The 72,089-nt window shown below is 39.4% G+C and overlaps 1 protein-coding gene across 1 annotated transcript; it reads left to right on the top strand.

Annotated features, from left to right (window-relative positions):
- Positions 1–29,168: 29,168 nt before the first annotated feature.
- LOC107811299 (U3 small nucleolar RNA-associated protein 18 homolog) lies at positions 29,169–35,684 on the top strand. The gene is made up of 2 exons (XM_016636197.2): positions 29,169–29,495; positions 33,838–35,684. Exon 2 carries the CDS (start codon positions 33,856–33,858, stop codon positions 35,515–35,517), a length of 1,662 nt encoding a protein of 553 aa, XP_016491683.2. The 5' UTR covers positions 29,169–29,495; positions 33,838–33,855; the 3' UTR covers positions 35,518–35,684.
- The last annotated feature ends 36,405 nt before the right edge of the window (positions 35,685–72,089 follow it).

Consider the following 72,089-nt stretch of genomic DNA (forward strand, 5'->3'; position numbering starts at 1 on the left):
CTCGTGATTCCGGGTTTTGGGAAATATTGTGTATATTCGAGCTTTGGTTTACTTGTATATGTCGAGCGACATTCTACCATTATATAGTATCTATTGAAGTTTAGCCGTTCAATTATTGCTTTATTTCCGTTATTTCGCTGTTATTAAGCTTATCTAGTCATAGCGACTAGGTGCCATCACGACGTCTTACGGAGGGGAAAATTGGGTCATGACAAGTTGGTATCAGAGCTCTAGGTCAATAGGTATCATGAGTCATAAGCCGGTTTATTAGAGTCTCGCGGATCGGTTTGGAGATGTCTGTACTTATTTTCGGGAGGCTATGGAACTGTTAAGAACAATCATACTTCTTTGATTTCCTTGTCGTGTGAGTTATTGACATCATATTCTAAAATTCTCTATTTTATTCTTTCTCACAGATGGCGAGGACCCGTATCGGGAGATCCGACAATCAGGCACCCGAGCCCTCTGCAAGAGCCACCAGAGGTCAGGGTCGGGGTAGAGAACGACCATGTGGTACACCCAAAGCACCTGCGCGAGCTGCAATAGAGGAGCCCCCAACAGCTCCAGCTGGAAGGCCGGCACCGGAGGTTCCCATTGCTGCTCCAGCCCTCCAGGAGATTTTAGCTCAGTTCATGAGTATGTTCAGCACTTTAGCTCAGGCTGGACTGATTCCGATAGCTCCCGCCACATCTCAGGCCGAGAGAGGGGTACTGACTCTCGTAGCCCGTACTCCTGAGCAGAGGGTCCAGGTTGATCAGGCCCCAGAGTTTATTCCTATGCCTCCAGTGGCTCCGGTGCAACATGAGACCAAGGTAGTTGCTTTTGAGATAGAGCAGCTTAGACTTGAGAGGTACAAGAAGTACCACCCACCCACTTTCAGCAGATTAGCTTCAGAGGATGTTCAGGGTTTTCTTGAGGAGTGTCACTGTATCCTCCGCACAATGGGCATAACGAAAACGATTGAGATTTCTTTTACCGCTTTCCAGTTGAGAGGAACAACCTATCAGTGGTGGCGTGCCTATGAGCTAAGTAGTCCGGACGAGGCAGCCTCACTCACTTGGACTCAGTTTTCAGAGATGTTCTTACGTGAGTATGTTCCCCAGAACCTCAGGGATGCTTGGCGCGTAGAGTTTGAGCAGCTACTCCAGGGTTCTATGACTGTGTCAAAGTATGCAGTCTGTTTCAGTGAGTTGGCCCAGCATACATCGACTTTGGTTGCTATAATTAAGGAGAGGGTTCATCGCTTCATTGAGGGACTCCACCCCAGTAATCAGACCAGTATGGCTAGGGAGTTGGAGATGGATATCTCTTATCAGCAGGTCATGAGTGTCGCCAGGAGAGTGGAGGAAATTCTTGCCCGGGACAGAGAGGAGAGAGAGGCCAAGAGGTCCTGAGAGACTGGTCATTATTCAGGAGCTCAGTCCAGCAGCTCGCCATGGTAGGGGTTTTGTGAGTCACCCTATTCATTTAGATCATCCAGCCGCCAGTGGTGTTCTAGCTCCTTCCAGGCCTCAGGAGCCTTATTATGCTCCACTAGTATCTAGTGTGCCTCATGCTCGAGGTGCTATTAGCGGCCAGGCCAGTAGGCCAGGCCCGAGTCAGTCTCAGCCGCCGCGTTCGCCAAGGGGTTGCTTTGAGTGTGGTGATACTCTTTATATGGTGAGGGATTGACCCAGACTTAGGAGGGGTGCACCTCCACATATGTCTCAGCCACCACGTGCTCCACCGGGTCCTCTGGCCATGCTTCCAACCCCAGCTACCACCCACCCACTCAACTAGCTTGAGTTAAAGGTCGGGGAGGTCGAAGTCGCCCTAGAGGGAGAGGCCAGACCAGGTATTATGCCATTCCAGCCCGTTCAGAGGAAGTTGCTTCTGACTCTGTCATCACAGGTATTGTCCAAGTCTGCCATAGAGATGCATCGGTATTATTTGACCCAGGTTCTACGTATTCATATGTGTATTCTTATTTTCTCCACATTGGGGGTATCCCGAGATTTTTTGAGTTCCCCTGTTTATGTATCTACTAATGTGGGAGATTCTCTTCTTATGGACCGCGTATATCGATCGTGTTTGATTGCTCTTAGTGGTTTTGAGATCAGAGTTTATTTATTGTTGCTCAGTATGGTAGATTTTGATGTTATCTTGGGCATGGACTAATTTTTGCCCCATTATGCTATTCTTGATTGTCACGCTAAGACCATGACGTTGCTATGCCAGGCTTACCGCGATTAGAGTGGAGAGGTACCTTAGAGTACACTCCCCACAGGGTTATCTCATATCTTAAGGCTCAGTGAATGAATGAGAAGGGGTGTGATCCGTATTTGGCCTATGTGAGAGATGTCAGTATTGACACCCGTATAGTTGAGCTAGTTCTAGTAGTGAGGGACTTCCCTGATGTGTTTCCAACTGATCTTCTGGGCATGCCGCCCGACAAAGATATTGATTTTGGCATTGATTTGTTACGGGGCACTCAACCCATCTCTATTCCTCCTTACCGTATGGCTCCTCCTGAGTTGAAGGATCAGTTGCAGGAGTTGCTTGATAAGGGCTTTATTAGGCCTAGTGTGTCACCTTGGAGTGCTCCGGTCTTTTTTGTGAAGAAAAAAAATGGTTCTATGCGTATGTATATTGACTATCGCCAGCTGAACAAGGTTACAGTGAAGAACAGGTATCCATTGTCCTGCATTGATGACTTATTTGATCGGTTACATGGTGCCGGGGTATTTTCCAAGATTGACTTGTGTTCAGGCTATCATCAGTTGAAGATTCGAGAGCCGGATATCCCGAAGACTGCTTTTTGGACAAGATATGGTCACTATGAGTCTCTTGTCATGTCTTTTGGGCTGACCAATGCCCCAGTAGCCTTTATGCATTTGACGCATAGTATGTTCTGACCTTATCTTGACTTCTTTGTCATTGTGTTTATTGACGACATCCTAGTGTATTCCCGAACTTGGGAAGATCATGAGCAACACCTGAGGACTGTGCTTCAGACTTTGAGGGGGAAGAGGTTGTATGCAAAATTTTCTAAGTGTGAGTTCTGGCTTGACTCAGTGGCATTCTTGGGCCACGTAGTATCGAGTGATGGGATCAAGGTAGATTCAAAGAAGGTGGAGACAGTGTAGAGTTGGCCTAGACCTTCATCAGCTACGAAGATCCGCAGTTTCCTTGGTTTGGCAGGATATTACCGTCGCTTTATAGAGGGATTTTCATCTATTGTAGCACCTATGACCAGGCTTACCCAGAAGGGTGCTCCATTCAGGTAGACAGAGGAGTGTGAGGAGAGCTTTCAGAAGCTCAAGATAGCTTTGACTATAGCCCCAGTATTGGTGTTCCCTATAGGTTCGGGGTCTTACACTGTCTATTGTGATGCATCGAGGATTGGTCTTGGTACGGTGTTGATGCAAGATGGTAGGGTAATTTCCTACGCGTCCAGATAGTTGAAGGTACATGAGAAGAATTATCTTGTCCACGATCTTGAGTTAGTAGCTATTGTTCACACCTTAAAGATCTGGCGCCATTATTTGTACGGTGTTCCTTGTGAGATCTACACTGATCATCGGAGTTTGCAACACCTGTTCAAGCAAAAGGATCTTAATTTGCGTCAGCGGAGGTGGTTGGAGCTACTTAAGGATTATGACATCATTATTTTGTACCATCTCGGGAAGGCCAATGTAGTGGTCGATGCTTTGAGTCGTCGGGCAGAGAGTTTGGGGAGTTTGGCATATCTTCCAGTAGTAGAGAGGTCCTTAGCATTGGATGTTCAGGCCTTATCCAGCCAGTTCGTGAGATTGGATATTTCAGAGCCGAGCCGAGTATTGGCTTACGTGGTCTCTTGGTCATCTCTTTATGACCGTATCAGGGAGCGTTAGTATGATGACCCCCATCTTATCATCCTGCAGGATAGGGTTCGGTGAGGTGATGCTAGAGATATGACTATTGGTGATGATGGTGTGATGATGATGCAGGCCCGAATATGTGTGCCCAATGTGGATGGGCTTCGGGAGTAGATTCTTGAGGAGGCCCACAGCTCGCGGTATTCCATCCATCCGGGCGTTGCGAAGATGTATCAGGATTTGAGATAGCACTATTGGTGGAGGAGAATGAAGAAGGATATAGTTGGGTTTGTGGCTCGGTGTCTCACTTGTCAATAGGTTAAGTATGCGCATAAGAGACCAGGTGGCTTGCTTCAGAGGCTAGTGATCCCAGAGTGGAAGTGGGAGCGGATCACCATAGATTTCGTAGTTGGACTCCCATGCACTTCAAGGAAGTTCGATTCTATTTGGGTGATTGTGGATCGGCTAACCACTTACTCTTAGATGACTACTTACTCTTCGGAGAGGTTGGCTGAGATTTACATCCGGGAGAATGTCCACCTTCACGGTGTCCCAGTTTCTATCATTTTCGACAAAGGTACACAGTTCACATCACGGTTCTGGAGAGTCGTATAGCAGGAGTTGGGCACTAGGGTGGAGCTGAGCACAACATTTCTCCCTCAGATGGCGGGCAGTCCGAGCGCACGATTCAGATTCTAGAGGATATGCTCCGTGCTTGTATGATGGAGTTTGGAGGGTCATGGGACCAGTTTTGCCACTTGCGAAGTTTGCCTACAACAACAGTTATCAGTCCAGCATTTAGATGGCACTTTATGAGGCTATGTATGGTAGGCGGTGTCGGTCCCCATTAGGTTGGTTCTAGCAGGGTGAGGCCTGATTATTGGGTACAGATTTGATCTAGGATGCCCTAGATAAGGTGAAGGTGATTCAGGATAGACTTCACATAGCCTAGTCCAAACAGAAGAGTTACGTCGATCAGAAAGTTCGCGATTTAGCATTCATGGTTGGGGAGCGAGTCCTGCTTTGGGTATCGCCTATAAAAGGCATCACGAGGTTCGGGAAGAAGGGCAAGCTGAGCCCGAGGTACATTGGTCCATTTGAGGTATTGCGGCGTGTTGTAAAGGTTGTTTATTAGATTTCTCTACCTCCCAGCCTAGCAGGAGTTCATATGGTATTCAACGTTTCCATGCTCCGGAAGTATCACAGTGATCCGACTCATGTATTGGATTTCAGTTCAATCCAGTTGGACAAGGATCTATCTTATGTTGAAGAGCCAGTGGCTATCTTGGACAGGTAGGTCAGAAAACTAAGGTCAAAGAACATTGCTTCAGTAAAGGTCTAGTGGAGGAGTCAGCCGGTCGAGGAGGCGACTTGGGAGACCGAGAGGGATATACGCAGCTAATACGCTCATTTTTTCACAACTTCAGGTATGTCTTTATACTCGTTCTAGGACGAACAATTATTTTAAGAGGGGGAGGATGTAACGATCCGGCCGGTTGTTTTGAGAGTTAGAGCCCCGATCCCCTATTAATTGCTTCCCCTGTATCTAATTCTGCTATTTTGTGTTGTCGGGAGGGTTCATATTGTTTTTTGAAGTGAATTGAGACAGTTAGTCTCTTAATTAGGAGCTTAAGTTGGAAAAGTTGATCGGATGTCGACTTGTGTGTAAATGACCTTAGATTTGAATTTTGATTGTTTCATTAGCTCTGTTAGGTGATTTTGGACTTAGGAGTGTGTCTGGAATGTTATTTGGAGGTCTTTAATAGATTTAGGCTTGAATTGGCGAAAGTTGAAATTTTGGTGATTTTCGTCGGTAGTGGAAATTTTGATATCAGACTCGCAATGGAATTTTGAAAGTTGGAGTAGGTTTTAAGTGTCATTTGTGACTTGTGTGTAAAATTTGAGGTCATTCGGACGAGATTTGATATGTTTCAACGTTGTTGGTAGAATTTGGAAATTTCAAAGTTCATTAGGCTTGAATCTGTGTATAATTCGTGTTTTTGATGTTGTTCGATGTGGTTTTAAGGCTCGACTAAGTTTGTATGGTGTTTTAGTATTGGTTGAGGTCCCGGGGGCCTCAGGTGAGTTTCGGGTGTTTAACAGATGAAAAATGGACTTAGGAGAATTACTGAGTTGCTGGTTCTGGTGTTTTTCGCACCTGCGGTGAGAGGTCCGCAAGTGTGGCCCCGCAGAAGCGAGGCTGAGGTCGCAGGTGCGTGTTTGGGTATAAAGGCCAGGGGTCTCAAATGTGACGAGGGAGCCGCAGGAGCGGAACCGCATCTGCGGAAGGGTAGTCGCAGATATGGAGGTGAGAGGGACCCAAGACTCAGCAGAAGCGGACGATTAGTCGCAGATGCGGACAAAGGCGTAGGTGCAGACTTTGGTGTTTAATGAAAACTCATAGATGCGGGGTCCCTGTTGCAGAAGTGGGACCGCGGATGCAGTCCTAGGATCGCAAAAGCGAGAATCGCTGGGCAGAAAAGGGGACTTTTCGAGGGTTTGAAGTTCAAATCACAAAATTCAATTTGGAGCTCGGTGGAAGGAAAAATATAGAGAGATTTTCAGAGGAATTCATTGGGTAATTAATTCTCCTTTGTGGTTATATTCCACTAATCTATGCTTGAATTCATCATTTAATTTCGGAATTAGGGTGAAAATTTGAGATAATTGAGAAAAATTCTTAGGCCGGATTTGGGGTTTTGATCAAGATTTATGTATCGAATTTGAGTAACTTTTATACGAGTGAATTTGTTAGTGAATGGGTGTTCGTATTTTGTGACTTTTACCTGATTCTGAGGCGTGGACCCGGGGAGACTTTTTGAGGGATTTTCCAATTTCTTGCTTTAACTTTGATTCCGTTTGTTAGATTAGTTTCTTTTAGTTATATTTATGTTATGTAATTGGTTTTGGCTAGATTTGGGCCATTCAGAGTCGGATATTCGGGGAAATAGCGTAATTTCGGATTGAGTTGAGCTTGGTTCGAGGTAAGTGGCTTGCCTAACCTTATATGGGGGAACTTCCCTTAGGATTGGTACTATTGTTGTTATATGAGCCCTGTGTACGTGAGGTGAGTACGTACACGGGCTATTTATTGAAAAACCTGATTTTCATTAAAAAAGCAACACGTCTTTCCTCATATTTGAACTTATTATCTTGTGTAGCATTATGTTAGACTAAGAAAGCATGCCTACTTGCCTTAACTATGTGCTTGAACTACGTGCAGCATGTTTAGTGGTTTACCTGCCTTCCGTAACTTGTATTTAGGATAAATTGTAAGATTTTGTGCCATGATTATTGAACCTTGTTGTTTGACTGCATATTTACTTTGGGACCATGGAACGGTATTTTGGGAGATCCCCCTGTATTGCATATTTACTTTGGGACTACAGAACGGTATTCCAGGAGATCCCCTTGCACATTTACGTTTGGGACTACGAGACGGTATCTCGAGAGATCCCCTGTTGAACTGTGGTGTTCTGAGCTGTTGATTTTCTATGATTCTTTCCTTGATACATTTCAGTATTTATTACTGCGATATTTCTGTTGCTTTACTTTATTTTATATATATATATATATATATATATATATATATATATATATAGTGTGTGTGTGTGTGTGCCTTTATTTTATTGCGGTATTACATTCTATATTGTTTTTATTATATATTTTCCAGTAGGGCCCTGACCTGACCTCGTCACTACTCGACCGAGGTTAGGCTTGGCACTTAATGGGTACCATATGGTGTACTCACACCCTTCCTGCACATGTTTTCATGTGAAGATCTAGGTACCTCTCATCCGCCTCATCATTAGTGTAGTCGCAACAGCTTACCGAACACTTCAAGGTACATCTGCACGCGCCCGCAGATCCTCGGAGTCCCTCTCTATCCTTTATACTGTTTTTCCTTCCTTATCTCTTTTAGACTATGTATAGGAGACAGTTAGACAATTTTTCTTAGAGCTTGTGACTCGTGATTCCGGGTTTTGGGAAATATTGTGTATATTCGAGGTTTGATTTTACTTGTACATGCCAAGTGGCATTCTACCATTATATAGTATCTATTGAAGTTTACTTTTCAATTATTGCTTTATTTCTGTTATTTCGGTGTTATTAGGCTTACCTAGTCTTAGCGACTAGGTGTCGTCACGACGTCTTACAAAGGGGAAAATTGGGTCGTGACATCAAGTGAAAATGGTATTTGAAATTTAGAGTTGCGTTTGGACATAAATTTCAGTTTGGGTTGTTTTTGAAGTTTTGTGAGTGAAATTTTTGAAAACAGCTTTTTGTAGTTTTTTAAATTTTTGAAAATTTCCAAAATGCATCTTCAAGTGAAAATTGGAAATTTTATGAACAAACGCTGATTTCGGAAAAAAAATGAACAAATCTTCCATAAAATTTTATGTCCAAACGGGCACAAAATTTGATGGAAAATTTTTCCAAAAAAAAATTCACTTTTTTCGAAATCAACGTTTGTTCATAAAATTTCCAATTTTCACTTGAAGATGCATTTTGGATAGTTTCGAAAATTTGAAAAATCGCAAAAAGCTATTTTTCAAAATTTCCACTCAAATCACTCACAAAACTTCAAAAATAACCCAAACTGAAATTTATGTCCAAACACAACTCTAAATTTCAAATACCATTTTCACTTAAAAAAGGTTTTCACCATGTTTTCGAATTTTACAATTCTTATGTCCAAACGCCTACTAAGATAGCTTGATATGGAGAGTAGCGGAAAATCAGTATGGCATAAGGTCAAGCAATAAAGGAAATGTAACAATCCGACCGATTGTTTTGAGTATTTGCATCCCGTTCGGTGATTCGAGCTCTTGAGTAGCTTCACACGATGTATTATGACTTGCGTGTATGGTCGGTTTTGGTCTTTGAGTGGTTCGGGATTGATTTGGAAGAATGGCTCTCATTTTAGAAGCTTTAGGTTGGAAGAGTTGACCAAGTTTAATTTTTGTGTATTTGACCTCGGATCGAAGTTTTGATGGTTCTGTTCGGTCCGGATGGTGATTTTGGACGTGTGTGTATACCCGAATTTGCATTCGAATGTTCTTAGGAGGTTTTGGCCCTATTGACGAATGTTGGCAATTTGAAGGTTTGAAAAGTTCATAAGTTTAACCGAGAGTTGACTTTGATGATACCGGTCTCGGATTTTTGCTACGGAAGTTGGAATATGTTTGTTATGTCATTTGGAGCTTGTGTGAAAATTTGAGGTGATTCCGAGTTGTTTAGTCACGTTCGGCACAATTTTGAGAATTTGAAATAGTTCATTAAGCTTGAAGTGAGGTGTGATTCGTTGTTTTAATATTATTATGTGTGATTTGAGGCATCGAGTAGGTCAGTGTTATGTTTTGAGACTTTTTAGTATGTTCGGACGGGGTCCCGAGAGGCTCGGGTGAGTTTCAGTATGGTTTCAGACCATTTCTAGGCCCTTTTCAATTGCTGGTTTTTATTTCAGGGGTGCGAATCGCGATCGCGGACCTTTGGGCTACATTCACGAAGAGCAAATTGTTGTTTGGGCCTTGTGAATCGCAATCGCGGTAGCTTTTTTCGTGATCGCATAGAAGAATTTCTAATGTCCCAAGGCTGACTTTGGAAGCTTATATTTTGCAACCTATAAGGAATTTGGAGGTGATCCAAAAATAAAAGTTGTATTTCTTTGATTCTAATTTTTAAAAAATTAAACTGCTTGTCATTTGGAATTTTGTACAAAAGGTTATGGCACTTACACTATAGATTGTCTGAAAAGAGTTTCAAGGTTTAATAGAGTTGTTCATCGTGATCGCGGGGCTTCGTGGCCACTATCGCGACGGGTAAAATTGTGCTAGACATTTTTGGAATCGCGATAACGAGATTGGTGACCGCAATCATGAAGAAGGACAACTGGCAGTGCATTAAAATATCCAATTTTGGGAGGTTGAGTTTATTTTCTTCACTTTTTGAGTTCTTGGAGCACAAAGTGGTTTTGGAAGAGATAAAACACCCAAATTTTGAGGGTGAGTAATTTTATCTTTGTTTTTATTATATATTTTGTTTTAACATGGATTATTACACCTAAATCAAGGGTTTGAAGAGAAGAAATTGGGGATTTTTGACTTGAACTTAAAAGAATGAATGCTGGGGTTTTAAACATGAAATTGAGGTCGAATTTGGATGAAACTTATATGGTTCTCGTATTCGAATGCGTTGTCAGAATTTTTGAGTTTTGTCGGGTTTCGAGGTGCGGGTCCGGGTTGATTTTTTGGTTGACTTTGAGTATTTGATTAAAGATTCGACCTTTATCGTTTGGATTTGATTCCTTTGGTGTTATTTGATGTTTTTGAGTTACTTTTGGCTAGTTTTGAGCTGTTTGGAGGTCGTTTCGTGCGGGATAACAGTTCTAGAGTATTATTTATGCTTGCTTGAGGTAAGTATCTTACCTAAACTTGGTTGAGGCACTAGCTGCCTGAGTTATTTATGATAGTTATGTGCTATGGGTGGCGCACATGTGTAGGGTGGAGCTCATGTGCATGCACCAGGGTATTATTCATACCCGGGGTAGTGCTTAGGTTATGATATGTCTTGCATTGATTGATAAGCTTCATGTTGTGATGGTTCTTATATTGTTACCCATGTTGTGAGCTATTTGAGCCATGTTAGGGGTTACATAGAGGTTAATCTCCTGACTGAACCTGATAATTGCTATATTTGTGATGTATTTACCCGATTTAAGCTATGATACCACACTTTGCACATGCATACACCTTAGCATGTCACCTATACTAGTCCAGGAGTATAAAATTTGATGTTCATTGATCAGTACATGTATTCGTGTATATTTGTTTTCTGTGTGATATGGATTGGACTAGTAGACTGTGACCACGCTACGCGGATTATGATATTGAGCCCGTGACCACGCGGTTAGATTTTGATATTTAGCCTATGATCGCACCAAGCAGATTGTGATATTTAGCCTATGACCACACCTAGCGGATTGTGATATTAAGCCTGTGATCATGTCAGACGAATTGTGATATTGACACGTGAGTTGTCTGTGTAGCACGTGAGTTGTCCATGCGAATCCGAGATATTATTATTATTGGAACGTGAGTTGTCCGTGCAACATGTGGATATGGATCCATTCCCCTAGAGTCGGTCTCTCATGTTTCTCTCTTGATGATGTACACACGCATTATGAGAAGCTGACAAGTTTCTGGTTGATGTGAGTTCTGGGAGAGTTGGTTATTGGTTTGGTTCAGTTACTGAGATTTTGATGTGGGCCTGAGAGCTGTGATGTGATTCCTATTTGGATCGAGTTGCACGCTGCAATGGATTGATATTTGGTTATTGCATTTCATCTTTACTTGCAATGTCCTCTAATTTATTTGCATACCCTCCTTATATGCCGGATCATTGGCGAAGCAGAGTACATTAAAAAAATTGTGCGCACCAAGGTAGTTTTTTAATCTGTGATTTCATGATTTGATCATATATTTTGTTCAATACTTGTTGGAATTTCATGAACTTGTATAGGTGATTGGCGTGTATCATTTATAATTCTTACTTGTATTACATCGTCGAGATTAGTTATGATACTTGTTGAGTACATGGAGTCGGTTGTACTCATACTATACTTCTACACCTTGTGTGCAGATCTTGGAGCTGAGATATTGTGGATGACGGAAGCTAGCACTGAAGATGTACCTGCCTTCCGGATATAATGGTAGTATTAGATTTGAATTCTGTTTAAGTACATTCCAAACAAATGTTGCATTTATTTCATACTAGCTTTGTAAATCTAAGTCTTAGTGGCTCGTGACTTGTACTACCAATCATTGGGTATTGTATGGGAATTCAGTTTACTTCACTTATTGATTTCATATTAATTTTAGTAGAATTGTGTTGATTGTTATTTGGCTTACCTAGCGGATCGAGGTTAGGTGTCATCATGACTGGACGGATTTCGAATCGTGACAGGAGATAAGAAGAATTAGCAATAATGATGCAAATCATTCGACTTGGAAGAAAAAGAAGAATGCTAATATGCACAACTGAAGATCAGCAATTGATATGGGCGGGAGAAATCTACAAGGAAGGTTTATCAACGAAAATCAAGACTTGATAAAACACTCCACAAAGCAAGGAAGATTAAGACGATAGTCAGCACAAGCATAAGGATATAAGAATCAAGAACAACCATAAAAGACTATTCTGTCAGGAAACTAGCTTTGACATTGTTTCTCGATAATGGTCTGACCGCTGCCTTCTATGACAAAACTAGATGCGTGAATTAAATCTCGTCACATCCTTTGGTCAAACTCTACATTATTAGCAGAAAGCATAACTTATTACGTAACCAAGATGTCAATGTTATTTTTCTTCTCATGCCACTTCAAAGGACTTTTTTACTACCTTCTAATTGCTTCAAACATAACCTTTTGATTTTTTTTCCTTTTCCTGTAATTTATGCTTGTTTCTCTTCAACGTTTATGGTCTTTTCTTCCGAAAATAATTGAACAAACGTGTCCCTTGGCAAAATAGGATGCGACTTTGGAAGAATTTAGGGAAAATCATGTCATCTTTTGTCCATTGCCCCCCCCCCCCCCCCCCCCGAGCAGCATCTGAAAAATAACATGAGTGACATTTCTATACCATCCTCAACGGTAATTTCATCTGCAAACCTCATGTATATCCAAGATAGATGACTTTGTTCATCATCTTTCTTTCTATATGATTTACTCGTCAACTTGATAGTAATAAACGTTCGTCAACATAATGACTAACATTCTGATCTTCTATCAGCATTAAATTCCTTAAGATTTTTAGTATTCTGTATTCAAAATCAGAAAATCAGAAAATGTTAGTTTCAGAAAACAAAAACAGAAAATTATTTCTGAGCCCACAAGTTGCTTATTGTCCTTAAGGAATTTAATCACCTCACTGCTGCCCAAGGTTATGGACTACTTTCTACCAGGATAGAACGAAAAAACTATTCTGTAATACTGACAATCGAAATTATAGAACTTCGGCGAACTCAACAAATGGAGCAAATTACACTTGATACTTTCTGTATTTGGAAAAACGATGCAATAATGTAGAAAAGAGGGGAGAAATTTTCATATTTCTCAATAATGGATAGAGAGGTGCAATCCAAAAGGTGTCTCTTCCATTTCCTATTCACACCCTTTAAAGAAAAATCCAACAATAATTTTATTTTATGAATTGCAAACATATTAATTGGTTTTTTTCCCGCATGGTCCTTCTACCCTTTTAGTTAATTCATCATTAGCAAAGCTTTGTGATGATACTGATCAGGAGAGCAAAATATACAATCAAAAAGATTGTTGCAAGAAAATGTAATCCTAAATTAAAGTAGGAATTAACTTTTGTAAAACAATATACTATAATATTAAAAGTCAATATATAGACATATAACAAGAGATATAAAATAATAATATATAATCGGCAACACAAATAAGAGTAAAGCATATTATAGACACTTCTTATAAAATCGTGTCACCCCATAATAAGGATAAGCCGTTAATTGAGAACATAAATAGATAAAAATAGAATACTTGAACAAGCTAAGAAAAATATGAATGTTGTGCCTGGGAAGTGACTGTTAGCAAACTATATTTGTGAAAGAATTCTAGAGAAAATAAAATAAAATATAAACATAAATGTAAACGAAACAGAATTTAATCCGAGCCCACTGAATTCACAGTGTTTCCTTAAGGAATTTAATCCCCTCCTAGTACCCAAGGTTGTGGATTATTTTCTCCCAGGATAGAACGAATTACATATTGGTGTAGTGGTACTTCAAACCCCAGTATTTCAGCGAACACAAAGATCGGTAGCAAATCACACTTACTGTTGCTTTCTTTGTAGTTAAAACAATGTAGAAGAAATGAGAAGAACTCAAAAATTCTTATGAAAAATCTGAGAGAATGGATTGCTATTTATAGCCAATATGTTGAGCTCAAATTGAAGAGGTGCATCTCTTCAGATGAGCTGTTTACGTAAAACGGCCATAGTGTAAATAGCTATTTACGCAACAATAAACCAGGAATTAATAACGAGGAGGAAACTAAATTTTCCATTACAAAAACGAAAAATGGAAAATGGATAATGGAAAATGCTTAATATTTCGTTGGGTTTAATATTAATATTTTCCGTTGGATTTAATATTAATTTTCTATTTACAAAAAATAGATATTTAATAATATTACATCAATATTTACTATTAACAAATAAATTTGGTCCAAAAAATTAATCAATCAATCGATCATTTGACCAAATCGGAATCTGAAGCCGAAGCCGAGCCGAGCGAGCGACGACGACGACGGCGCGAGTCTTGCCTTCTTCTTAACTCTTTAAGATCTAGAAGAAGAGCAATTGTATATATACCTATCAAAAATCTTTTCCTCTTCCAATATAGGACAATGTGTCAAGGAGGGAATCTCAAATATTTTATTTTCCCTCCATTTCCCATTCACCCTCTTTTAAGCTACATTAAGCTTAAAAACCCAACAATCCCCCATATGAATGGGGAATGACTATATTACGGAAATATGCATGAAAAATTCTGTGATTCGCAAGCAAGGATTAATCGCATTTGGATAAATAGGTTTCTCTTTAAACACTTTCTGTAGTGAACTTATGTCGGATATACTCGGTCAATCGGTAGATTTGATATCTTTGAACCGTCGAACTTTGGTGTATACCTAAACAACCATAAGTCACACAACCAATCCTTAACTGTCTTTGGTTCTAATTGTTGTGTTCGTTTCAGCCATGAACACCGCCTGGTTTCATAAGTGCGTAGAGAACTGGCCTTACAAAATTTTCCTTGAAGCGGCTAACACTTCACACTTACATAGGTGATTACTAAACGTGTCATCCGCTAGATACACTATTTGATATACCCCGTATCAAATTTAGAAATCATTAAAAGCCTTAATGTTTTATCCTTGGTACTGAATATTGTCTCATCATAAGAATTGACTAAAATTTTAGTTGACAATGTTGAACCATCATTAATGACATCGTTTGATCTCCTTGAACCTAGATCTTGGGATCTCCAGTCTTCTAGATAGAGTTACCGCTACAATGACTTGTTCTCCGCCATAGTCCCATTTCCCTCGATGATTTCTCAACTACCTCTCTAGTTAGGCCTTTTGTTAGTAGATCCGACACATTATCACTTGACTTTACGTAGTCAATTGTGATAATTCCTCTAGAGAGTAGTTGCCTAACGGTTTTATGTTTTCATTGTATATGACGAGATTTACCGTTATACATAACGCTCCCAGCCCTTCCAATTGCCGCTTGACTATCGCAATATATGCATATTGGTGCCAACGGTTTGGGCCAAAATGGAATGTCTTCCAAGAAATTCCGGAGCCATTCAACTTCTTCACCGGTTTTATCTAAGGCTATGAACTCAGCCTCCATTATAGAGCGGGCAATACAAGTTTGTTTGGACGACTTCCAAGATATCGCTCCTCCACCAATAGTGAACACATATCCACTTGTGGACTTAGAATCAGTCAAACCGGTGATCCAATTTGCATCACGGTATCCCTCAATCACCGCAGAATATTTACTGTAGTGCAAAGCAAAGTCCTGGGTATGTTCTAAATATCCCAAAACTCGTTTCATTTGCCATTCAATGAGATTGACCTAGAATTCTCGCGTATCGAATCAATTTACTTATAGCACAAGCTATATCTGGTCGTGTACAATTCATGATATATATTAAGCATCCCAACACATGAGCATAATCTAATTGTGATATGTTTTGGCCTTTGTTCTTTGCTAATACAAGATTCACGTCAATTGGAGTCTTCGCAACACTAAATCCTATGTGCTTGAATTTTTCAAGTACTGTCGTAATATAATGAGATTGTGACAATGCTAGAGCTTGAGGAGTCTTATGGATCTTAATCCCCAGAATTAAATCAACAACTTCCAAGTCCTTCATAACAAACTTGCTAGTTAGTATACGCTTAGTCGCATTTATGTCGGCAATGTCATTACTCATTATTTTCATATCATCCACATATAATAAAATAATGACTATATGATTTGGAACATTTTTAATGTACACACATATATCACATTCATTCATCTTAAAACCATTTGACAACATTGTTTGGTCAAATTTCGCATGTTATTATTTGGGTGCTTGTTTTAGTCCGTAAAGGGACTTAACAAGTCTACGTACCTTCTTTTCTTTACCTTAAACCACAAACCCTTCAGATTGTTCCATGTAGACTTCTTCCTCCAAATTTCCATTTAATAAGGTCGTCTTAACGTCCATTTGATGAATTTCAAGACCATAAACTGCAGCTATTGCTACTAACATTCGTATGGACGTAATTCTTGTAACTGGAGAGTATGCATCAAAGTAGTCAAGACCTTTTCGTTGTCTATACCTTTTGACTACAAGTCTTGTCTTAAATTATCAATAGTGCCATAATCTTTCATTTTTCTCTTAAAATCCATTTAGAACCCAAAGGTTTATTTCCAGGAGGAAAATCAATCAATTCTCGTGTATGGTTTTTCAATATGGATTCTATTTCACTATTGACTACCTCTTTCCAAAATAATGATTCTGAATAAGACATAGCTTCTTTAAATGTTCGAGGCTCATTTTCCAATAAGAAAGTCACAAAATCTGGTCCAAATGAAGTAGACATTCTTTGAAGTTTACTGCATCTTGGATCCTCCTAGTTAAATGTACTTTCTTTTGTTTCTTCCTAAGGTCATTTAGATCCTTCACCAGTCGACTCACATTCCTTTTTATATGGATATATATTTTCAAACAACTCAATATTATCTGATTCTATAATTTTATTATTATGAATGTCGGAATTTTCTGATTTATAAACTAGAAATCGATATATTTTACTATTGGTCGCATATCCTATGAAAACACAATCAATGGGTTTTGGTCCTATTTTTACCCTTTTGGGTTTAGGAACTTGCAGTTTTGCCAAACACCCCCACACTTTAAAATAATTCAAGTTGAGCTTCCTTCATTTTCATTTTTCATATGGTTGGATTGTGTTTTGCTATAGGGTACTCGATTTAGTATCAGTTTAGCCGTAAGAATGGCTTCCCCCCACAAATTTTGTGGCAAACCAGAACTTATCAACAATGCGTTCATCATCTCCTTTAATGAATGATTCTTTCTTTCCGCAATCACACTGGATTGGGGCGTGTATGGGACCGTTGATGAGTAATTCCATATTCTAAAAATATTTCTTCAAAAGGAGATTCATATTCACCACCCCTATCACTTCTTATCATTTTGATTTTCTTGTTAAGTTGTGTTTCAACTTTATTTTTGTATTGCTTGAATGCGTCTATTGCTTTCATCTTTACTATTAAGTAATAAAACATAGCAATATCGAGTATCGTCGTCAATAAAAGTTATGAAATACTTCTTTCTACCACGAGATGGTATTGACTTCATATCGTAAATATCTGTGTGAATTAAGCCTAAAGAATTTAAATTCCTTTCAACTGACTTATTGTTACGATCCCAAACCACCCTAGTCGTGATGGCGCCTATCGCATTACTAGGCCAGCTGATTTGACATATACAACATAAAATAGCTTTTTCTTAATTCAATTACTAATCAGATATTAACACAAATCTCTCGTTTAAAACATTTCAAAACAAGCGGAAACAAATATGCAAAACATCAAACACTGCGCGATCCGGGTGTCACTAGTCATGAGCCACTAAAATACAATCTGACATGGCCTGCCCAATACAAGATGAGTCTGATAAAAACAAATACTAATAGATAGGAAGGAGAAAGACAAGGCTACGGACACCGTGCAGCTACCTTGCTAACTCCGAAAATGCTCTGAAGGAGAGATCAACTCTCACTCGGATGCTCTGGCGCCTGGATCTGCATACAAGGTGCTGGGAGTAACGTGAGTACGCCAACTCAGTAAGTAACAATTATAAATAAAGGCTGAGTGCAGTGATGAGCATTTAAAATCATATACATCTCATAACATAGAATCTAATGGAAATAACAAAGTCAAATCAGTGATTCAATTTCCAAACATCTCGTAAAAACTACAGTTTCAATGAAAGTTGTTTAAAACATTTGTTCGACAATTTTCAATAGAGGCTCAGTATAAAAGAAGAGTGAAAACAATAATTTCATAAAACAAGCCCTTCGGGCAAAGTATCACTCATATATATAGCCCCTCTGGCAAGCCTCTCAGTCACTCATGACTCAATTCTCATCAATCAACACTCACACTCAGCACTCTCGCTCAATAGATATCTCATAATAACCGCTGCAGCATGCATCCCGGTCCATAAATATATAGTCGACTGCGCTTACTAGGGGTGTGCAGACTCCGGAGGGGTTCTTACAGCCCGAGCACTATATCGTTACGGTGTGCAGCCCGATCCAACATATCGCTACGACGTGCAACCCGATCCATACATATATATATCGCAACGCCGTGCAACCTGATCCATAAATATATAATCCTCACCATCAGGCCCTCGGCCTCTCTCGGTCATCAACCACACAACCACTCGGGCATTTCAGTGAAAAATCAGGGAACTCAGCCCAAACAACTTTCATATATTTAAAAGTAGAGTAATGAAACTGAATTAAACAATAAACATGTAAAAATCATGACTGAACATATGCTTTCGAATCAAAACAATGTGAGGATAGTAGTAAAATACCCTTGAGGGTCCAAACAGTACGGCACAAGGCCCCAAACATGGTATTCAGCCCAAGTTAACAGATTCGTTTCTAAAACACATAGATATCATATAGAGTTTATCAAAATATGCAATTCTACAGTTGCCACGGGACGGACCAAGTCACAATCCCTGCAGGTGCACGCCCACACACCCGTCACCTAGCATGTGTGTCACCTCATTTATCAAAATAGTACGAAATTTCGGGGTTTCATACCCTCAGATCTAGATTTACAATCGTTACTTACCTCGAACCAGACGAAGATCTACTCCGCAATGCCCTTGCTTCTTGACCTGGCCTCAAATCATCCCGACTCTATCCAAAATCAGAATCATATCATCAATACATGCCAAAGGAACAAAGCCCACGCAAAAATTATCAAATTAAACTCAAAATCCCAAATTTGCTCAAACCCAGCCCTCGGGCCCACGTCTCGGAATCCAACAAAAGTCGCAAAACTAGAAACTCCTTTCACTCCCGAGTCTATACACACCAAAATCATCAAAATCGAACCTCAAATGGCCCCTTAAATCCCTAATTTAAACTCTCCAATTTTAAGCCCTAATCTCCCAATTTCTTCTCAAATTTTCCCACTAATATCATGATTAAACAATGGAATAATCATCATAAACACAAGATACAAGGCCCAAGTAGCTTACCTCTCTGAAAACACTTGATTCCCTCTTGAAATCACAGCTTGGAGCTCTAAAATCATCCAAAAATGGTGGAAGAATGACTAAATTCACGAAGGGGAGCTTATATACTTTCTGTCCTAGGGATTCCGCACCTGCTACCCCATAAGCGCACCTGTGCTTTCGCTTTTGCGGAAAAATATCCGTTTCTGCGGATTTCACTTAACATTACCAGCCTTCGCATCTGCGGTCGCGTTACCGCACATGCGTCATCGTTGATGCAGTTTACCAAGCCGCTCTTGCGGTCCTCCACGCACCTACGCTTCCTTTCTGCTCCTGCGGAGCTCGCACCTGCGGTCCCCCAATCCGCAGGTGCGGATATGACAGAAGCAGCAACACCAGCTGCAATTTCTCAAGTACAAACTTTTTGATGGCTATCCGAAATCATCCAGAGGCCCTCGGAACCTCAACCAAATGTACCAACAAGTCATATACCACTATTCAAACTTATTCAAACTTTCGGAACACTCAAAATAACATCAAAACACCAAATCACCCTCGGATTCAAGCCTAAGGATTTCAAAACTTTCGAATTCTGCAAACGATGCAAAAACCTATCAAACCCCATCCGAATGACCTAAAATTATGCACACACGTTACAAATGACACAACGGACCTACTCTCATTTCCGAAATTCCATTCTGACCCCGATATCAAGATTTCCACTGTCAATCGAAAAATGCCAAATTTCCAAATTTTGTCAATTCAAGCCTAAATCTACCATGGATCTCTAAATTACATTCCGAACACGCCCCTAAGTCTAAAATTACCTAACGAAGCTATTCGAACCATCAGAATTCACATCCGAGACCTTTTACTCATAAGTCAACATCCGGTTAACTTTTCTAACTTAAGCTTCTAAATAAGAGACTAAGTGTCTCCTTCCACTCCAAGACCACTCCGAGCATAGAACAACCAACACGATATGATGAAATACAAGTGAACAACACATAAATAAGCATAAATGGGGAAAACAGGGTTGTAATTCATGAAACGACCGGCCGGGTCATTACACTTATAAGGATTTTTAACATACTTAGATTCCACACATATTTGACATTTTGATTTGTCGCATTCAAACTTAGGCAATACTTCAAGTTAATCATTTTACGCAAGGTTTTATAATTTACATGACCCAAACATATATGCCATAAATTATTTGACTCAAGTAAGTAAGAAGAAACTGAAATATTATTATTATTCTCAACAACCATTATATTCAGCTTGAAAAGGCCCCCAATGAGGTAACCTTTTTATACAAACATCTCATTCTTACTTATTACAACCTTATCAGATACAAAGACACATTTAAACCCATTCTTAACAAGAAGTCCAACAGAGACTAAGTTCTTTCTAATATCGGGAACATGAAGGATGTCGTTTAGAGTCACCACCTTGCTTGAAGTCATTTTTTGAAATATCTTCCCACATCCTTCTATTTTGGCCATTGCAGAATTTCCCATAGAAAGCGTTTCTTTGGATCCAACGGGAGCATATGTAGCAAATGCTTCTCTAATGGCACAAACATGGTGAGTGGCTCCTGAATGAATTTACCACTCCTTAGGATTTCCCACCAGGTTGCATTCAGAAAGCATAGCACGCCAGTCATCAACATATTCATGCTTTTCAACCATGTTCTCTTGAGCACGATAATCTGTAGATTTGTGTCCAGTTTTCCCACAGTTGTAGCACTTTCCGTTGAACCGCTTCTTGCTTGGGCTGTTTTTCGGTCCAAAAACCTGCTTCCTCTTTCTCTTATTTTGAGGAGTATCCTCAACAATGTTTGCTCTCATTATTATTGAGTTTCCACGGCCTCTCTTTTCAGCAGCTTTGTTGTAATATTCGATTCTCAACCGAACAATGAGATCTTCAAGTGACATCTCCTTGTGTTTATGTTTCAAGTAGTTTTTGAAGTCCTTCCACAAAGGAGGAAATTTCTCAATCATCGCTACAACTTGGAATGCTTCATTGATGACAAGACCTTTAATAAAAATTCTGTTAGTAAAAATAATAAAACTAATACTTTCAACATCAGTATTAATTTGAATTATAGCTTCAGCAAGGAGATCGTGAATAATCACTTGCAATTCCTGGACTTGGGTAATAACAGACTTACTATCTACTATTTTGTAGTCCAAAAATTTAGCGGCAACAAATTTCTTCAACCCGACATCTTTAGTTTTGTATTTCCTTTCAAGCGTAATTCACAGTTCTTTTGACGTCTCCACATTACTGTAGACGTTATACAGATCATCCTCTAGTCCGCTAAGAATTTAATTCTTGCATAGAAAATCAGAATGCTTCCACTCCTCAATCACGAGAAAGCGCTCATTCTCTGGAGTTTCGTCGGGCAGAACAGAAACATCTTCCTCAATGAACTTCTGTAGACTTAAAGTCGTCAAGTAGAAGAACATCTTTTGCTACCACCACTTGAAATCAATCCCGAAAAAATTTTCGGGTTTTTCTGTCGGTGCCAGTGCTAGTGTTGTTCGGCTTGTCGATGCATTGGTAGTCATCATAGGAACAATCTGGTTCCCGTTTTCATTCGCCATTTCTGTAAAAAAAATGACACAAACAAACATTAAAATCACGTAGATTTTAATCTCCAATGGAGTAGAAAACCACAAAGGTTTTAGTCTCCAAAAATAGTGAGTATAACACAAATACAAGAAATAATTTAAATTCCTTAAGCTTGTTAGTAAACTGTATTTGTAAAAAAATTCTGGAGAAGATAAAATAACATATAAACAGAAATGTAAATGAAATAGAATTTAATCCGAAAGCAAAATTGATAATATGGGATGAAGCACTTATGGAAAAGTGTCAAACGATCGAAATAATTGTCCGGAGTCTCATTAATGAACCATTTGGTGGGAAATTAATGGTTTGGAAGGTGATTTCTATCGACAAAAGCAGAGGCTATAAAAGCTATCTTGCTAAAGTTATACTTCTGGCCTCAAATGAAAAGGGTACAACTGACAAGAAATATAAAGTATAAGAACAAATGTAGTATTCTGTGTCTTCTTGCTTTGTTTTGGAAACGGAGAAGAGCATTTAATAAATATGATTTGGTTTTCCCCGAACACTTGTTTATCAATCCCAATGATAATAGTAGTGCATTTAATAAGAGAAGAATTTATATCATTAGATTAAAACGCAATTTGTGCAAATCGCATGATAGAATTAAAAAGATATCTTAGCTATCAAAAATGAATATGTTGATCAACTAAATAAAAGATTGATTGCAAAATTTTATAATAAATATAAAATATCTTTCAGTTTTTGACTCAACAGAAAATGATACCAATAATTACTACCAAGATGAATACTTAAGTACTTTAAAACCAAATGACCTTCTACCATATATGTTTGTTGTCAAGTTTATTATTTCTTACATATGTTAGTGTCACTGTGTATATGATAAAATTGATCTTCCATTGTGTATAGGTTAAATTTGAAAAACAATGCCAGACATGCTACTGAAAATCTTAGATGCGCCGAATAGCTTATGTAATAGCAAACATATAGTGTATAGAAGTTTTGACAATAACATCATACATGTAAAAATTATGATACTGGTCAATGTGCTTCTAAGTATATTATTATCCCTGAATTCAATTTTCGTCTTCCGAAAGTAAGGAATATCCTTTTAAATTTGTGTGAAAATAATTTTAGTATCTTTATGTTTTGCAAATATAACAAATAAAGCACAAGGACAACTTCCTAAATATTGGACTATATCTACCGCAATATATTTTCTTGCACTAACAATTGTATGTTGCACTTTCAAGAGGGATATCTAGATCGACAATAAGAGTTTTGGTTAAGGCAGAGCAACCAAAGTATTAGGAGGAAACATACACAAAAAATTATTGTCCACAAAGAAGTGTTCGTTAAGAGACCATCACATTAAATACTTTTAAATTATAATACATAATTATCTAACTAACATGACAAAATTGATCATTTGTGTAAGTCTTTATGATGTCTTTTTATTTTAAATTCATGTATTATGCTAATGTAATAATATTTTTCGGTATTTAGATGATTGTTGTATTATTATACATAAAATTTCTCTATTAATAAAATTTTATTATTCCTTCATATAAATAAATATTTAAATCATCACGTGCCATTATTAACGTGTAACACACGTTTATAGATACTAGTACTATAAAAAGTACAAAGACACTTAATAAAATATCGTTTGTCTTTTTTACCCTTTAAAATAAATTTTACATTGGATAAAATAGTCATTTGATTTCTCTAGTATTAGTAATATGAATAATTATATATTTTCTAAATATTTCGAAATTCGAGATCAATTAGATTTTGTATATTATATTCTTCCTTTTTTGAATTGTGTGACATAATAAATTCTTCGAAGAAAAATCAAAATAGTATGTAAAGTGTTTCAAAAATGTCGTCTACATAAACTTTTATTCACTTTTACGTCTTGGATACTTTCACTTGTCATACACTTCAATAATTGTAATTCTAAATTTTTTAGGTAATATAGCTAAAAGTTTTGAGCGATTTCAGTTTCTTTTAGCATAAGAATTTTTGTTTTATTTCTAAACCCGTAAACTTCCAAACACATAAACCTCTAAACTCATAACTTTGGAGCTTGTAAAATTTCGAACTTGTAAACCGAAAGATAAAAAAATTAAAACTGAAAATATATAATAAAAAAATCTTGGGCGTGGGTGAGGAGTGGGGGTGGGAGGAGGGTGTGTGCAGAAAAATACAAAAATAAAAAATTTAAATTACAAAAAAAATAACTTTTTTAGTGTGGGGCAGTGGGATGGGAGGAGGGGGTGGGGGTGGGTGGTGTAGAAAAATGAAAAATAGAAATTTAAAAATTACAAAAAAAAAGTAAAGTTTTTTTTGCGTGGGTGGGCGGGGGGGGGGGGGCAGTGGGGGTGGAGAAAAACGAAAAAAAATAGAAATTTGAATTACAAACAAAAAAGTAAAAAAAAATAAAAAAAATTGCAGGGGAGGGGGATAGTAGGCTGGGTGGTGACGGAAAAAAAAAACTAATATTTGAAAGAAAAAAAAAAGTCTTTTTGGAGAGAGGGGGTAGGATGGGTAGGTGTGGGGTGGGGTTAGGTGTATGGGTATGGGGGTGTGTGGGATGGGTAGGTGTGGGGTGGGGAATAAAGTGGGGAAGGTTGAGAAGGAATTTTCGAAAATGTTTTCCCTTCTCTTGATAAGGAAAATGAGTTCATAAGGAAAATATTTTTCAAAATATTTAAGCCAACCAAACATGGAAAAATTGAAAAATATTTTTCGGAAAATATTTTCCTTTGTACCAAACACACCCTTACTTGTAATATTTTGGCCCGCATGAGAAACTACTATGCTCTATAAAGCATTAACTCCCTAGTATGTACTAGCTTCAACTAGCTATTAATATATTTCTCAGACCTAAGTATTTCAACTGGAAAAAATATAACCTAAGTATTTCAAAAACTACTGTAAAACAAAGAGCTCTGTCTATTGAACTATAGGCTTCTATCTATCCCATAATAAAATAAGATAACTCTATGAAGATCCCTTTATATTCCGGAAGCTCGTAGCATTGGTCCCGATAAATCCCAATTATTTAGTTGAATCTGCTTGTAGTAGTCCATAAGCTCAATGAGTATTAACCAGTAAAGAAAAATAGCATTTGAACCAAAGTTTGACTGAACCTTGCTTCAGAGGTTGCCTACATATCCTTGGCTATAAAAGAATCATGTTAGTGTAGTTCTGGAAGTTTTGGTAGCTGAGACTACCGGGAAGCTGTGATTTCACTGTTGTTGCTGCTTGCTGAACTCCTTATTACACCAAAATTAAAATGAAAAGACTAACTAAGTCTATCAGCTATGAACTACAAGATACTTTTCTATGAGCCTTTTGAAACTTGATCTTGAGTGTTGGCTGGTTCTTCACACAGACTCTAATCTGATCATTGATGCTTGCTAGTTGCATGTGCTAGTTCATTTTTCTTCAGCTCTTTCGGATCGAGACGAGATATGCAGAGCTTGTGGCTTTAGTCATGTATTGAGGTCCACATCTTTTCTCCGCTTCTGCACTTTGGATTCACTTCTTTCTTTCTTTTCTTTTCTTTGGATCGAAACATCTTTTTTTGGTCATCTCGAACCCTGTGCCTCGAGGTATAACCTGCTCAGGCACCAAAACAAATGAACGAAATTTTTCTGCCCCAATTTTCACTAGGAAAATTTTGTGAGTTATTTGTAACAGAACTCTATACTACTTCATTATTAAAAGTAATAAAAGGTTGGGATTGGTGTTCCCTGGGAAAACAAAGACAAGGGAATGGAGACCCTATGTCTAAAATAAAATCAACTAGGGAGTGTAGACCCTATGTTGGGAAAAACGACTAGGGAGTGGAGACCCTATGTGTGAAACAAAGTCAACTGGGGAGTGGAGACCCTATTTTGGAAAAGCGACTAAAGAGTGGAGACCCTATGTCTAAAATAAAATTATCAACTAGGGAATGGAGACCCTACGTCTAAAATAAAATCATCAACTATGGAATGGAGAGCCTACATTGGAAAGTAGACTAGGGAGTGGAAACCCTATGTCTAAAATAAAATCAACAGGGAGTGAAGACTCTATGTTGGAAAAACGATTAGGGAGTGGAGAACCTATGTCTAAAATAACTTCAACTAGGGTGTGGAGACCCTATGTTGGAAAAGAGACTACGGGAGTGGAGACTCTATGTCTAAAAATCATCAACTAAGGAATGGAAACCCATGTTGTAAAAGAGACTAGGGAGTGGAGACCCTATGTCTAAAATAAAATCATCAACTAGGGAATGGAGACCTTACGTTAGAAAAGTAGACTAGGGAGTGGAGACCCTATGTCTAAAATAAAATCAACTAGGGAGTGAAAACCCTATATTGGAAAAGCGACTAGGGAGTGGAGACCCTATGTCTAAAATAACTTCAACTAGGGAGTAGAGATCCTATGTTGGAAAAGAGACTAGGGAGTGGAGACTCTATGTCTAAAAATCATCAACTAGGGAGTGAAATTCACCTGTCATAGAATTGCTCTGTTATCCACCTGCCATTTTATACTTTGGTTAAACTGGCTTCTTTTTATTTATCAGGTACTTTGGTTCAAATGGCGCGGTTTTTGATGCTCAAGGACATGGCCCTTGATAGGAAGGTGTGGAGGTCGAGCATTAGGGTTGTAGGTTAGGGGGTAGTCGAGAATTTCTTCTCGCTGCGTCGGCTAATCTTATAGTGTTTTGTCTAGGACTGCTAGCGATTTTTGTTGTGTTTCACATTTTTTTTCCTGTCTTTCACCTTTTGGCCTTTTCAATTATTTGTTGTATTTTAAGATGCTGATGCTATTTTTCTGGTTTCTGTTGTCATTACGAATCTATTGTCTCTGAGCCGAGAATCTCCCGAAAACAATCTCTCTATCCATTCGGGGTAGGGGTAAGGTTTACATACATTCTACCCCACTAGTGGAATTCTACTAAGTTGTTGTTGTTGTACTTTGGTTCAAAAAGCTATTTTTCTTAGTCGTCTTTAAAAGAATGTTAGCAGTCAAGCGACCAAAGTGAATGTATATTTTATATGTAATTCTGAATATCGATTTCTTAATATTATAACTAAGTTTTACATATTTGGGACTTCATAAATACTATACTATAAATAAACAAATCATATAGCTAATAACGTCAAAAAATGTTTGGAAAAGTTATAGTTTAAAAAAAATTGTTTCATACTGCAATATTGTTATTGGCCAAACTCGTGACAACTGAGGACTATGTGATGATGTGAATAGACTGAGAGAAGAAATAATTATGGATTTTAGTCATATGCTTCTTAGAATAGGTCAAAATTGACAGCCTGAATCGCTGACAAGATGGTACTTTTAACAAGTACTATTAAACTGTAATTTCAAGAAAATATGATGTATTGTGCAACTTTCCAAACATTTGATACTTATTAGAGTCAGATTCAACATTTTGGCACTTCCGCACTACTCACTATTTTATAAGATATAGACCTAAAAACTCTTTTATTGTCGTCTTTGGAGAGTTGTTTTGCATTTTGTTTCGTTTATAGTTGCATCTTGTAATTGTATTTTGTTGTTTGAGATTCTATTGGGTTGTTGTTGTTGTTGTACTTTGATTCAAATGTTATTTGAAAAATGGGTCGAAACCAATCCGAAACATGTCCGAGCCCCTCGGGACCACGTTCGAATATTCCAACAAGTCCTATAATATAATACGGACCTACTCAAGGCCTCAAATCATACATAACAACATCAAAACGATGAATCGCACCTCAATTCAAACTTGAAAAACTTGAACTTTTCAATTCCCATAGCTCGTGCCAAAATATAGCAAATCAACCCGGAATGAACCCAAATTTTGCACACAAATCCCAAATAACATAATGAAGTTATTCAAATTTCTGGAACCACAATCCGAATCCGATATCTACACAGTCAACTCCTGATCAAACTTATGAACTTTCCAAACCTTTAAATTTCCAATTATCGCCAATTTGTACCGAAACCTTCTAGAAACATCCAAATGAAAATCCAGGCATACGCCCGAGTCCAAAATCACCATCCGAATCTAACGGAATCATAAAAAAAGTTCAATCCGAGGTCAAATGCTAAATAGTCAAACTTAGTCAACTCTTCCAATTTAAAGCTTCCTAGTTGAGAATCATTCTTCCAAATCAATTCCGAATAACCTGAAAACCAAAATTGACGATTCACACAAGTCATAATACATCATACGGAGCTACTCATGCCCGTAAACTATCAAGCGAAGTGCACATACTCAAATGATCAAATAAAATTAAACTAATAAAGTGGTAATAAAAATAGATTAAAAATCTATAATAACTCAAGTAAATATTTAAAATACCAAAACTAACTTAAAAATTATGCGGGTAAAAAATTACGTGTTTACAGTATTAATAATACTTTGTTTGATATACCGTTTGAACTTATGCATTAGTTATGCGAGTATTAATTATACACCATATTTGTTATTGTCCCATGCATAACTAATGCATAGGAAATCACGGTATTAACAATGCAATGGGTTTTAATGCATGCATTATGATAACTATAATCTAATCTAACGGAGCAATGCATGCATTAAAAATAGGGTGTTAACAATTCATGCATTAAAACCCATTGCATGCATTAAATGACCCCATTATATTAACAACCATGGTATTAACAATGGATGCATTAAAACCCATTGCATTGTTAATAACATGATTTCTTATGCATTAGTTATGTGAGCACCTAATTTCTGCTCCACATGGAGATTACTCCTAAAAATAGTCCAAAAATAATTTTTACTATTTTTATGAATTTTAGAAGTTTCTCTTTATTTGGTTTTGCATTTAGTTGCATATTTAATAGCTTAAAATAATAGAAAACACCAAAAAATATTCAATGTTGCATTGTATAAGTATTTTATATCTTAATTGCATTTAGAATTTAATTACACGAGTTAATCGCATTATTAAACAAAAAATCACAAAATATTAGTCATTTTACATTTTTTTAGCTTTTAGCCTTAAATTAGTAAATTCATTTCATTAGTTTTAAGTTGATTAATTATTTAAATGTTAGGAATAGATAATTAGGTTTAATTCAATAAATTAAATTTGATTTAGGACTTAATTTAGGTTTTAATTAATTTGGTTAGGATTTAAAATCAAAGAAAATCAAAGGAAAAGAAAACAAACAAAAGAAAAGGGGGAAAGTTTTTAGTTTAAATCGGATTGGGCCAGTCTCAAAGAGCCCAAACGAATTCCCATATCCGCCCAATTCACCCCGACCCGCCTGGCCCATTCTCTCTTTCCCCCTCATTAAAAGTCCTTTTCCCCCTTAGCCCTAAAAAAATAAATAAAAAATCCCCCATTTTCTGGAAAAAAAACCAAGCAGCCGCCCCTTATTCCTCCGTCATCTCCAAACAGACTCCCCTTCTCAAAATAAAAATACAGCACACCCTAGCCGCTCCATCACAGACCTCCTTCATTAAAACAAGGTTATCTGGAAAAGAAAGCTGTTTCGAAGCCTTGCTCCTTCATTTGGTATTTCTGGAAAGTTAAAGGGTCTTTTGGGCTGTTGGAAGTATTTTTTTTCTCTGCCGATTGTTGCTGGGGATTGTTAACTGAGCTTCATCTTCTGCTTCTAAGTTTTATTTGGTTATTCCTTGTTGCTGAATTCATCTCTAGGTATGTTTCACATTTTAAGCCATCTAATTGAATTGATGAATGAAGATCAGCTGTTTTGATACCGTGTCATAATTCCAGCCTATTTATTTGCTTACTGAGTGGTTCTAATTTGACCATATGTGTTGTTATTTGTTCGTTTAAAATGAGTCAAATACTCGGTAACATATGAGTTAATTTCTGTTAGGCAACATCAATTACTGATTATTGTGTTAGCCCATCTTTGCGCAGTAGTTAATGACTTCATATCCATTTGGATCTATGAATTTGAATACCAGTGGACTAAATATATGTATGATGAAGAAATCAGCTCAATGAGGTGGATGTGTGATTCTGCTGCCACACGATTAGGAAAAGAACAATGTGTACCTCTTGTGTTGTATTTTGTAGTTTCACCAATGTACTCGTCTGGGTTTAAAGTGATAGACTCCTCCTGCTCAATTGTTATTGATTCATTATGTGATGCTAAACTTGAAACTATGTTGTTTTAATTGATTTAGCAGTTTTTGGTGTTATAAGAACACAATTTTAGTAGTGGAACGTATGAATCAAGTGTTAATTGTGTTAAATCTGTCTTCCAAAATGAACTCCAATGCGGCAAAGGCCCAGAGAATTAGAATCAATTAATACCTCATACTTTTCAACAACTCTTTCCATAACTCATGACCTTTACGGTCAGTCTCAAACATAGAGAATGAATAATTTCAAACACCGTAGTTTGCTTTAGGCGCGTAATTAAATCATCACGACTATGGGTACGGTTCCCGTGACATAGTCGTGATACATAATCCCCAATGTGGGTGCGCATTTCATGAGACCTGACCATTACTTCAAACAATAATAAAATTAACATGTTGTAAAACACGGGTGCGTTTCACGTGGCGTTATCTGCGATGTGTACAAAAATAACAAGTGCGCGACACCGCTACTTGTTTAAATAAACTCTATAATTGTTTAAAATACCGCTACTTGTTTAAATAAACTCCATAATTGCTTAAAATAATTAAAAGCGGTATAAAAGCGATAATGCACAAAAGCTTTTAAAACATGTAATAATAAGATAATTAGGTCAATTATTAATAGTTGAGCGACCGTGCTAAAACCACTGCTTATTAAGATTTTCAGTTAATTACTTAAATATTCCTTACTTTCTTACTTATGGAGCTATTATTACATGGCAAAGCAAATAAGGCCGAAGATTAAGGGATAAAAATCACAAAGAAAAAGATAAGCAAACACGGTACTTTTTCGATTAAGATGCACTATAATCTAATCTAACCAAAACCTTAGAAATAGAAGCAACCACAATTTTTTTTGTAACTAACCTAAAATTTGTTCGTACAATTTAAAAAATAAAGATAGAAACTTACATAGGCGGCGAGGAGCAATGTACAAGGAGAGGGTTTTGCCTTATTTTTTGTTAAAAAAAGAGTTGTTCGAATTAGGGCTTATGTTTGTTCTTTTACATGGAATTTGGGCTCGGGTCAGGTCAAGGTTTCCGGTTCAAGATTTTATTTCCTTTTTAATTTTAAACATGTGCATTAGGTCGATGGGACTTTTTAGTGTCATAGTCGTTCAACACTTTTAGCGGTTGTTTGGTAGGGTATATGAGAATAATGATAAATAGGATGTGTTAGTAATGTTGATAGTAGAAATGCTTGGATTAGTTATGCTGGCATGAAATGCTGACATATTTCTTATTCATTGTTTGGTTTGATGTATTAAAGCATTGCACAATTTCTAAAAGAATTATTTGTTTGTAAAAATACCCTTATAACCATTCCATCACTTTATCTTTTTAAAAGAAACATATGTTGAAGAATATTTTTATATGAAAAGGTTTAAAAACAATTATTTGATTTGTCTACCTATATTGTAGTATAGAACTAGATATTTATTTATAAAAAAGAAAATATGCTAAGTATTTATATATCAACTAGGGATTTAATTTTATTTCACACTTTTTTGGATTATTAGGAAAATAAATTTTGAATTCAAAAAATAAAAAATAAAAACGAGTTGATTACAAGTGCATTCCAGTACGTAATAGTAGAGTACAAATTTATAAATTTACTATGAAGAAATTGTAGGAGTATAGATATCAATAGTGAGAGCAATTTCAGTATTAATGCTGACATATTTCTTATTCATTATTTGGTTTGATGTAGGGTACTTGAGAATAATGATAAATAGGATGTGTTAGTAATGTTGATATTAGAAATGCTTGGATTAGTTATGCTGGCATGAGATGCTGTCATATTTCTTATTCATTGTTTGGTTTGATGTATTAAAGCATTGCACAATTTCTAAAAGAATTATTTGTTTGTAAAAATACCCTTATAACCATTCCATCACTTTAGCTTTTTAAAAGAAACATATGTTGAAGAATGTTTTTATATGAAAAGGTTTAAAAACAATTATTTGATTTGTCTACCTATATTGCAGTATAGAACTAGATATTTATTTATAAAAAAGAAAATATGCTAAGTATTTATTTATCAACTAGGGATTTAATTTTGTTTCACACTTTTTTGGATTATTAGGAAAATAAATTTTGAATTCAAAAAATAAAAAATAAAAACGAGTTGATTACAAGTGCATTCCAGTACGTAATAGTAGAGTACGGATTTATAAATTTACTATGAAGAAATTGTAGGAGTATAGATATCAATAGCGAGAGCAATTTCAGTATCAATGCTGACATATTTCTTATTCATTGTTTGGTTTGATGTATTAAAACATTGCACAATTTCTAAAAGAATTACTCCCTCTGTTCCAGTTTATGTGAACCTATTTCCTTTTTGGTCCGTTCCAAAAAGAATGATCTCTTTCTAAATTTGGTAACAATTTAGCTTAAACTTACAATTCTACCCTTAATGAGAAGCTTTTATAACCACACAAGTCCTCTGGACCCTTTTTGACTCTTCATTTTTTCTTAAACTACGTGCCCAATCAAATAGGTTAACATAAATTGGAACGAAGGGAGTATTTGTTTGTAAAAATGCCCTCATAACCAGTTCATCACTTTATCTTTTTGAAGAAATATATGTTGAAGAATGTTTTTATATGAAAATATTTTTAAAAAATTATTTGATTTGTCTACCTATATTGTAGTATAGAACTGAATATTTATTTATAAAAAAGAAAATATGCTAAGTATTTATTTATCAACTAGGGATATAATTTTATGTCACACTTTTTTGGATTATTAGGAAAATAAATTTTGAATTCAAAAAATAAAAGAAAAATGAGTTGATTACAAGTGCATTCCAGTACGTAATAGTAGAGTACATATTTATAAACTTACAATGAAGAAATTGTCGGAGTATAGATATCAATAGCGAGAGCAATTTCAGTATCAAACTAATCCAAACATTTCTAATATCAACATTACTAACACATCCTATTTATCATTATTTTCATGTACCCTACCAAACGACCGCTAAAAGTGTTCAAGGTCTATGACACTAAAAAGTCCCATCGACCTAATGCACATGTTTAAAATTAAAAAGGAAATACAAACTTGAACCAAAAACCTTGACTTGACCCGAGCCCAAATTCCCTGTAAAAGAACAAACATAAGCCCTAATTCGAACAGCTCTTTTTTTAACAAAAAATAAGGCAAAACCCTCTCCTTGTTACATTCACATTTTCTCCTCGCCGCCTATGTAAGTTTCTACCGTTATTTTTTAAATTGTACGAAGAGATTTTAGGTTAGTTACCAAAAAAATTGTGGTTGCTTCTATTTCTGAGGTTTTGGTTAGATTAGATTATAGTGCATCTTAATCGAAAAAGTACCGTGTTTGCTTATGTTTTTCTTGTTATTCTTTGTGATTTTTATCCCTTAATCTTCGGCCTTATTTGCTTTGCCATGTAATAACAGCTCCATAAGTAAGGAATATTTAAGTAATTGACTGAAAATCTGAACAAGTAGTGGGTGACGAGCACCACTAGCGCACACTACATATTTGTGAAGTGGCTCCAAAATTACAATGAACATATATATATAGATACATACATTTTATTTATTTAAGTTCTGATGCTTTAAAAAATATTTACACAATTAGGTCACTTAAAATGTAATTGCAACTAATTTGATTTGTATGCTAATTGCGTAAAGAATTTTTATAGTATCAGTTCAACTGATGGTGTAAAAATTCATTGCACTTTCAATGCATTTAAGTTAAGTTTATTTTAGTGGGTTCGAATGCATTGCTTTTGTGATGTTTAATACAACAACCCAGTGAAATCCCACAAAATCCCACAAGTGGGGTTTGGACTTTTGTGATGTTTAATGATTTTTAAAAATTGACGGTAATAATTTGGAGTCTATCTATATGTGCAGTGATATCAATCTTGGGAAATGGCGAGCTTGATATCGCAGAATGCTTCTCATACCATCGGGGTTGAAAAGTCTAAAAGGAAGGCTAAGAAGGAAGTAAGTGAGAAAGAAAGTAATAGGAAGAGAAAGAAAGAGCAAAATGAAGAGAATGATGAATTAGAAGTCGAGCAGGAGAAGGAAATGAAGAAGCTTGAGAACTTATTGTTTGGCTCCTTGTACAACCCTGTTGGGTTCAGGAAGGACGATGAAGAAGAAAAGAGAAATGATGGCGAATACGATTCTGCTATGTTCTTTGTGGACCGGTTTGCGGATAGTGCTTTGTCTGTTTATGAGGGGGATGCACAGCTGGTGCCACAAGGTATCCACATTGTGGGAAAGGAGGAGCGGAAACCGGTGTGGGTAGATGACGAAGAAGAGAAGACTAGTATCAAAATAGCAAGTGTGAACAGATCGAGGAAGCTGAGGAAAGAAGAGGGTGAGGATGTCATATCTGGTTCCACGTACGTGGCGAGACTAAGGGCTCAACACGCTAAACTTAATCCAGGCACTGAATGGGCCCAAATTGATTCTCAAGGCAGAAGCTACAGTTCTGATGATGAAGATTCTGACGAGGAAAGTAAACATACTGAGGGCTACGGTTCAAAGAGTGTCAAGTTGGTTGGTGATATTCTTCAATCAAACGAAGATCTTGTTGTCAAAAGTCACACAAAGTTGTTACCTGGGCTTCTTGAATATTCGAGACTGGTTGATGCAAATGCACCTGATCCTTCAAATGCACCAATAAATTTTGTTCAGTTCCACAGGAATTCTCAGTTGCTCCTTGTTGGTGGGTTGGATAAAAAACTCAGATTTTTTCAGATTGACGGGAAAAGAAATACAAAGATACAGAGCATCTTTCTTGAGGATTTTCCAATTAAAAAGGCATCTTTCTTACCCAATGGGTCTCAAGTTATTATATCAGGAAGAAGAAAGTTCTTTCATGTCTTAGACTTGGTCAAAGCAAGTGTAGATAAAATAGGTCCTCTAGTCGGCAGGGAAGAAAAGAGCCTGGAAAGTTTTGAGGTTTCTCCTGATTCAAATACTATTGCTTTTCTTGGTAATGAAGGATACATTTTGCTAGTTTCCTCCAAAACAAAGGAGCTAATTGGGACACTGAAAATGAATGGAACTGTTCGCTCAGTGGCTTTCACCAATGACGGACAACAATTATTGAGCTCTGGTGGAGACGGCCAGATTTACCATTGGGATTTGAGAACAAGAACTTGCATTCATAAAGGTGTTGATGAAGGGTCCATAAATGGTACGGCTCTTTGCACTTCACCAAATGGTAGTTTGTTTGCTGCTGGTTCAGACAGCGGGATAGTAAATATTTATAACAGAGAAGAGTTTTTGGGCGGAAAGAGAAAACCAATCAAGGGGATTGAGAATCTCACAACGAAAGTGGATTTTATGAAATTTAATCATGATGCTCAAATATTAGCCATCAGTTCTAGCATGAAGAAAAACAGCTCAAAACTAATTCACATTCCATCATTTACAGTTTTTTCAAACTGGCCTTCTCCAAATCGAGCCGTGCACTATCCGCGCTGTTTGGATTTTAGTCCTCATGGAGGATTCATGGCTATGGGAAATGCTGAAGGAAAAGTGTTACTGTACAAGTTGCATCACTACCATGATGCATAGTTTGTTTGTTTAATACTGTTGCCATTATGAGCTACAGATGTTTTTGTTAGTGTAGGATGGAGTTCAAAGGCATGATTTCCTTTCAAATTTTGATGTAACAGTATTATTTAAAGTATGGCAAGATTATCTCTGTGATTTTGTTAATTTTAGCAAAAGGTTTGCTCTTAGCAGAGAATTCTTCAAGCGGTAAAGACTGAATGGTTCTCTCTAATTCCTAGTTTGGGTTACTATTGATGCACTTTTGTGCAAATTACATACAACTGCAATTTTAAAGTAATTACTGCTGCTAGTTAAAGTAAATACTGTGTAGTAATAATAGTAATTTTACCTGTTTTGTTCTTTTATTTATCTTTACAGTTGAGGTTGATTTGTACATAAGTTAAATTTCAATCTTAAAAATCTTGCCTTTTCCCCCCCTTTTTGTACTCTCGTTGTTTTGGTCTGCTGCTATATTAGGCTTGTAGGAAATTTGGGGGGAAAAGAATTCAGAATTCAGACACAGAGATTTTTTATTTTTGAAATTTTCTCTTTGCAGAAATTTGTCATAGAATTTCATATTCAAGTAGAAAATCACCTGTCAAAGAATTGCTCTGTTATCCACCTGCCATTTTATACTTTGGTTAATATGGCTTCTTTTTATTTATCAGGTACTTTGGTTCAAATGGCGCAGTTTCAGATTCCCGAGAACATGACCCTTGATAGGAAGTGTCACACCTCCTTGTTCCGCATCCGAGAGGGCGCAAGGGAGTTTTTTCCAATTAAAGGACAATCGAGACGGGATTGGTTTATTTATTTTAGAGTCGCCACTTGGGAGATTTAGGGTGTCCCAAGTCACCAATTTTAATCCCGAATCGAGGAAAAGAATGACTCCATATTACAGTCTGCGTACCAGAAATCCGGATAAGGAATTCTGTTAACCCGGGAGAAGGTGTTAGGCATTCCCGAGTTCCGTGGTTCTAGCACGGTCGCTCAACTGTTATATTCGGCTTGATTATCTGATTTTATACAAATATGAACTTATGTGCTAATTTTAACTCTTGGCCGCTTTTATTATTATTTTTACGAGAATTGCAACGTCGTGAAAATATATCTCAAACCACGTTACATCAATGCACCCGTGGTTATTGACATATCTCGACTTGGTTGAGATTTGGATTTGGGTCACATAAATGTGCACCCGTGTTTAAGGAAATTAAATTATTAAGACGCGCCTAAAGCAACTAACGTATTGTTATTTTGGGGAAAACCGTAAAATTTGCTAAACGGCATGTCCCGATTTCTAAGTATTTTAATATATATATATATCTAGATGGCCCCGCAGCTTCTACATTTCTTGTTTGTCGAGGCTCGTCTCACTTTGTTATTAAAAGGAATTTACAACGTCATGAAAATGCATCTCGGGGCCACGTCACAATCAATGTGCCCGTGATTAAAGACATATTTCGACTCCGTTGAGATTTGGATTTGGGTCACATAAATGTGCACCCGAGTTTAGGGAGATAAGATTATTAGATGCGCACTTAAAGAGACTATCGCGTTATTATTCCGGGAGGGTCGTGAGATTTGCTAAACGACCTGCCTTGGAAACTGAATGCTTCGATATATACATTTAACGAGGGCCCCGCAGCTTGTGCGTTTTTATTTGTCGAGGCTCATCTCGTCCTTATTTTAAAAGGATATCCTATAGCAACTACGTTTCTTGTCGCGTTTGTCTCTACTAACTGAAAATAGAGATAGTCCTAGTTAATTACATGCTTGCAGGTTATTTACAGCAAGATTCAAAATACTTTTACAGAATAGGAAAATGTGGCTACGCGCACGGACAACTGATCGAACATTATGGGCCCAAATCCAGCTCATGCGAGATGGGCCAGACCTGGGTCACTGTTTATCCGATGCGGGCCTGCTTGGTCTGTTTCGACCTGGGCTCGACCCCCATGAGATTAAGACCGTAAACTTATGTTCTTTGTTTAAAAGGTGTGGCTTATCAATAATTACAACAAAGCAGTTTATCAAAAGGAGATGAACTTAACTAGTAATGGATAGTTTCATGCTTGGCATGTATTAAAGAATATGTTACACAATTAAACTAAGTCTAGGATACAACCTACTATATTGGGAATATTTTTACCTAACAGCATACATATACAACTAACATTCAATCACCATACATTGATATCTACTAGGCGTGCAAGCTACCTTCAGTATCCAAACAAAAATGTAAACTATTATGCATTACATGATATTCAATATAACAGTCTATGCTTAAAATAAACATTCTTCAATTCTTCTCTTTTTGCATTCATACTCAACTGCAAGTTACATTGACAGTATTAGTCGTGTACCTGGATGTTTGCACAATGAGAAGAGGAAGAGAAAGAGTATCAGCAGCAAGCAACCAACAACAACAACAAATAGCAACAACACAACAACACAACCAGCAACAACTATGTAGCCCACAGGTGATCGAGCATCAAACAGACAAATCCCAGAAAAAAAAACAGAGTAGAGAGACAGCAGGAGGCCCAGGATATCGAATGTAACAGCAACAGAAATCCAATAACCAACAAAGCTCGGCAAACAACCAACAGCAAACAACAAAGACAACTTGACCGCCTTGAACTCTTACACAGTTTTCAGACAATACTCATTCACAGTATTCTGAAATTTGTTTCTGTTTTTTCCTTTTCAGTTTTCTTACTCACAGAATCTCTCTGAAGACTAAAGCATGTCCAGCCCCTTTTAAGTTTTGCAACAGCTCTATTTATAGGCAGAAATGGCAAGCACTCAGCTGCCTTGAACCCCTTCCCTCTTTCCTGCCCATAACTTCCTTTCTAAACTAATCAAAATATTCCTCATACCCATCCATTCGACAGGCTTTTAGCCTGTGTTTTCTGCCCAACAACATGGGCACCCCTTTTTATTCAATCAGCCCCATGCCAACAAGTTTGGCTTCCCACTATTACCTTATTTTAATCCTAATCCAGTACCCCATTTGTCAGCTCATTTAAACTAATCATTTCTGTTCTTTTTTATACCCAAACTACCCTTGTTAAGCCTTGATTATTACTGTCCTAAACCATTGCAGCATCAGGGCCTTTTGAACTTCTGAAAGTTCAAATTCAAGACTGCCCTAGCCTGATTCTTTTAATTGTTTACAAAGCAGCTACAAACTAATATTCACAGATAATGTCAAACATCCAATTAACAACACAGGTTCGTTCAATCATGTGAAGTTGTACGCATTAGCATATTTGAACATTCAGTCCTAGGAAACTAATCGACGACGTTTATCAAGTCGACTATACTAATTATAACAAGGACTAATCAGTCGATTAAATAAACAACACGAACAGGGTCCCAAAGGGCTTCAGACAAACTTGCACGACATTGGGGGGCTATATGAGTTATCTATGCGACGACTAATCTAATCGAGCATGTATATCACAGAACGTATTCAAACATACACAGAAAACAATCGGCCAAATAAAAGGCCTCACAAAGATGGAAGAAATTGGAATAAAAATACCAGAAATACCAAACAATCACAACAAAACATGCTAACAAACTCAATCAATATTCGAACAAAACTAAAAAGAAAAGGGAAAACTTACTGAAAGTGTTTAACAAAAGCCGACCCAGGTCTGACTTAGGTTTGACCATTTGAGGCCGAACAAGCTTTAATCGGGGTGTTCTCAACCGAGAACACCTTGATAAAAGTCTATTAGACCCCAAACCCCTTATGAAGCCGGTCGGATTCCAAGATTCTTTGTGTCCTAGGGTTCGAATTCTTAGATTTGGTTTTTTAGGATTTGTGTGTAGATTCGGACCAAACCAGGCTTGGTTTGGTCACTAGGGTAGTCAGGGTATTGTCCAGTGTGGATCTGGGGTGGTTTGACATAGATCGAGTCTTGTCTCGAATCTTCAAATGAAGATTCGAGAAGGTGGGGGAGGATTCGAGGCTAGGGGGTAACAGATTTGGGTTCGGGGTGGTGAGATGCATCAAGGGTGTCAAGGGGGTGGTCAACGGCGTCCTTGCCGTCGGCTTTAATGGCGAGGGAAAAGGGGGCGGCATTAGGGTTTCATGGGGTTCGGGGTTTGGTGAAGAAGACGAGTGAAAGGGGGTTTGGATAGGGGGCGTGGGGTGTGATGGAGGGCTTATATACGGAGTAGGGGATTGGATCTGGGCCATTAGATCAGATGATCTCAACGACTTGGATCCGATGGTGAGGGGTGAGACGGGGTCGTTTGGTATTAAAACGAGGTCGTTTGGTTTAAGTGAGGGGTTGGGTTGAACCGGTTTCTGGGTCGGGTTTGGGAACGGGTTGCTAAAGGGGGTCCTGGGCCGTTGGATTGGCCTGGACGGACGGCTCAGATCAAACGGCTCATACGGCGCCGTTTTGGGGTCGTGCCTGGGCAGGCCTGGTTTGGGCTGAGTCTTGCATTGGCTTTGGGCCTAATTTTGGGGTCCAAACCGATTTTCCTTTCCTTTTTTAATTCAACAAATTAACCAAAAATTCCTAAAAACAATGTAAAAATTAAAATAAACTTACACACATATTGGGTAACACCTACAACAATTAACACACACATATTAGAATTTTAAAAATGGTTAAATCACAGCCTAGAGTAAAAGCTGCATATTTTGTGAATTTTCTTTTAAAAACCGAATTACGGCCCGATTACACATGGCATACTTATTTTGTATTTTGTTTGATAAGATTCAATGAAAAATGGATAGAAACACAAAGGACTACCAGCACATGTCACGTAAAAATTGAAAATTTGTACGGCGAGGCCATTTGCAATTATTTTAATTTCTTTTGGAGTGATTGTTCGTGAAGCAAAAATCACGTGCTTACAGCTGCCCCTCTTTGCCCGAAGACACGAAGGGTTTTCGCGCAAAGATAAAGCGGGCGATTTTTGCTCGTCCGAGTACTCCGTGTGAAGCATTTTTCGAAAAAGATTTGACCGAACCTTTGCTTCAGAGGTTTCCTACATATCCTGGGCTGAACAGGAATCAGGTCAATGTAGTTCGGGAAGTTTTGGTAGCTGGGACTACCTTGTGACTGTCATGTGTTCGCTGCTGTTGTGCGCTGTTGCATGCTGCTGTAGGATGCTACCGCTCACCGATCTTCTTGTTACATCGTTCTAAAAGGAAAAACAAGAAGCTAGGCTAGACTATGGATCATAAGATCTCATCCATCTTCAACTTGTTCTTGTCGCCTCGCTTTCTTGTCGGCCTGCGCTTTCCTCCGATGCTTTTATTTTTGTGAACTTGGGAGATGACACTGGTCTTTTGCTTTTTCTGAATGCCAGTTTTCATCATTTCGCTTGATCTGCTGGGAACATGGCCCTCTTCTCTAAGCCTTTCAATGGTTTCTTCAGTGGTGTGGCTTTCTTCATCAAAATTGTTATGCTGGGCATGCTATAACGTTCCCAGGCTGCTTCTTGGTGCTGGGTCCCTTCTTCCTTTTGAATTGCGCGCTTGCCTTTGCAGCCTTCTGCTTCTTGGTGCTGGGGATTTTATTGTTTCCTGCCTGGGGATCTCTGTTGTAACCTTCCGCCTTCTGGTGGGGTTACTGATTCCAGAATCTGTAATATAAGACCAAAAAATTGCTTAAATGCAAAATTATGAGATGTATTCCCGCATTTTACTGGTGGGCGACCTAGAGCTGAAATGTATTCCCACATTTTACTGGTGGGCGACCTAGAGCTAAAAGTATTCCCGCATTTTATTGGTGGGCGACCTAGAGCTGAAAAGTATTCCCGCATTTTACTGGTGGGCGACCTAGAGCTGAAAAGTATTCCCGCATTTTACTGGTGGGCGACCTAGAGCTGAAAAGTATTCCCGCATTTTACTGGTGGGCGACCTAGAACTGAAAGTATTCCCGCATTTTACTGGTGGGCGACCTAGAACATAAAGTATTCCCGCATTTTACTGGTGGGCGACCTAGAACTGAAAGTATTCCCGCATTTTACTGGTGGGCGACCTAGAGCTGAAAAGTATTCCCGCATTTTACTGGTGGGCGACCTAGAACTGAAAGTATTCCCGCATTTTACTGGTGGGCGACCTAGAACTGAAAAGTATTCCCGCATTTTACTGGTGGGCGACCTAGAACTGAAAGTATTCCCGCATTTTACTGGTGGGCGACCTAGAGCTGAAAAGTATTCCCGCATTTTACTGGTGGGCGACCTAGAGCAGAAAAGTATTCCCGCATTTTACTGGTGGGCGACCTAGAGCTGAAAAGTATTCCCGCATTTTACTGGTGGGCGACCTAGAACTGAAAGTATTCCCACATTTTACTGGTGGGCGACCTAGAACTGAAATGTATTCCCGCATTTTACTGGTGGGCGACCTAGAGCTGAAAAGTATTCCCGCATTTTACTGGTGGGCAACCTAGAGCTGAAAAGTATTCCCGCATTTTACTGGTGGGCGACCTAGAGCTGAAAAGTATTCCCGCATTTTACTGGTGGGCGACCTAGAACTGAAAGTATTCCCGCATTTTACTGGTGGGCGACCTAGAGCTGAAAAGTATTCCCGCATTTTACTGGTGGGCGACCTAGAACTGAAAGTATTCCCGCATTTTACTGGTGGGCAACCTAGAACTGAAAGTATTCCCGCATTTTACTGGTGGACGACCTAGAGCTGAAAAGTATTAAAAAAATTTCCTCGTTCTTCTGAGAATTTTTTTTTTGACAATCGGCAGAAAATTTTCTGCCCCGGTTTTGGTGATTTCCCTGGCATCGCGTCCTGCTGCCATCATCAATCCTTTGTTTTCCTGCAGCAGACAAAAAAGGATTTAGTTAGTTTTAATCATGGTGGGAGGAGGTGCCTTTCCGGTGGATGATTTTTCCTCTCTTTCCCTTTTCTTGCTCTGTGCCCCCCATAACTGGTTGGTGGACAACGTTGCTTGCTGGGGGTTTCCGACCTGCTGGGGATTGGTTTTCAATTTATCCCCTTTTCTGCTTTCTCTTTACAGTACATGCTGTGGGAGTCTGCTTTTACTCCCGAAACCACTCCCTTTAGGAGTTTACTTCCTCCAAAACTGCAGGGCACAACATTGCATTGCCTGGGGCTAGCCTTTAGGACTGTTGGGGTTACCCTGCATCGGATGAATCCCTCTTCGGTCTCTGGTAGTAAGCTTTGAAAAATCCTTTTCAAGACAAATTTTTAGAAAGAGAAATAAAAAAATAGAAAAGGAGAGAATCTTTCTGAACCAATACTTGGTGGGAAAAGAAATTCAGAAGAACTTATCTGGATGACATGACTGGTCCCCGTGATCATGACGTGCACCATAGATCCCCGACGCAGTCTATTTGTATCAATCGACTTGCCCGATGGTCTGACTTGCTGGGGATAAATGAGTGTTCATTTCTTTGCGAATGTGGACCCTTTTGTTGATCTGTCTTGTCGCCTCATAGTGCCCTTCGAGGGGTTTTCACTAATAAGACTCTCTCTTTTCTCTCAACTCCCGGCGCCTTATGGTGCCTGTGAAGGTTTTCACCGATAAGACTCTCTCATTTTATATCTCTCATCTTATGTCGCCTTCGGTGCCTATGAAGGTTTTCACCGATAAGACTCTCTCATTTTATTTCTTCATCGAGGAATCGGGGTGTTATCGATGTGACTCTCTCTTCTGGAGATCCCTTTGGACTATCAATTCATTTCCAATTTCATGGTCCTCTTCTTTGCTGGGGATCGGCGTATTATTCTCGGCTTTATTTGCATGACTTGGCACCTCTTGGATATTGATCGAGAGGTCTTTTGGACGTCGATGTTGGTTTTGGTGTGGGGCTAAAGAAAGGCTATCAAAATGAAATAATTTGATGGGTGATCTGCTACAACTTTTGGAATCTAACCTTTGTTGGAATTTTTAAAACATAACCTCTGCCCCAGTTTTCTTGCTTGGGGGATTTTATTTTTACTCTAGGTTGAGCTACGTGCGTTATGCACATTGTGCCTGTTATGCACGCTTATGGGCATTATGCACACTATGGCCGAGCCGTGAGGCGCCTACGTATCCTCTTCGAGGAATCAGGTCAAACGTAGTTCCCACGGTTTTGTATTTCTTATGATTTTTATCTTCTTTTACTTTTCTTTCTCTTTTTTTTCATTTTCCTTTAAAGATTTTTCCTCTTTTTTTTTTCTTTTCTTTTTCTTTCATATCTTTTCCATTAGTGATTCCAAAAGAGGGGTATGAAAGAATAACTTAAGGCTCAAAAGGGGGAAACAAGGGTTAAAAGTGTTTGGATAGAAGAAAGAACTGCCTCTGTCATTTCATTATCCAATAAGCACCAAGTACAAACAAACGAACCGATAATTGCCATAATTAAAGAAATTATGCATAATATCTCTTGACTGCATCAAAATTGATAGCCATGTCGACACATCTCCCCTCGATATCCGTCAAACACAAAGCACCGTTGGACAACACTCTGGTCACAATATAAGGCCCTTGCCAATTTGGGGCGAACTTGCCTTTTGCCTCGACCTGATGCGGGAGGATCTTCTTTAACACCTGCTGCCCTACTTCAAACTTCCTGGGGCGTACCTTCTTATTGTATGTTCTCGCCATTCTCTTCTGATACAACTGACCATGGCACACTGCTGCCAATCTTTTCTCATCTATCAAGCTCAACTGTTCCAATCGAGCTCTGACCCATTCATTATCATCAATCTCGGCTTCAGCGACAATCCGGAGGGATGGAATTTCGACCTCCGCTGGTATTACGGCCTCAGTGCCGTACACCAGCAAATAAGGAGTTGCACCTATGGAGGTCCGGACGGTAGTGCGATAACCCAACAGAGCAAAGGGTAATCTCTCGTGCCATTGTCTAGATCCTTCCACCATCTTTCGCAGTATCTTCTTGATGTTTTTATTGGCTGCTTCGACCGCTCCATTCGCCTTGGGACGATATGGGGTGGAATTGCGGTGTGTAATCTTGAATTGTTGGCATACCTCTCTCATCAGGCTGCTGTTAAGATTCGCACCGTTATCCGTGATGATTACTTTTGGGATCCCAAATCTGCAGATGATATGGGAGTGCACAAAATCCACCACCGCCTTTTTAGTTACCGACTTGAAGGTTTTAGCCTCAACCCATTTGGTGAAGTAGTCAATGGTTACTAGAATGAACCTATGACCGTTGGATACTGCTGGCTCGATAGGTCCAATGATATCCATGCCCCATGCAACAAACGGCCAGGGTGCTGACATCGTATGTAACTCTGTTGGCGGAGAATGAATCAGATCTCCATGTATCTGACACTGATGGCATTTCCTCACGAAAGTGATACAGTCGTGTTCCATGGTGAGCCAATAATACCCTGCCCGAAGGATCTTCCTTGCCAATACATATCCGCTCATATGTGGCCCGCAAACTCCAGCATGTACCTCTGCCATAACCGTCGTGGCTTGACCGGCATCTATGCATCTCAACAATCCCAAATCCGGGGTTCTTTTGTACAAAACTCCTGCGCCGAGGAAGAAACCATTTGACAAACGCCGAAGGGCTCTTTTTTGGTCTCCAGTGGCCTGTTCCGGATATATCCCCATTCTGAGGTATTCCTTGATATCATGAAACCAGGGCTCGCCATCTAGTTCCTCTTCTACGGCGTTGCAATAAGCGTGCTGATCACGGACCTGGATGTGCAGAGGATTAACATACATTTTGTTAGGGTGGTGCAACATTGATGCTAAGGTGGCCAATGCATCCGCAACCTCGTTATGAACTCTCGGGATATGTTTGAACTTCACCGATCGAATCACTTGCTCAGATCATGCAAACATTGTCGATATGGTATGAGCTTTAGATCTCGCGTTTCCCATTCACCCTGAATTTGATGTACCAAGAGGTCCGAGTCTCCCAAGACCAAGACGTCTTGGACATCCATGTCCGCAGCCAATCGTAGACCCAAAATGCAAGCTTCATACTCGGCCATATTGTTGGTGCAATAGAAGCGTAGTTGAGCCGTAACAGGATAATGGCGTCCTGTTTCAGAAATGAGTACTGCTCCTATTCCAACCCCTTTCGCGTTTGCAGCTCCATCGAAGAAAAGCTTCCAACCCGGTTCCTCGGGTAACTCCAGCTCATTTGTATGCATTACCTCTTCGTCGGGAAAATACGTTCTTAAAGGCTCGTATTTTTCATCAACGGGATTCTCTGCCAAATGGTCGGCCAGCGCCTGGGCTTTCATGGCTGTCCTCGTCACATAGACGATATCAAACTCTGTGAGCAGAATTTGCCATTTTGCTAACCTCCCTGTGGGCATAGGCTTCTGAAAGATATACTTCAATGGGTCCAAACGGGATATGAGATAAGTAGTATACGAGGACAGGTAGTGTTTCAACTTCTGAGCTACCCAAGTTAGGGCGCAACATGTTTTCTCGGGTTGAGTGTACTTGACCTCATATACTGTGAATTTCTTGCTAAGATAGTAGATGGCCTGCTCCTTTCTTCCTGTGTTGTCATGTTGCCCCAGTACACAACCAAATGAATTTTCCAGGACCGTCAGATAAAGAATTAAGGGCTTCCCTGGCTTAGGCGGTACCAACACGGGTGGATTAGACAGATACCCTTTGATTTGGTCAAAAGCCTCTTGACACTCTGCCGTCCAACTTACCGCAGCGTCCTTTTTCAACAGCCGAAATATGGGTTCACAAGTTGCGGTGAGTTGAGCGATGAACCTGCTGATGTAATTGAGTCTACCCAGCAAACTCATTACCTCTGTTTTGTTCTTTGGCGGTGGCAAATCTCGGATGGATTCAATTTTGGATGGGTCTAACTCAATCCCCCGTCGACTAACGATGAATCCTAGCAGCTTTCCTGATGGAACCCCGAATGCGCATTTGGCCGGGTTGAGCTTGATATCATACCTTCGGAGTCTTTGGAAAAATCTCCTTAGGTCTGCTACATGATCTTCCTGATGCCAAGACTTTATGATCACATCATCTACGTACACCTCAATTTCTTTGTGTATCATATCGTGAAACACAGCAGTCATTGCTCGCATGTACGTTGCCCCGGCGTTCTTCAATCTGAACGGCATTACCCGATAGCAGTAAGTTCCCCATGGCGTAATAAATGCTGTCTTTTCCACATCCTCCTCGTCCATTAGGATCTGATGATAACCCGCATAGCAATACACAAAGGATCCGATCTCGCGCCCAGCGCAATTATCGATCAGGATATGAATGTTGGGCAACGGAAAATTGTCCTTGGGACTTGCTTTGTTGAGGTTGCGGTAGTCGACGCACACCCTGATTTTTCCATCCTTCTTTGGAACCGGTACCACATTGGCCAACCACTCGAGATATCGAGTGACCCGAATGACCTTCGCCTGCAACTGCTTAATCACCTCTTCTTTGATCTTTACACTCATTTCTGTTTTAAATTTCCTTAGCTTTTGCTTGACCGGAGGGTATACCGGGTCAGAGGTCAATTTGTGAACCACTAAATTGGTGCTTAATCCCGGCATATCATCATATGACCATGCAAAAACATCTTTGAATTCCACGAGGGTTTTGATCAATTCTTCCCTGACATTCGGCTCAATATGGATGCTGATTTTGGTTTCTCGGACATTATCGGCGTCTCCTAGATTCACAGCCTCAGTGTCATTTAGGTTAGGTTTGGGTTTTTCTTCAAATTGGCATAGTTCTCGATTTATCTCTTCGAAGGCTTTATCTTCGTCATATTCGGATTCATCGTCACAAACGACCTCTTGTATTATTGAGTCGGATTCAGATTGATTTATTAAACTAGGTCGAAGATCCGCTGTGCATGCCATGTCATTAGAACCAGTAAAAAGAGAACTGTTCAGAACGAAAAAGAACAAAACAAAATTAAAATGGGACCAAAGAAGAGAACTTTATTAAACTTGCGGGATAAAAGGGTTCACACTTTTACAAAACAAAAGTAAAACTTGGATTACACCCTGAATAATCTGAACAAAACAAAACAAACAAAACATAAATCAAAGCCTACTACCAAGACTCCCCTCGGACAGGAAGAGGAGTAACTGTCCAATTGTTGGTCTTGGCCTCAGGCCCCACAAACTGTATCTTTGCTCTGCTGGAACCCTCTCCAGCTTCTACCATACTGACATCAGCGAATAGCCTCTCGAAACTCTGATTCAGGTCCCCATCCATACCAATCAATGGTCCTAGAATCTTTGGGACCGGTGGCTCTTTGGCACTTGCCCTGACAAAAGACCTTGAGAGACGTGGCACTGGTTTGGGCAGAAACCAAACCCTCTTCTTCATTTTTCGCGCTTGCTTCCTATCTGCTGCGGTTGGTTTGAACCCCAATCCGAAAGTTTCTACATTTTTAGGCAGGGAGACAGGTTGGACAATCCCCTGAAGCTCGACTCCCAGGCCTTTTCCCGGCACAAATCCATTACCCAGCATTTTCGAGACCATCATGACTGTCGCGGCAGCTACCCTCGGGTGCTGAAGGATCTCACCCTTAGAAATCTTGTTTGCCGACATTGTATCGAAAATCTGGTAGACCCAAGGACCTTTGTCATCATCGGTCTCTATGAAAGGTACAATGGCGCCACCCATGGTGCACGCCGTGTCCTCGCCGTGTAGCACGACCTCTTGTCTTTCCCATTCGAACTTCACCATCTGATGTAGGGTGGAGGGCACTGCTTTGGCTGCATGAATCCATGGTCGTCCTAACAGAAAGTTATAAGATACTGTGGCATCTAACACCTGGAACTCCATGGTGAACAGGACTGGACCGATGGTCAATTCAAGTACAACATCCCCTACAGTGGCTGTTCCATTTCCGTCAAATCCTCGGACGCAGATGCTATTCTTGCGGATCCATCCGTGGTCGATCTTTAACTGGTTCAAAGTGGATAATGGGTAGATATTGGCACTTGAACCGTTATCCACCAATACCCGAGTAACTACCGACTTTTCACATTTGACAGTTAGGTAGAGAGCTTTATTATGCTCTGTACCTTCCATCGGCAGGTCATCATCTGAGAATGTTACCCTGTTCACCTCGAAAATCTTGTTGGCAATGGTTTCCAGGTGGTTCACAGAAATCTCGTTGGGCACATGAGCTTCGTTCAATATCTTCATCAAGGCCCGACGATGCTCCTCAGAATGGATCAGTAATGATAGTAGCGAGATCTGGGCCGGTGTCTTCCTCAACTGTTTGACCACGGAGTAGTCCTGCACTTTCATCTTTCTTAGGAACTCCTCAGCCTCTTCTTCAGACACAGGTTTCTTGGTTGCAACTGGGTTGGTTTTCCTTAACTCCACCGGAGCAAAACACCGACCTGATCGAGTCAGCCCTTGCGCTTCACAACTAACTTCCTCCACCTGTTTTCCTTTGTACATCACCACTGCCTTCTCGTATTTCCAAGGCACATCCTTGCTATCAATTATCGGTAGCTGGACTACAGGCTTTATAGTGACTAGTTCCCGGTACACCCCTTTCAACACAACTGCAGGCGTGGGTGGGGTCCCTGATATTACCAACTTATTTGGCTCGAGTCTGCTTGTTATGGCGGACGGGCTCTTTCCCAATATCACTACTGGCTTGACGCCTTCTTTCTGCGACTGTACCCCGGTTCCTCCACTGGTCGATCCTTCTTTCGGAGCGGCCTGGATCATCATAACTGTCTGTGAAGGTTTTCTCAACTCTCCCCCTTCATACACCAACTCAATCATGTGAGCCTCGTGGTGCGCTGGCAGCGGGTTCTGGTTGATGTTAGGAGCCTCCGGTGTCTGGACCTCGATCTTATTGGTGTCAATAAGATCTTGTATGGCATGCCTCAATTTCCAACACTTTTCGGTATCATGCCCCAGGATCCCTGAGCAGTATTCACAACTTATTGATTGATCCAAATTCTGGGGTGAGGGATTTGGTTCTCGAGTCTGGACAGGATTAACCAAACCCAGCTGCCTTAATTTGTGGAACAAAGCGGTGTAGGTTTCTCCCAACTCAGTGAAAGTTTTGTGTTTCCGCAGCCTGTCATTCCTAGCATCTGGATTTCCCCGAAATCCTGCCCCTGGCGGGTTTCTATACGCCCTCGGTGGAGGATAAGTGTTTGATGGTGGCGCATATGTGTTTTGGGGAACCAGCGCACGCCATTGCGGGCGAACCGGAGGCTGAGTGTATGTCTGGGCCTGGTGTACGGAACAATTTGGTTCTCGAGGTGGATAGCAATGTTGTGGTGGGTTGTATGGGTAGTCTGGCCTGTGAGGTCTGGGTTGGTTGTAGTGTGGCTTGCTAGCCCTGGACCAACTGTCTGCCTCGATCGTGGCAATTTCTTCTTTCTTTCTTCTTCCCAACGCACCTCCGGTGCCGTTCTGAATAGTTTGGGTTGTGGCCTTGAGTGCCGAATAGTTCAAAATTTTGTCGGACCTCAGACCCTCTTCTATCATGACCCCTATCTTGACCACCTCGTTGAAGGATTTTCCAACCGTTGTCACCAAGTGACCAAAGTAGGTTGGGTCCAATGTTTGTAAGAAATAGTCCACCATCTCTCCCTCTCTCATGGGAGGATCGACTCTAGCTGCTTGTTCTCTCCAGCGGAACCCGAACTCGCGAAAATTTTCCCCGGGTTTTTTCCCAGTTCTTAATAATGTGAGACGGTTAGGGACTATCTCGAGATTGTACTGGAAATAACCTGTGAAAGCCTGCGCCAGATCATCCCAAGTGTACCACCTACTGGAATCCTGCCTGGTATACCATTCTAGTGCAGATCCACTCAGACTTTGGCCGAAATAAGCTATTAGCAGCTCATCCTTGCCGCCTGCCCCTCTCATTTTGCTACAGAATCCCCGCAAATGTGCCATGGGATCACCGTGCCCTTCATATAAATCAAACTTAGGCATCTTGAACCCAGCCGGGAGTTGGACGTCTGGGAAAGGGCACAGATCTTTGTATGCTACGCTGACCTGGTTGCCCAAACCGTGCAGGTTCCTGAAGGACTGCTCCAGGCTTTTGAACTTTCTCAATACCTCATCCTGTTCAGGGGCTTTAACCGGCTTTTCAATCTCTGTCGATACCTCCAAGTGTGGATTGTAAGCATGTGGTTCGGGGGCATGGAATGTAGGCTCAGGGGGATAGTATTGCGTATCGTGAGCCTGAAACAATGGCTCACTGGTCGTTCTTTGCAAGGGGGTTGATGTGGGTTCCACAAAAGTGGGAATATTGGGTGTTGGGAGAGGTTGATGGGGTGGTGGAGCTTGGGAATCATGAGGGCTTCTTTCTTGATGATAACGGGGGTTTGGGAGGCTTGTTGAAGGGCCGGAGTGAGGGTATTCCGGCATGTGCCCCAGTGGCTCAGGGCTCTTTTGTGCTTTGGCTAGGGCTAGCTGCATTGCATTCATCTCTAGTCCCATCCTTTCAATCTTTTCCATCACTTCTTTTAACAACTGGCTCATCGGCCTTTCTTCCTCATTACTATTCTCTGAAGTAGTCATGCTTGTTGCTACCGGTCCTTTGGATCTAGTTTGGTAGGAGTGTGTTGCCAGAGTTCTTTAACAACTAACTTGTCTGGATTCAGACAACAACAAACTTTGTTAGCATTAGAGCTTAACAGATTTGATCATAACACATAGAGGATGCAATGCTCCTAGGCAGTTAACCGTTTCTACATGCTTTGCATCGAACAACATGCGTCATCCCGGCTTGCTCATTTGTCCCTTTTAAAGTACTTTGGGAAACCCTGTGTTTTATTTTATTTTTGTATTTTCTTTCTTTCTTTAAAAAAACGGTCGAATCTTATGGGATTTGCCTACGTATCACGTCCCCGCGCGAATCAGACCAGGCGTAGTTCTGCCACAAAGTAAAGACACATAAAAATTCTTCTGGAATCACTTAATTTCATTATCAAAATTTTGCTATTACAGACTTAAGCCAAGAACAACAATAGTAAAGACTCCAAAGTTCTTAACCCTATTTGATTAAAAGAAAAAGAAAACAACACATGGGAATGCAACAAAGCCAAGTAAACAGGACTTTGACCAAAGATTAATTTTCCAACTTAGGGGCCCACGAGGCATCATTCGGCCCTTTCGCGGCCCTAGGTGTAAGGTCTCTCTGCAAGCTTCTCAATTCATTCATGATCCGGTGGACACAGCCCATGATGGAAACAAGGAGGGTCTTCCGTGGTATTTGCTCACATGCTAGGCATTTCATGTAGATGTAATGCCCAATTTCGTCGATCCTTCCTCGAATGTTGTCCCTTTCAATGAACAATTGCCCGATTTGTCGGTTCTTTACTCCCAGTGCTTGAGCATTGTCAGCAAGTTAATCCTGGAACAACTCCATTTGTTTTTCCATGCAGGCCATTGCATCGTAACAACGCCTTCTGTCAGCCTGAGCGTCTCGTGCTTGTTTGATGATCTGATCATGTAGAGTGGAGTTCGTTTCCCTTAATATCCCGATGCTCATTTCATAATCCCTTATGACCTGTTGCAGACGCTGCCTCCGGGCCATTGTATCTTTTGCCCATTTGACCTTCATCCTTGCTATGCAAGCTTCTGATTGTTCTAATTCTTCTTGGCTCTGGATGACCTGATTTCTCAAACTTGCTATCAATCTTTCGTCGGAGCGATGCTTCTGTCGGTCAATGTTACTCTTACTGGCTTGGCAAAGGCGGGCCTTCAGGATCTGGTTCTCTTGGGCTAGCTTGTTTCTTTCAGCCTGCTCCGAGGCGACTTGCACGTTGTTTTCAAATACAAGCCTTTCAACTTGTCGCTTTAGCTTCTTGATTTCGACCTGGTAACCTTCCTCTTTTGCGAGCCAGCCCCATTGTTCTTCTGATGACTCGACAAAATCTTGGAGGTGAGGTCGTTTGGTTGGCCGCTCTGCAATGTTCTTCTTATTAAGCCAAGCGAAATAGGCCGGCGAGACTTCACCCCTAGACACATCACCTACCCGAGTATTTGCCGTCAGGTACTGGCATTCACTCCATATGTAACGAACTGTCTTTTCAGGGAATTGGCCGTCACTACTGACCTCGACTGCATAAGTGCTGAGATCTTCGTCCGGATGTACTACTTGACACCTTCCTAACTGCCTCATCACCCTGTAAGGGGCATAAGGTTGAATACCTCTGAGTCCCATTAAGAGGAAGTGAGGACCAGTGGCGGTCATGTATACAATTTCTTCCACAGGAAGCCAACCCAATGTCCAGTTTATTTGTTCTGCCGTGATAGCCCGGAGATAGGATATCCATTCTTCAAACCCTTCTGGTAATCGGGAACCTGAAACCCTCAGGTTATAACCTTCGATGCAGTCCTTATTTGTAGACATGTAGCGGATACACTGAGGATGGCGACACAAGTGTTCGATCATCCACATCTGTAATAACAAGTTGCACCCTTCGAAGAAGTCTGTCCCGACCTTACAAGCCGTGAGGGCTCGGTATATTTCCGACACTACCATAGGAGCAAGGATGCTTTTATCGTTGGTAATCAGGACTTTAACGATTCCAGGCACCTTCAGATCGATATTTCTATCTTTTCGGAGAAACACCACAAGGACCAAGAATGCCACCATGAAAGCGAACCGCCTATGCTCGTTCCACTTTACCAGATTTCCCCTACTGCAGACACCACTTTCTGGATCATTGAATCCTCCTATGTTCCCGTACCTTTGGTATATGAATTGCAGGGTAGAAAAACCTCTATCCAGTTCAGCGTATGGGACTCCCTTGCTTATCTTCAACAGATCCATGAATTTGTGTGAATTCACAGCTCTTGGAGCGATCAGGTATTTGTGTCTCAAACCTTCAGTGACGTCCATGTAACCCGCCACTTCTTCTAAGGTTGGGGTGAGTTCAAAATCCGAGAAACGGAATACGTTGTGGGCCGGGTCCCAAAATGTAACCAAAGCCTTTATGATGTCGCATCGGGGCCTGACATTCAACAGACTAGCCAGACCTCCCAGGTGCAGTTTGATCTTGCCTTGCTCTGACTTCTCCAAATCCTCCCACCATAATCGCACCTCCAGAGGGATTTTGCTCCTAACTGTTACTGGCAAACTTGGACTTATGCTCATTCTGCATGTTTATTGGGGTGATTAAACAAAAATCCAGACTTATTTGACTTAAATACCAAATTGACACACTTCTTTCCTAGGAAAACGAAATTTTGGTTGTTTTCTGAAAAGCATGATGTCACCTTGACTATTTCAAGACTTTTGTTCTTTTGGACTGTACCTATTTTTGAAATAGTAAGTTGGGCCCGATGGGGGTTGCCTACGTATCCCACACCCTGCGAGAATCAAACTGACGTAGTTCGGGCGGAAAATATAAACCAAATTTTGTGAACCATGTTTCTCATGACAAACTATTTTTCCTTTTCTATTCAAAATGAAACCAAAATCCATTTTTCTCTTTTCTATTTTCTTTGGTCTTTAATAAAACAAATTAATAAGACACCTTTTGTTTATTTTCTCAAAATCCCGGCAGATTTTCAACCGTTTTCTGGGTATTGGTTTTTTCGAAAATAATTAATTCCCTAACCGTTATTTCCTCTTTTTTTTCTTTTTCACAACATTCCCGATATTCAAAAGCCGGTCAGCATGCAAGTTTGATACAAGTCAATGCATAAATCAAAACAAGATGTAGCAGGATGGTCTTTCATTTTAGGTTGCTAGTCCTAGACGGACCCAACCCCTGTATTGAGTCCCCTAAGTCAAATGCACATGATGCAAATAAACGTTCTTACTAGAGATCCGGCATGTGGCTTTGTTATACTAAGTTCATAACCTGGGTATTTGTTCTAAACCTGGCTTACCCGGGCGGACAACTCGAGCCGAGGATGGGAGCTGTGTACCGGTAACCAAAAGGCCATCCGATTTTGCAACTCCTCTGAATCCTCGTTCTATTTTGGTATATGACACTAACAGAAAGAAGTCATGACCAACGTGCACTCCTCAAGAGAGAGAAGAGAGGGGATTCGGCACAGTTTATATGTACAGTTCAAATAATATCAAAGCAGTAAAAGCAGCACTTAGCACATTAGGCTCAAACACGTAAAAATCAGATAATAAATAAAGCCAAATAATAACAATTATTTTAAGCTTGAGTTCTTAACCCTGAACCAGTGGTTATGGGTCGGAGTCCCCAGCAGAGTCGCCAGAGCTGTCACACCTCCTTGTTCCGCACCCGAGAGGGCGCAAGAGAGTTTTTTCCAATTAAAGGACAATCGAATCGGGATTGGTTTATTTATTTCAGAGTCGCCACTTGGGAGATTTAGGGTGTCCCAAGTCACCAATTTTAATCCCGAATCGAGGAAAAGAATGACTCCATATTACAGTCTGCGTACCAGAAATCCGAATAAGGAATTCTGTTAACCTGGGAGAAGGTGTTAGGCATTCCCGAGTTCCGTGGTTCTAGCACGGTCGCTCAACTGTTATATTCGGCTTGATTATCTGATTTTATACAAATATGAACTTATGTGCTAATTTTAACTCTTGGCCGCTTTTATTATTATTTTTACGAGAATTGCAACGTCGTGAAAATATATTTCAAACCACATTACATCAATGAACCCGTGGTTATTGACATATCTCGACTTGGTTGAGATTTGGATTTGGGTCACATAAATGTGCACCCGTGTTTAAGGAAATTAAATTATTAAGACGCGCCTAAAGCAACTAACGTATTATTATTTTGGGGAAAACCGTAAAATTTGCTAAACGGCCTGTCCCTATTTCTAAGTATTTTAATATATATATATATCTAGATGGCCCCGCAGCTTCTACATTTCTTGTTTGTCGAGGCTCGTCTCACTTTGTTATTAAAAGGAATTTACAACGTCATGAAAATGCATTTCGGGCCACGTCACAATCAATGTGCCCGTGACTAAAGACATATTTCGACTCCGTTGAGATTTGGATTTGGGTCACATAAATGTGCACCCGAGTTTAGGGAGATAAGATTATTAGATGCGCGCTTAAAGAGACTATCGCGTTATTATTCCGGGAGGGTCGTGAGATTTGCTAAACGACCTGCCTTGGAAACTGAATGCTTCGATATATACATTTAACGAGGGCCCCGTAGCTTGTGCATTTTTATTTGTCGAGGCTCATCTCGTCCTTATTTTAAAAGGATATCCTATAGCAACTACGTTTCTTGTCGCGTTTGTCTCTACTAACTGAAAACAGAGATAGTCCTAGTTAATTACATGCTTGCAGGTTATTTACAGCAGGATTCAAAATACTTTTACAGAATAGGAAAATATGGCTACGCGCACGGACAGCTGATCGAACATTATGGGCCCAAATCCAGCTCATGCGAGATGGGCCAGACCTGGGCCACTGTTTATCCGATGCGGGCCTGCTTGGTCTGTTTCGACCTGGGCTCGACCCCCATGATATTGAGACCGTAAACTTATGTTCTTTGTTCTAAAGGTGTGGCTTATCAATAATTATAACAAAGCAGTTTATCAAAAGGAGATGAACTTAACTAGTAATGGATAGTTTCATGCTTGGCATGTATTAAAGAATATGTTACACAATTAAACTAAGTCTAGGATACAACCTACTACATTGGGAATATTTTTACCTAACAGCATACATATACAACTAACATTCAATCACCATACATTGATATCTACTAGGCGTGCAAGCTACCTTTAGTATCCAAACAAAAATGTAAACTATTATGCATTACATGATATTCAATATAACAGTCTATGCTTAAAATAAACAATCTTCAATTCTTCTCTTTTTGCATTCATACTCAACTTCAAGTTACATTGACAGTATTAGTTGTGTACTTGGATGTTTGCAGAATAAGAAGAGGAAGAGAAAGAGTATCAGCAGCAAGCAACCAACAGCAACAACAAATAGCAACAACACAGCAACACAACCAGCAACAACTATGTAGCCCACAGGTGATCGATCATCAAACAGACAAATCCCAGAAAAAAACAGAGTAGAGAGACAGCAGGAGGCCCAGGATATCGAATGTAACAGCAACAGAAATCCAATAACCAACAAATCTCGGCAAACAACCAACAGCAAACAACAAAGACAGCTTGACCGCCTTGAACTCTTACACAATTTTCAGACAATACTCATTCACAATATTCTGAAATTTGTTTCTGTTTTTTCCTTTTCAGTTTTCTTACTCACAGAATCTCTCTGAAGACTAAAGAATGTCCAGCCCCTTTTAAGTTTTGCAACAGCTCTATTTATAGGCAGAAATGGCAAGCACTCAGCTGCCTTGAACCCCTCCCCTCTTTCCTGCCCATAACTTCCTTTCTAAACTAATCAAAATATTCCCCATACCCATCCATTCGACAGGCTTTTAGCCTGTGTTTTCTGCCCAACAACATGGGCACCCCTTTTTTATTCAATCAGCCCCATGCCAACAAGTTTGGCTTCCCACTATTACCTTATTTTAATCCTAATCCAGTACCCCATTTGTCAGCTCATTTAAACTAATCATTTCTGTTCTTTTTTATACCCAAACTACCCTTGTTAAGCCTTGATTATTACTGTCCTAAACCATTGCAGCATCAGGGCCTTTTGAACTTCTGAAAGTTCAAATTCAAGACTGCCCTAGCCTGATTCTTTTAATTGTTTACAAAGCAGCTACAAACTAATATTCACAGATAATGTCAAACATCCAATTAACAACACAGGTTCGTTCAATCATGTGAAGTTGTACGCATTAGCATATTTGAACATTCAGTCCTAGGAAACTAATCGACGACGTTTATCAAGTCGACTATACTAATTATAACAAGGACTAATCAGTCGATTAAACAACAAGAACAGGGTCCCTAAGGGCTTCAGACAAACTTGCACGACATTGGGGGGGCTATATGAGTTATCTATGCGACGACTAATCTAATCGAGCATGTATATCACAGAACGTATTCAAACATACACAGAAAACAATCAGCCAAATAAAAGGCCTCACAAAGATGGAAGAAATTGGAATGAAAATACCAGAAATACCAAACAATCACAACAAAACATGCTAACAAACTCAATCAATATTCGAACAAAACTAAAAAGAAAAGGGAAAACTTATTGAAAGTGTTTAACAAAAGCCGACCCAGGTCTGACTTAGGTTTGACCATTTGAGGCCGAACAAGCTTTAATCGGGGTGTTCTCAACCGAGAACACCTTGATAAAAGTCTATTAGACCCCAAACCCCTTATGAAGCCGGTCGGATTCCAAGATTCTTTGTGTCCTAGGGTTCGAATTCTTAGATTTGGTTTTTTAGGATTTGTGGGTAGATTCGGACCAAACCAGGCTTGGTTTGGTCACTAGGGTAGTCAGGGGATTGTCCAGTGTGGATCTCGGGTGGTTTGGCATAGATCGAGTCTTGTCTCGAATCTTCAAATGAAGATTCGAGAAGGTGGCGGAGGATTCGAGGCTAGGGGGTAACAGATTTGGGTTCGGGGTGGTGAGATGCATCAAGGGTGTCAAGGGGGTGGTCAACGGCGTCCTTGCCGCCGGCTTTAATGGCGAGGGAAAAGGGGGCGGCGTTAGGGTTTCATGGGGTTCGGGGTTTGGTGAAGAAGACGAGTGAAGGGGGGTTTGGATAGGGGGCGTGGGGTGTGATGGAGGGCTTATATACGGAGTAGGGGATTGGATCTGGGCCGTTAGATCAGATGATCTCAACGGCTTGGATCCGATGGTGAGCGGTGAGACGGGGTCGTTTGGTATTAAAACGAGGTCGTTTGGTTTAAGTGAGGGGTTGGGTTGAACCGGTTTCTGGGTCGGGTTTGGGAACGGGTTGCTAAAGGGGGTCCTGGGCCGTTGGATTGGCCTGGACGGACGGCTCAGAACAAACGGCTCATACGGCGCCGTTTTGGGGTCGTGCCTTGGCAGGCCTGGTTTGGGCTGAGTCTTGCATTGGCTTTGGGCCTAATTTTGGGGTCCAAACCGATTTTCCTTTCCTTTTTTTAATTCAACAAATTAACCAAAAATTCCTAAAAACAATGTAAAAATTAAAATAAACTTACACACATATTGGGTAACACCTACAACAATTAACACACACATATTAGAATTTTAAAAATGGTTAAATCACAGCCTAGAGTAAAAGCTGCATATTTTGTGAATTTTCTTTTAAAAACCGAATTACGGCCTGATTACACACGACATACTTATTTTGTATTTTGTTTGATAAGATTCAATGAAAAATGGATAGAAACACAAAGGACTACCAGCACATGTCACGTAAAAATTGAAAATTTGTACGGCGAGGCCATTTGCAATTATTTTGATTTCTTTTGGAGTGATTGTTCGTGAAGCAAAAATCACGTGCTTACAGGAAGGTGTGGAGGTCGAGCATTAGGGTTGTAGGTTAGGGGGGCAGTCGAGCGTTTCTCCTTGCTGCGCCGGCTAGTTTGATAGTGTTTTGTCCAGGACTACTAGCGATTTTTGTTGTGTTTCACATTTTTTTCCTGTCTTTCACATTTTGGCCTTTTCCATTTATTTGTTGTATTTTATGATGCTGATACTATTTTTCTGGTTTCTGTTGTTGTTACGGATCTATTGTTTCTGAGACCTGAGTCGAGGGTCTCCCGGAAACAGCCTCTCTATCCATTTGAGATAGGGGTAAGGTCTGCATACGTTCTACCATCCCCAGACCCTACTAGTGAAATTCTACTAGGTTGTTGTTGTTGTACTTTGGTTCAAATGATATTTTTCTTAGTCGTCTTAAAAAGAATGTTAGCATTCAAGCGACCAGAGTTAATGCATTTGTATTCTATATGTAATTCTGAATAACGATTTCTTAATTTTATAACTAAATTTTACATTTTTGAGACTTCATAAAAACTATACTATAAATAAACAAATTTTATAGCTAATAACGTCAAAAAATGTTTGGAAAAGTTATAGTTTAAAAAAAATTGTTTCATACTGCAATACTGCTATTGGCCAAACTCGTGACAACTAAGGACCGTGTGATTATGTGAATAATTGAGAGAAGAAACAATTGTGGATTTTAGTCATATGCTAATTAGAATAAGTCAAAATTGACATCCTGAATCGCTGACAAGATGGTACTTTTAACAAGTACTATTAAACTGTAATTCCAAGAAAATATGATGTATTGTGCAACTTTCCAAACATTTGATACTTATTAGAGTCAGATTCAACATTTTGGCACTTCCGCACTACTCACTATTTTATAAGATATAGACCTAAAAACTCTTTTATTGTCGTTTTTGGAGAGTTATTTTGCATTTTGTTTCATTTATAGCTGCATCTTGTAACTGTAATTTGTTGTTAGGATTTTACTGGGTTGTTGTTGTACTTTGGTTGAAATGCTATTTGGAAAAAGGTTCGAAACTAATCCGAAACACGCCCGAGCCCTCGGGATCACGCCCGAATATCCCAACAAGTCCCATAATATAATACGGACCTACTCGAGGCCTCAAATCACACGTAACAACATCAAAACGATGAATCACACCTCAATTCAAACTTGAAGAACTTTGAACTTTTCAATTTCCATAACTCGTGCCGAAACATAGCAAACCAACCCGAAATGAACCCAAATTTTGCACACAAGTCCCAAATGACATAATAAAGTTATTCAAATTTCCGGAATCACAATCTGAATCCGATATCTACAAAGTCAACTCCCGGTCAAACTTATGAACTTTTCAAACCCTTAAATTTCCAATTATCGCCAATTTGTGTCGAAACCTTCTAGAAACATCCAAATGCAAATTTAGGCATACACCCAAGTCCAAAATCACCATCCAGACCTAATGGGACCATCCAAAAAGTTCAATCCGAGGTCAAATGCTAAAAAGTCAAACTTGGTCAACTCTTTTAATTTAAAGCTTCTTAGTTGAGAATCATTCTTCCAAAACAATTCTGAATAACCTGAAAACCAAAATCGACGATTCACACAAGTCATAATACATCATACAGAGCTACTCATACCCGTAAACTACCGAGCAAAGTGCAAATGCTCAAACGCTTAAATAAAACTAAACTAATAAAATGGTAATAAAAATGGATTAAAAATCTATAATAACTCAAGTAAATATTTAAAATACTAAAACTAACTTAAAAATTGTGCGGGTCAAAAATTACGTGCTTACAATATTAATAATACTTTGTTTGATACACTTTTTGGACCTATGCATTAGTTATACACCCTATTTGTTATTGTACTATGCACAACCAATGCATAGGTAACCACGGTATTAACAATGCAATGGGTTTTAATGCATGCATTGTGATAACTATAATCTAATCAAACACTTTATCGGATCTAACGTGGAAAAGCTTGGACCAACACAACAAACTGAATACTCTTTATAGATAACGTTTGTATTTATATGGGAGTCAACTTCTCTAGAGAGAACTTATCAAATGGAATCTTGGCTGACTCTTTTCTCTCTCTATTTCTATTTATATGGGATATATCTCTTACCTACTTAAAGTATAAATGCAGAGAATATCCTATAGAATATTCACTAGCCGTTTCTGGCCAATCTAAGTGCTCGACTCTGAACCTTGGCTGCTCGGCTCGTTAGCGTTTCTTCAGGAACATGACTTCAGACCAATCGACTCTTGAGCATGACTTGTTCTGTTTGTCCTCGACCTCATCCAGGATGGACTCTTTGGAGGTTTACCCGAGTCATACTTAGCCGAGTTGCCCATGGCGAATTACGGTCCCCCCCACTATAGTTTCTCTTCGTACTGAATTTCCTTAGTCGGATTTTGGCCCATACAGTTACTCTACTTATAATTATGTTTACCTCGAAAAATGGGAGTAACAGATAAATGTAATTTGTGATTTTAAAGCTATGTGATTTATTCTAATACTAGTGAATATACAAGTAATATTAAGGTTAAATAAGAAGAATTGATTAACCAAACCAGTGTTGCTATAACAATGAGGACCTCGAGCTCGACTTTCTTAGGGGCCTCGAGGTCAGCTAAGAGCAATGAAGTATGAATAATAAAGTAAAAACAATAAAGCTGAAGAATACTTGTTGAGCACGTTAAGCAAGAAAAGCATAGAAGAATATTCTATTGTAGTGAATAATGTGAGATTATTCTTACAAAATGATTGAGGTCCCCTTTATATAGGAGGAGAAAACCCCAATATAGTATATCCCTAATTGTAGTAAAGAATTCTATTGGTGGTACAATAACCTAGTACGTACCTGTACCATTTCGTACAAATCTTATCCTTTAATTTATGCCCTGACCCACATGTCCTTGAGAAATTCCCGCTCTTTCTAAAGTGCCCTCGAGATTGTACTGCCCTCGATGTAGGTCGCACCAGGTCTTCGACCTGCTTCCTCGAGGTGGATGTCCTCCAACCGGGGTCTGACCTCTGCCTCGAGTCGCCCGGTCTCGGACTCATAGCTTAATTTAAGGCTTCGAAATCGGGCTTCTTGATTCTGATCATATACAGATAGTCTCCACATTTCTTAGAATGAGATAATATGAAACAATTTGGATTCCCGAAGCCCTTAGTGATGATGTCATCCTCGTAATGCCAGAGTTCGAAATGATCGAAACGTCCCATCGACCCATTTCCCTAAAAACATTGAATGCACACCAGCGTTGGTCGGCCACTAATGCTATTGAACCGTCGTTGCCCCTCTATAAATATGAGGCATTTTTTCTAAGTAAAGAACTTTAGCCTTTCTTCAATCCTTTCCCATCTTCATCTCTTTCTTCAATCACTCGCTTCCTCCGTCTTTTTAAGCGCCGGAAAACACCAAGCTCTTGCCGGAAACACCATATCCCTGTGCACCCGCATTCTTTAGCTTACAACCATGGCCAAAACTTCCAAGACGATCCCCAAAAAGGATAAAGCATCATCTTTCTCCGCCTTTTGGCTGGCCAAATCGGTGGTGCCGCTAACACTTGAGGAAATCACCCATGGTGATTGCATCATCAAGAAGGACTTCGGTATTGAGAATCCTCCCGATGTCGAAGGCCGATGCGAGCACGTATCCCGATATATTAGCTTGATAATAGAGCAGCTCACCGATGAAGTAAAGAAGGTTTGTCGGTGGGGAGACGAGGTCGAGGTTCAGATCCCGAGGCCTGATGAAAGCATAACTACCCACAAGAAGGGTTTTTTGAGTGTTTACACTTACCCCTTCACACTAGGTCCCCTCGATCCGGTGGTGATCGACTTCTGCAAGACGTACGAATTCACCCTTGGCCAAATCCACACTTCCTTTTGGCGTATCGTGATCATGTTGCGATACTTTTCTGAAAAGGCCAAGGGTTTAGAGTTCACCCTTAGCCACCTAGTTCGATTGTATCGGCCCTAGTTATTTCGAGGGCTCATCAAGCTGCAATGCCGAACAACGAAGTCCTTCTTCGCCAGTACCGACGAACACAAAGATCGGGGTTGGATGAGCTGGTTCGTTAGAGTAAGAACTTCAGACATCATCCCCGAGGAAAAAATGTCGTTCCCAGAGAAGTGGAACTTTAACCATAAGTGGAGTTCGTATTTCTTGTATACATTCATATTCTTTCATGCTCCATAACACCCTTTTCTTTCTTTTGGCAGCCAAAGTTGGGCGCCCCTAGCGGTACCCTACTTTGAGGATTGGGTCATAAAGTTAGCTTCCACTTCTTCCTACGACAAGCGCAAGTGGCACGAATTAGTAAAGGGCCAGTGGGAGGCCAAGAACCACGATAAGTGCCTTTCTATAGTCTCAACACTTTCCATACATTTGGCGGTATTTTTACTTACTCACGCTTGCCTATGCAGGCCTTGGAGATGCGTCCGAAATGAGATCGGCCTCGCCCGAGGAAACAACAAAGCCCTCAAATCCGAAGCCCGGGAAGGACAATAAAAGGAAAAGGGTCTAGAAACCCGAAGACCCCCAAGACAAGAAAACCTCCACTCGAAGGATGCGGAAAAGATTTGCTCAAACGGGAAAAGGCTCGGCCCATGACTCCCCGGATGGTGAGGAAAATGATGATGAAGAGTCGGCGCTGGTGACTCGGACCAGGAATCCAGTCGAGGCCGCCGAGACTTCTGAAGTAGAAAACCCATCTCGTGGTAAGGATGCCCGGAGGGAAGAAACGGGCAAGGCTCCTATGTCCCTGGAGGTTAAGATTGTCCCTCCGTCTTTAGCAACTATACCGGAGGGGGTAAATGTTAATTCCCCTGATGCTAATGAGAATGTCCTGAGTGAAGAGCTCGGGGCTGCGACAATAGTTCATTCCCTTTCTTTGTTGACTTATTCCGAGGGGGCAATTGAAGAAGACAACGCCCTGCATAAGCCCGAACCAAGAAAAGTCTTCGAGGATGGTCTTTTCCAGGGTTGCTACGCTGGGATTGAGGATGCCGATGACCTGACTAATACATCTGCTGCCTTTGAAGAGTCTCAACATCTCCTTTCCCGGGTAAGTACTTACCTTTAGCTTTGCAATTTTTTCTTTCTTTTCTTTCGACTGATATGTCTTTATTTCATGTGTAGGCCGTTGCAAAGTTTAGAGCCGAGATGAGCCAATATGAGGCCGAGCTTAAGAAAGTTTCGGGTGAAGAGAAGGCCTTGAGGCTCCTCTATAGCCAGAAGGAAGAGGAGCTTAAGGATCTCCAAGCCGCGTTGGCCGGAGCTAGAGAAAGCGAGTCCGAGCTAGACAAGTAGGTAACTGTGATTTTAACAGAGTTCGGCCTTCTTGGCCCTACTTCGGAGGCTAATACTTCGGTATCTCAGCTGCAACAAAAGCTGAATATGATTGGGCAGCTCCGGGGTGAGGTAGATCAAGCTCGGGCCGATTGTCATCAGTAAAAGAAGAATATGGATCAACTCGCTGCCGACAAGAAAGCTATTGCGGCCCAAATGGCTTTGGCTGAAGCTCAGCTCCGAGGCATTGAATCAAGGGTCTGGCTCGGGCCAAGAAAATCGAGGAGTTGGAGGCTGAGCTGACTAAATACCGGGCTGAAGTTGGGCAGGCTAAGGATGAAGCTGTACAAGCTAAGGCCAAAGCTGAGAAGACAAAGGTTGCGACCGATAAGTCCATTGCTATATACATGAGGGAAGCCACTTCCATCTAATTCTGAGTTGAGGTAGGCCTCCGACCGGGAAAGACGTAGTAAAGAATTAGCTAAGTGCCAAGCTCGAAGGGAGACTCTTGATGAAGTCCATGCCTGAGGGTTCGACCTCACCAGGGAGATGGCCGAAGCAAAGGCGCGGGAAACCGATGCTAGGTTTCTTGTCTCCTCTGATGACGAGGATGTGGTAAGTGGCTCCGGGGATGAGGAAGGTGAAGAAGATGTTTCTGAAGGGGAAGAGGCTCTTGAAGATAAAGCCGTTGAAGATGAGGACGACACTTCCGAGGATGTGGCCCCAAAAATAGATTAGGTTCCTTTTTTGTGCAAGGGCCCCTTGTTGTAATATTGATATTTTAGACTTCAATACCACGCAAGAGGATATGGGAGGGGGGGGGGTGATTTGTGTGGTACCCAATTTTCGCTTAACTTTATTATAGAAGGACCTGACTCTTCTATGTGTTCCAACTACTACTGTTGCGGAATAATAAATACAAAAAATAAAGAACACAGAGATTTTACGTGGAAAACACCTGGCTCAAAAGGTGAAAAAACCACGACCTACCTTCCAGTAGGATTTTTCCAAACTCTCCACTAAAATCACTGAGCCAAAAACTGCATTTACAAAAACTCTTTTGTAAATCTAGGATTAACTCTAATCCCATTGTGGTACACAACCTCAACTGTTGCGACAACTTCAAGTTAACTCTAACTTGAAAACTCTAAGTACCTAATACAATTGCTTCTTTATAAGTTGAAAGGTACAATGTAAAATTACCTACTATAATTGAACTAGAATAAAAGATAGACACTTGGAACATGTTCTTCTATCTGGTTCAAGTAGCTTTAGAGTGCATGCTTGAATCACACATAAATTGCTTGCAAAATTGCCTTGCTATTTTGCTCTCAATTCACGTTTAACTTCTGCTTATGTGCATTACCTGTAAAAGAGAACAACACTAATATTTAAGGAGTTAGCAATTAGAGATTTACTAGGATACAGTTGCTATTCTTCCATGGTGGAAGAGTTCTAGTTGATCTCATACTCTAACTCTATCCTTTTCCTAAACCGTGTTCTCTTTGTGTAAGGGGTCTTTCTCCTTATCCAATATGCAACCTTTTTGATCATGATAAGGAGATATCACTTATGATAAGTTAGGTTTATCTCCTTCATGTGCATCTCACATGTTTGAGTAGATCATAACTGTGCTTCACAAGATGGACCTGGTCCATGTCTGAGTTCCTTTGTCAGTCTTTAAAACTTCACCTTTACTTGGGCCAACAAATATGTTTTGTAAATTTCCTTAATGAATAACAAAGTATCTTTTGCTCTCTCCTCGATTTGTGTTGACTTTTATTTTGTCCATGTTTATGAAAGATTCCGATGATTCAAATACTAAGCTCGAGTATCAGTCTAGACTCATAGTAAACCCTTAGGTTTTTATTGCTCAAGATCATGCCCCTTGAGGTTTTAGATGATCCTCGAGTTGATCTTAAAATTACTTTGATGCGAGCTCGGAATGATGGGGCCTTTGGGTCCGAGATAAATGAGAACAGAGTCTCGGGCTCCCATAAGCTTTTGGCCCTATATCATTTTTAAGCTGGACCTTAGGCTCTTTTAAAATTGGCCCTTAGGCTCTTTTAAAATTGGCCCTTAGGCTCTTTAAATTGGGCCATTTTGGCCTCTAAAATGGCTATATAGAGCTTGTATTGACTAGTTCCTACCTCCTTTAATTAGTTTTGGATCGTTCGGCTCCAAATTGAGGGTTTAAGCACGTTCTTGGTATTGGAAGTACGCTTTAGAGCGAAGTAATTCTCCTTTCTAACCTTGTAAGAGGGAATTGTCCCCATAGGTATAATAATTGAATAAATTGCTACTAAATGTGGGGGCTACGTATGCACTAGGTGACGAGAGTCCGTACGTAGCTACTACTATGTTAATTGTCCGGGTAGTTTAGGACCGGTATCATGCTAAATTTGTAAATGTTATATCCTTTCATGCTAATGAGATCACTTAAGATATGCTAGAAATTTGGTAATGAACCTATGTGAACGTATGCACTTGTTTAAACACTTTTATGAATTATTTTAATATAAATGCGCGTCTATGCTCCTTCTTGATGATTATTGATATTTGTGGATCGGGCCGATCGCCTCGGTAGAAATAGATGCATCTATGGTTCGCACCATTCGACCCTCTGGCAGTGCACAATTTCTTTTCTGTTGGACCGGGCCGTCGACCTCGGCATAACGTGCGCATGATATTTATGTGAAATCTTATTCATGACTTACTTTGTTAAATGCTCTGAAATGTAAATGGCTAACTGTGATACTATCGAGGCATGACTTATCACTTCCTGCTATAAATTGAAATTATCTGTGACATCCATGCTCAACATAAAACTTTATTATATTATTGATCCTATTAAGTATCAAGTCGACCTCTCGTCTCTACTTCTTCGAGATTAGACGGGATACTTACTAGGTACATATTATTTATGTACTCATACTACGCTTCTATACTTAATTGTACAGGATCTGAGGCAATACATCTGGCTACCAGTCTGGTGCGCGATCCTGATCATAGTCCGAGACTTCCACGATGAGTTGCCCCCTTCCTATGTCGTTCGCCAGCTTGATGGAGTCTCTCTTTACTTTTGGCTGTCTATTCTATTTCTGACAGTAGGATAGATTTACTCTTTTGTATATTCTACTAAATGCCCACATACTTGTGACACCAAGTCTTGACACACATTAGTAGACTATTCTTTTGGGGATTGTATAATTATTTTGGTACGTTACTGATTATCACTTATTTTAACTATAACTTAAGAAATTGTTGTACTTGTTTTGGTAAGGTAAAATGAGAACTTATTATACTTCTGCGTTGGCTTGCCTGACAATGGTGTTGGGCGCCATCACGACCTGTAATGAAATTGGGTCGTGACAGTAAATGCCATAAAAATTGAAAAGTTGAAGCCCAAAAATATTTTCGTTTTTCTTTAGAAGTACTTTTGTAAAAAAAAAAACTCAGAAATCCAAAATATTTTCTCAAAAGTCCCTCTTTTGAAAATTAACAGGCAACTTCTAAAATCCAAAAATATTTTCTTTCTTTTAGAAGTCTTCATTCGAAAAAAGCAAACAAATCAAACAAAATCCAAAAACTATTTTCTACTTTTTTTTAGAAGTCTTTTTCCCAAAAATTCAACAAAAAAATCAAAAATCCAAAAAGTATTTTCTTTCTTCTTTAGAAGTCTTTCTTTTCAAAAATTCTAAAAAAACAATAAATCAAAATCCACAAAAAAAATAAAAACTTCTTCTTTATAAGCCGTTCTTTATAAAATTTCAAAAAAAATCAAAAATCAAAAATAAAAATAAAATAAAAAATCAAAATGGAAAAATCGAAAAAAATATTTTCTTTCCTCTTTAATAGCCTTTCTTTCGAATATTCAATAAAAAAATGATGAAATGCAAAAAAGAAGTTTATGTACCTTTTTCTAAATGCTTTCATGATCTGAGTGTTATTAAAAAATATAATAGAAAAAAAGAGTTAGTTTATTTGCTCTATTCCCGTTTCCCAAACTACGCAAGATCTGATATATGCGGCATCATGATACATAGTCAATCTTTATCAGATTCGATCATAGCTATAAAATAAAACTGAGTGAAAAAAAATAATTTGAAAAAAAAGTGAGAAAGAAAAAAAATTGATTGACTGAAAAAGAAAGAAAATAGCGAAAATAAAGGAGTGACAAAAAATAAAAAGTGACAAACAAAACGAGAAAAAGAGAGTGCTAAAACTAAATGAGCGGCAAAAACGAGATGAAAAAATCAAGAGTGTTTAAAGAGGGGCAGAAATTAAAGAAAACGAGGTACAAAGTGAAAAAAGGAGTTAGTTAGGGCCGGGATGAAACATGCAACCGTTCAAACACATGGAGCGTTTAAATGTCTCTAAACTAACAAGGTTGTTGGGTGTGCAAATTAGCCAGGTTCTGTTAAGGTGGTTGGTTTTGTTGGTGATTTGGCTTCCCATCCTTACTTACAAGATCTTAAGGAAAGGTTCCTATGGCCTCTGAAATCCATCTACAAATCATCAATCCTGAGGATACCCCAGCACCGGCTGTTCCACAACTAGAATCAGTAGCTGCTGAAGAGAATAGGATGTTGTATCTCCACATGTTGGAAATATGGGACGCCTAGTAAGGGTGTTTAACGGGCTGGATTGGGATTTTTTTGACCCGTATGGGTTATGGTTCGGGCCGATTACGGGTTGGGGCTTACCGGGTTTAACGGGTTCGGGTTCATTCGGGTAAAAATTGTACCGTAAGGGTTACGGGTTGAGGGGCCGGGCCGGCTTTAGTGTATTTTTTAATTTTTTTTTGTATTTTGTATAACTATTGTAAGTTATAATAATACTTTGTATTAATATAAATAATACAAGGAAGATGGGAAAAAATTGCACTTATATATTGCAAGTGCTACATTTATTTCAAAATTCAAACTTACAAATTGAAAGGTTTACATTTAACAAGTAAATTAACCAAAAAAGAGTAAATTCAAAGGTTTTGCATTGCCTTAGTAAGTTCTTCATAATCAATATGAACTGAGTGACCTTCTTCTGAAGTGTTAAATTCGGATGGGTTACCATGTGTTAATATATCTCCAAGTTCCTCGTCTTTTAGGCTATCAACATCTTCACGTCCTTGATTTCTTCGTGCCGATCTAATTCAATCTCTGAAACATACTAAAACTTCCAAAGCATTGCTTCCCAATGAGTGACGGATGTCTCCAAGTTGTTGTCTTGCTTGGCTAAATGCACTCTCTGATGAAACAGTTGAAATTGGCACATTTAGCACGTCCCAAGCCATAGCGAAAAGAACAGGAAATTGCTTTCCATTCTCATGCCACCATCCCAACTGTGAAAATTCCTTTGTGTGAGGCTCTTTTTTGATTCTGCAAGTAGAATTGAAATTCATCAATGTTCCTTCTACTGGTTTGAGTGTTAGAAAATGTAGAAAAAATATTAAAACTATCAAGGCCTTCTTCATCATCCACAGTAGCAGAAGTGGTACAGTGCATAGTGGGATTAACATTGCCTACATTAAGAGCAGCATCATCAATTACATTTGCATAATAATTATATAATTGTTGTAAATATTCATTTAGCTTGTTCATACAAGTATATAAATCTGGGGTTTCAGTTGGTCCAATCTCCATATAAGTATATAAAACATTCATTAATTGGTGACAATCAGACATCTTAATAGAAGGATTTAAAACAGCACCAATTAAGTAAATCGGAGGAATTGGAAAGAGATATTTTTTGAATTTTGCTTGCATTTTTTCAACAACATCCCTATATTTTTCATTCTTCTTAAATTAAAAGAGTAGAAAAGAAATTTCAGCTATATGTACTAAAGCCATAGTAACAGTAGGGTAATATGTTCCAGAAAACTCAAGAGTAGCTATATAAAATTTATGTAAAAATTTAACAACATCATTAATGACCTCCTAAGTAGTATTTGTTAACATACGGTTTGGATCAGTACAATGCGCATTAGCAACTTCAGTTATTGAGAATCTATATTTGTAGCAACATTTTACAAATATATATGTATAATTCCATCTCGTAACAATTTCGTCTGGCATGAATCTGGGTTTAAGGTTATACTGGACACACTTATTCTTAAATTCCTTTATTCTAGATTGTCTATTATTTCCTTGAATAACACCAACTGCTCTTCTAACATGAGTAATCTCAGTTGAAAATAAATCAAGGCCACTTTTAACAATTAAATTATAAACATGACATGCACACCTAACATGAAAAATTTCATCAAGAGGTGGTTGCAAATGCAGTTTTAATATTGAAATTGCGGCATTATTGTTAGAAGCATTATCAAAAGACATACACAATACTTTTTTGCTTGAGGTTATAAAATTCAACAACTTCACAAATAGTACTACTTATAAACGCAACAGTATGACTCTGATCTTCATCATATTTAAAAACGATAATTCGTTTTTGCATACAAGTAGTATCATCTATCCAATGACACGTAATTATCAAATAATCATTTCCATTAACAGCATGGCCAATATCAGAAGTTAGAGAAACTCTACAAGGAAGATGGCTAAACAAATAACGTATGTATGTTTGATATTGTCCATGAAGTCTAAAGATGTCAGATCTACAAGTACTTCTAGAGATATCTTTAAATAAATGATTGTAAATCCTTTGAATATACATAATAAGATATGATGAAGAAGCAAAACAAAAAGGTAGACAACCCAAAGCAATCATTTTTGCTAACTCCTCACGATCCTTCATTTTATCATATTTCACAAGACCTCCAGTAGTAGAGTTTAGAGTTGATTGATTTCCATTTCCATCAGAACCGATTCTATAGAATGCTCAATTCTCATATGTCTACTAAGTGTTCCAGTCCCCCCTAATTGTCCCCAGTCTTATGTTTAAAAGTATCGTTACAAAGTTTACATTTAACTCTATCAGTACCTTCTATTTCCTCAAAAATTTCCAAACCTTACTTCTTTTTCTATGATTACTAGTCGGGGCCACAGGTGGTCTACTACTAGAACCACGACCACCACCCCTGCTAGCAGCTCCAACACTACTAGGTGTAAGTGATATCTCATCTTCCATTTCTAATTCATTATAATCTATACCAAAATCTTCCTGCAATTGTTCCTAATCTATATTATTATCAGGTAATTTTTCAGGAATATTTGGAGAGGTATTTAAAGTTCTACCAGATGCTGAAGCTGAAGTACTACCTCTTTTTTATTTCCCCGATTAGTAACCTTGTTACAAACTCTTTTTGCAGCGTTAAACATATTGTAAAAATTTAACTACTAGCAACAAAATAAATAAATATGCAAATAAAATAGTAAATAAGAGAAAGAGTTGGAGGGAGTGCACCGAATTCGGCAATAAATTGAGCACCTGATGATTTCGCAACTCCAATGTTACCACGAAGAAACGTCAATTGTTCCAATTTTGAAGTTCAATTGTTCAAACTTCAAAAAATAAATACTACGATAAATTAAATTCTAAAAAAAATAGCCAAATAGTTGATTGCACTTTAATAGGTGAAGAATGAAGATTGAAGAATGAGAGAATATGAGAATTGAGAGATGAGTGAAAAAATGAGGAAGAAGGGGGGGAAGGGTTTTATTTATAGTTTTTGAAAGGGGGATTAATTCTAAAAAACAAAACCCAAAACTAGGCTAATTGTGCAATTCAGCCGTTGGGCAACGACCATTTTCTGAAATGGACCGTTGCTAACGGTCAAATCTGGGCCCATATTTAAAAAAATTAATTTTTTTTTACCGTTAAACCGGTCTGGGCCGGTTAACCGGTTTGATATCACTGTTCATCTACCGGGTTGTACAGGTATTTCAAATGTGAACAGTGCAACCTGCATGTTCCCCTTAACCCAGCCCAACCCCCTTATACCAGTCCGGGCCGGTTTCGGTTTTAACCGGTCTGGGCCGTTCCGAAATCGTGCTGACCCGGCCCGTTTAACACCTATAACGCGTGGTCTAA

This window comes from Nicotiana tabacum, chromosome 6, assembly GCF_000715075.1.
Source record: "Nicotiana tabacum cultivar K326 chromosome 6, ASM71507v2, whole genome shotgun sequence".
Lineage (NCBI taxonomy): Eukaryota > Viridiplantae > Streptophyta > Magnoliopsida > Solanales > Solanaceae > Nicotiana > Nicotiana tabacum.

Excerpts from the sequence above, each read along its gene's own strand:
- LOC107811299 (XM_016636197.2), top strand. The coding sequence starts at position 33,856 with ATGGCGAGCTTGATATCGCAGAATGCTTCTCATACCATCGGGGTTGAA.